The sequence below is a fragment of the Protopterus annectens genome, chromosome 1.part0 (genome assembly GCF_019279795.1).
Source record: "Protopterus annectens isolate FY-2018-M chromosome 1.part0, PAN1.0, whole genome shotgun sequence".
Taxonomy (NCBI): domain Eukaryota; kingdom Metazoa; phylum Chordata; order Ceratodontiformes; family Protopteridae; genus Protopterus; species Protopterus annectens.
In genome coordinates, this window is record NC_056725.1 from 807,351,658 (window position 1) to 807,423,746 (window position 72,089).

A 72,089-nucleotide genomic window follows, 5' to 3' on the forward strand; every position below is an offset into this window, starting at 1 on the left:
GCTAAACACTACCTGACAGATCAAGCAAGGATTATCTTAGTAACAACATACCTCCTTCCTTCCTTCTTTATTATATGCTTCCCCTATTCTTAAAAATATCAACACTACCTATAAAGCTAAACTAGTCTCCTGCTACTACAAAATAGCTAAATTTGCAACCAACCAACATTATAAAACACACCACTGCCTTACATTAAAACAATTAAACTGGCTTGAAATCCCAAACCAGTTGACATACTCACAACTAGTCATTGCCCAGAACCTATTGTACACTCCAAATACCCAGCATTGCAAAATACTCTACTGTACTATTCACCCACTGCAGAACTTCGCTCTAGCAATAAACTTTTACTATGTATCAGTAAGACATTCAACACTGCTGGAGACTCTTTCTACTCTCACTATGTGTTAAAACTCTAGAATGAAATCCCCACACAGTTAAAAGTGATAGAAAACATAAATAGTTTCAAACCTTTGCTTAAACAACATCTGTGCCACAGATGGCTCTGTTCTTCCCGCTCACCTGGCTAGCTTTATTCAGATGACTTTTCTCCAACTCTTACCGCTACTTTGCTTCCCAGTCTTTTGTACCTTACCGCTCCTCCTCATACTGCACTCATTTCCTTTTCCTCCTTCAGTTATACCACACCACTAACTACACTTCTTCCTCTGTCTACTAATCTTCCTGCTCATTTCCATAACTTCTCCTTTCATATCTTGCTTACATTTTAAGCTACATTCTACTTGCCTGCCTGTAAATTATTACTAAACTCAAAAACATTCTAATTTGATCTTTTCCCTGTAGCCATCATGCTATAAATACATTAATTATTGCAATATATTTCCCTATTCAGTAATTAACCAAGTTATGTCGATTTCTGTCTTTTTTTGTGTTAAAATGTTATGTTCATGTAAGAAATATTTAAAAATATGCAAACATTATAAGCTTATGTATAGACGTCTTTACCCTGCAATTATAAATGTATATCATGTGTAACTTACATGTGGAGCTTTGCTCCCCAGGCCTCCACTGAAAATGGATTTTGCTCAGTTGGACTTTTCCCAGTCAACAAACAAATAATAAATAAATAATGTATTCAGTTCCTCATAGGTGTGACTTACTTCACTAAGAAACTCTCTACCTCACTTATAACTCACAAATGTTAACTAGGCAAACTAGTCTGATATATTACTTATATCATCCTTATTTAATGTTTCCAGTTGCTGACCGCACAGATGTAAAATATGATCTATAATTCCATAAGTTCAAAAAAAATGAATGTCAAAACCAATGAGTCAAAAATTCAAAAGCATTTTTTTTTTCTGCAGGGGTCACTCCTTGACCCTGTGCACCCCCTAAATTATATATGTCATGGTTGCACCACAGTGAATGAAAGGGAAAAATCCTGAAAAGCACTCCACACACTTGCACAATACAACACATGTGCTGTGAAACTCACAGCAATATAACAGTTTGAATTATAGCCAGTTGACTACCAGTCAACAACCTGTAACTATGACATTTTATATTACTGATTTAAGCACCATTACCAAGGCTAAAACTGCATAACTTTCATTTTTTTGCATATGTAAGCTTGAGTTTAGTCATGTGATCTTCTACCAGAGATAGTGTAACATCTATTATCTCTTGCATCAAGGCTATATGTTCCACTAGGCTATGCTTAGGCATCTTTTCTTCTTCTTCTTATGTTTCCTTTACTATGTCCATTATCCCTTGTGTTGATTGTCCGTATAATAATTTGAAGGTGAAAACCCACAGCACATGCTGTTGCCACTCCAATGACATATGGCAGCAAATGGCCCTAGGTTTTTAGATCTTTGTCATGAAGCCTTTTATTTATGAATGGTACACAGAGATTCTCATTTGTTGAACTTGCATCAGTCATCACAAGGCTGCCACCATGTAACACATAAGAGGAATTCCCTCATCTGTTGGAATCTCCTTTGGTATTTCAATTGAGTTACAAAATAACACTAACTTTCCTGTAAAGGCCTTAGCATTGGCTAGCCACAAAACAATGCCTTCTGGATATTTGGTGATGTAATCCTGAACACCTTACATATACATAAAAGTAATAGCAGATCCATAACTGCCATTTCAGGTATGGTTTCAGTTTTTGATATTGGAACTAGTGGGGACTATACTAGGCTTCTCTGATGAATTCTGCTGACATTCCAGCTATGCGTTGCACTGTCGTACTGCTGCACAGATTCCTCACCAAATCACACATGGTTATGTGCTAGTTTAACACTAGGTTCTTATATGGAGGGGCATAAAGATGTGCATAGGAACCTGCCAGTCATTATAATTATTCTATAAAACTGTTGGCTGCTTCAGGATAAGCAAAACTGGGAGCACAGTCTGACTTTTTAGATAGACCATCAGTTAAGTGTACTTTATTTTGAGTTTCCTAAAGTATAGATTCCTTCCACCGAGCTGGTCTGAAGTTAGGCTATTTTAACTGAAGGTCAGTCGGGGCAGCTTTCATTTCCCTCATGTCCTTATTATGACCAAGCTTGGCTTCATCCTTCACCTTCTCCATTAACTTTTGTCCATTACACATGAATGTTCCTCATTCTACCTAGGGGTCCCCATTGTAAGCAGGAGAAGTGAAATATTTCCTGATCAGCCTTCTTTTTACTTCTTCCAACTTCTGAAGTGTGTTAGCACCACTTGTCCTTAAAGTAAGGAAAATCTTTTCCTATTTTTACCTTATTTTCCAATCATGTAACAGTCCCTACAGAGTGTACAAGCTCCCCATACTATGTATTAAGGTACAGTCTCCATGAGGACAGACTTTTTTTCTGTGGTCAAGTAAGTTCTTGCTTAAAGGATCACCAGAGCCAAGGTTCACCACCAGTGAAGAACAGTCTGCACACCTACTCTATTTAGAGATACTTTTATCTTCTGTAGTGATGCATGAGTAACAGTATGGTGTATGTTATACTCAGGAAAACAAACTATTTTATGTCTAATAGCATTATATGCAGAAAGAAAAAAAAATTATACAAAGTACACTAAACACATTTATCAATTATTTACTCCGCAGTTAATGAGGACTTCTTGGAGAGAGAAGTTATACATAAAGATCTCTCATCATTATATTTCCTAATACCTAAGAGGAAAGGACCTCATATGCATCCCTCCTTCCAATATACTCCCCCAGATTCACGAATCCTCCGTGTAAGACTAAATAAGTCTTACTCAGAGGCTGCAGTTGAACGGTATGATGTCAGCGTGCCATGAATATTCATGAGGGCATGCTGACTCAACCGCAAGTCTAACACGGACCGTGTAGGAAAGCAGGGGGCGTGTCCGACTGCTGAGCAGTCTAAATGTCCACACCCCTGCAAGGGTTCGAAAAGAAAAATGTAAACACAGAAGAGTGAGTCCGCTCAAATGTCCATGCACCCAACACCACACTCCCTGACATTATAAACCCCCATCACAGTTATAAAAAGTAAAACATTAAATTTATTTTTTTTATTCTCAAAATAGCTGCCCGTATTTGCGCGTGTGTGCGCGGGTGTGCCCATTGCTTAGCTGCAGTTAGCAATCCTGAAATGGAAGAGCAAAAGAAAGAATGTTTATGCAAATCACACCAAATAGCAATAGCGTAATGGTAGAGCATCCCCACAAAGGGAGGTATTCACGGTTTGAGTCCCACCCCTCTCCTTCCTATTTTTGTTGTAAATCAGTATATGAAATAATACCTGACATATATGATTAAAATATTACTAAAAAGCAGTGAAATGGCCTATGTATCAGTGAACAAAATATATATTTTTAAAGGATCCTGATATATAATTGCCCGCAGTTAAGCAGCGCTTTACCCAGCGCAATATAGGTGCCCGTAGTTCGGCAGCGCTTTACCCAGTGCAATAGAGTTGCCCATAGTTAAATAGTGCTTTACCCAGCGCAATTGGTTTGCACAGACTTGCACACCATAGGGCAACATGGAGCAACATAGAGCAAAGTTGCTTAAACACAGCCACATCCCCTAGCCTGTCTGGACAGTATTAAAATAAAATGAATGACAAGGTTCGAACCCAGGACTCTGTGCACCATAATCAAAGTACTGAACCACTAAGCCATGACAGCTTAGGAGAAACAGCCACCATTAACATTCATATACTTAGAAATGGTAGATTAACCATTACTAAGCAGGTCTGCAGTCAGCCGAGAATTTTCAAAAACGGCCAATCACAAAAAAGTGAGGGAAATGCGGCATATTTAAGCCCCATAGGTGGGAATACTCGCCATAACTGATTGTAGCTCACATCTGCAGTTAGAATGGCTGGTGATGAAGAGGGTACATGCTTCCGAGCGCAACGCTGGGGCATCGATGAGTCGAAATACATGGTTTGGATCCTTGTCCACCATCATGAGTCAAGACTCCTGCAGGGCCAGTTCCAAGAGACGGAGTACAAGGCAGAGGCTTGGAACCGGTTAGCTTATGACCTCACCAGTGTCACAGGCATTCCTCGGACTGGTGAGCAGGTCCGTCACCACCATGCAGACCTGAAGAGATGGAAGCAGGACCTACTGAACCAATGGATACAGGAGGCCCGTGGGATGCAAGATGCCCCACAACTGAGTAGGTAGCCATGGAATGCAGTATGTAAGAATTGATAATTGATTCTGTATAATGGATAGGTATGTCTCAATATCCCTTCATTTACTTCACAGCTGCAGGTGACTGTGCTGTGAATCAGCAAGCCTACGCAGATAGGCTGCTAAGGCTGCTCCACTTAGTGATTATTCTGCATGTATTGTTATATAAAATAGGGGAGAGATCATGAAAGAAAGTGTCGTAGTCCAATAATACAGCCATAAAATGCCCTGAATAAGTCCTCTGCATGTACTGTCATATAAAAAAGTCAGAGATCCAGAAAAAGAGTGTAGTAACCCATTAAGAAAGGTAAAATATGTCTGGAATAATATCTCTGCAGGTACTGTCATATAAAATAAGTGAGCGAGCCTGAAAAAGAGTGTTCTAACCTATTAATAAAGGTATAATATGTTCTGAATATGTCTTCCATATGCACTGTAATATCAAATAAAGGAGAGAGCCTGTGGAAAAGTGTGTAATGTAATTAATAAAGGTATAAAACCTGGAGTGTGTCTGTGTCACTTACTTTGAAATATTGTTGTACCCTTGCATTATACAAATAGTACTGTTTTAATAATTGCTGGCAACCCACAGTTGGGCAGTCCCATCTAAAGTGGGTGATGGAAGTGCTAGTATCTGTGAAGCATATATACAGTCCTCAACAGTCAGTGACTGGCTGGCATGCATAGGTAAATCTGGCACACGAGTAGCTTGTTAATTTGTTCCCCAGAAATGTGAGTGTGCTACAAGAAATGCAGGGTTATGTACAAATTGAACTGAAAATGTCATGTGAACACATCCAGATATGTAGATAAAGAAATATAAATAAAAGCAAGAAATATGTACCAGTAACATCTGCATCTTGGACAGTTAGTATGTCAGATATAGGACAGGTATATAATGAACTAGCCAAACCCATTACACAACCTAAAGCATGTTGGTAAGTGTAATAATACATGTAGGGGATATACACCCGCAGTCACTAGGAATGTAGTGTAGACTAAAAGTACTTATAAGATGTTAATTGAGGTTTCTTTCTACACCCTACTGTATGTGCATAAACCATGCAATTCCACACCTCAATGGGTATGTGTAATCTCAAACATTTGTTGGGACATATGTCCTATTGTTCTATAAATATCTGCATTCACTTTGATGCATGTGCCCTGTTCAAACACCACAATCATGGTGGCCTGTTGCTACCAATCATCCCTGCATACTGTTGGAATGTCCACCGTCGTTCAATATATGCATGTGTTATGCTTGCTGTTAAACTGTTGGAACCTTGGTGTGTTGGGTTAATGAGATTATTACTGCATGCTGTTACAACTAATCTTGAATGCTGTTGTTTATGTTGTAATTAAACACACCTAATCACAGAACGTATGAGAAGGCCAGTCCCAGCTGACCCAACTGTCCCTCCTCAGCTGGCGAGTGCACCTGGCACCAGCAGGTCCAGTGCCCAGCCCAAGCTCCCCTCCTCTGTTGGTCCTGTGCCCCCTTCGGGTGGAAGCGCTGCAGGGGATGGGGCTCGTCCCCCCCGTGCACGTGTGGGTGAAGAAGGGCCACCTATCACCCTTCGAAGGGTCCGGGTTGTGGTGCGTAGGGAGATCCAGCGTTCAGTTGCTGATCCCCTCGCCAGCTTGAGGCGAGAGTAGCATGTCTCATGGGTGAGCCTGCCTGTCCTACGCAGCCCCCAGCACAGCCACCCTCGGGGCTGTGAAGATGCAGTGGTGACTGCCCATGGGTGGGGATCTCAGTTCCACTGTTACCATCTGTGGGTTCATGGGCTTGCGATTTCCAAACATCCATCCCCGTCAATTGTGTTCACCCACCCCATGTGTCATACACCGCCCCTGTATGCTGTCTTGTTTGTCTTGTCTGTTTACCTCCCCAACCTACCTCCCCAAACATACCTACTTCCTCTACCTCACTTTCCACTCTCAACTGAAAAAAAAAAGGGCAATCTGTACCCACAAAAAAATTATGCCCCATACATAGCTGCTCATTTCGCACGCATGTCCGCTGGACATGTAAACTGATAATTATAATTGGCAGTACAACATACTTTGTTGTCCTCACCCCTCTCCCAAGGGTGGAAGGTTTCAAATTTCACTCCAAATTTATTGCATATGCACAGCTGTTGCTGGTAAAGAAATGGGCAGCTATGGACCTTCCCTACACCCGTCCTGCACATCCCGAGCTTGTTTACCTACTGTCTGTCCCTCTTTGTACCCCACTTTTTCACCACTTTCCTATCTCCCCATTTTCTTTTCTTTCAAAGAAATTAGCACGGGGGTTAGCGGGAGTAAGCACTTTTAAGCAGTAGTTAGTGGGTTTAAGTGAGTGTGCACTTAGCTAAGCATCTCTAAGCGTCACGCAAACCCGTGCAAACCCATTTACAACTGCTTAAAAGTGCCTTAGTCACTCTATGTCAGGGCCCTTGTTCTGCTCAGCAGCAAAAGAAAAAACCTCTGCCAGTCTCAAACCCCAGACCATTGACACAATAGACTGCATGAATTACCACTAGGCCACAGCAGATATACAAATAGCTGAAATAAATATATCATGCATTACGATGAGGGACTGTAAATGGAAATTAGGAATGGCATAACAAAAATCCTGTTCTGTGGGTCTTTACCAGCAGTTGTTGTGGAATTGCATGACATGACTGTGAAAAGAGAACTAGCCATTCTAGCAGGGAATAATGTTACAGTAGCACCTTACAAACACCACACAGTATCAGACCAGGATAAACACTGGCAAAGTTGAATAGGGCAGAGGCCAGACTCCCCAACTGTGACTGCTTTACAGGGATGTCCCTGATTCGTAAACAAATGGTAGCTGTGCCCCTCCGAATCGCTCTGAAAAGTACTAACATTAGGCAGAAAAGTGGGGAATCGCACTTAATGAATAATGTCAATAGGTGAGAGTAAACACTGCTTGCATGTCAGAAAAGGTGTAGTAATGCATATGCTCTGATTCCCAAGAAAGTCACAACTGAAATATGTCTGTAATATATTACAGGTGTATCTCACTTATATGTACCTTTCACTGAGGCTGTTCAAATATATACCTGAGAGTATCTGAGGCCTGGCAGAGGCAGAAACACACAGGCATATCAGCATTCCTGCTGTTACACACTCTGCAAATAGCTTTGGAAGGAGTTCCACAAGCATGCCCTTATGTAGGAGTACAACACAGAAATATCACGGGATGTAGCCATGTACTGTTAGCAACCAACTGTGACAATGCCATTGTGCCAGTGCTGAAAAGACTGGTGTGGTGCACAGATAAAGAATAATAGGCTAACCTCTAGCTACCATCTGGATATGTCCACAGGTGGGAGCTACACAGACAGACTACTTGCCTTGATAGACTAACAGGTACACAGCAACCCTGTATGTTCAGCAAGATAAACCTCACCCGATAATAAAACATGATCTTTGCAGTTCTGCACCCCTACCCAAAGGTATGACATACCTGTGTATTCAGGCAAAACCAAGGGTGTAGGAATGCATACTCAGTACTGAAATATGTCCAGTTGTCTTAAGCAGCCTGTGCTAATGTCAACACAAACAAACCACAAACTGTTCAGAAGTGAGTAACTTAATAATTACAGTATAGCAGTTCACAAACAGTGCATGTGCCACAGGAATACATTGCAATAACTACATTTGTATGGCAGTTAATTGTCTAATTCAGAAAGAAAGTACATACTCCCATGTATCCTGTGTTAGCATTTGGAGGGGTGAGTAAATGTCTACACTGAGAAGTGTGTACTGGAAGCAGCAACATTCAGGTTTGAGTACAACATGCATATCACTGGCTACAACCCTAGCTTCAGATAAGAGACATATACCAACCTTTTGACTGACACAATGGTGTCCAGAGCAAACAAGCATGGGCCCCACCTTGGAAAGCTGAAAGGGCTATGCCTACCTAACTTAGCATTTTATAGCAGTGGGCTGCAATCACAGTGAGTACTGCAATTAACACACAGCAGGCTGCATGCAATTACTTAATGGTGGGCACCAATTGGTGCAGAGGCTGTCACATGCACATGTGCAGATACCTAGAAAAGCAGGCTGTACCTCCTGTCCACACATGCAATAATATCGTTGCAGGAACAGAGAGATAGAGAGCGAGAGAGAGAGACAGAGACACAGACAGAGACAGAGACACAGACAAAAGAGACAGAAACAGAAACAGAGAAACCCCAAACAAAACAACCAAACCAAATAAATAAATAAACAACAAAACAGTAACAACAGACGGAGCAGAGAAATACAAAGGTAAGGTATGTAACTCATATGTATGTGCCGGCATGTAGTAGATGTTCTTGAAGAGTACTCTACACACTGTAAATCATCCATATGTGGCAGCAGTACGTATCTATCTGTATCTGCACATGTGCATAGGGCAAGGGACATACTGCAACTGTTAGTGAAGGGTGGACACATATATGTTGTTGAAGGTTGTTATGTGCATATATCTATGCAGGTCGTAGTGTGTGGCATAGAAAACAGTATGCAGTGCTGATATATGTCATGTGGTGGTTAAACCCTGTGGGACTGATTTGTCAGATCTGCTGTGTTACAGCCAGTGAGGCCTGCTAAAGCTACATGGATTGAGGACACCAAAATGCATTCTGCACAACACTGTGCAATATAATCACATAACTGTACACCTCACAACTGTCGCATAAGTGATATCCCCACCATAAAAGGTGGACTGTACATGTGCCTCTATGTACATCTATATGTACAGCAATGGATGTGTACATGTATGTGTATAGGTATATATATATATATATATATATATATATATATATATATATATATATATATATATATATATATATATATATACACACAGAGAGAGAGAGAGAGTATATGTATATATATATATATATATATATATATATATATATATAGAGAGAGAGAGAGAGAGACACGGGGTCATATGTACCACAACAGGTGTGTGGTGACCAGGGCATGGACTGCAGACAAGTGTCGATACTGCAGTGCCATCCCTCCTTTCCAAAACACTGTACCCATTAACTACCACATAGGTAGAAATCTACCTAACACTGAAGGTGTGATAAGGGAACATGGGACACAGGTGGACAGTAGCCTCCCCTTTGATAAAGACAGTGCCACACTAGACTTGTAATCTGTCTATGTGGTACGTGTCATCACAACAGGTGTGTCATCTAGGGAAATATAGGTCAGTGTTCCCTTCTACTCATCACAATGCCCCGTGTGGTATGTACCTCACATGACAACTACAGCAAGTGGGAAGGCCGCAGACATACCTCACAAAGGGTAATACTGGCCTCAAACAGATGCCCTATGCAGACTGACTCACAAAACCACAGCTAGACTGTATTGCAAACTGCCCACACAGAGGTGACCTCTGCCGGACATACAGAGGTATGTCACACCCATAGCTGTGTGACAACCACCATGGAAACATATCATAATCCCTCCGGGCTACACGTTCTAGGGCCCTAAACCTCGTCAGCTCACTAAACAGCACATGCTGGAGGGATAGGTTCCTATCTCAGAGATATGCCATACTCTGGAATAAACCACCTAGCAATAACAAACAAGGCTCCTCATTAGCAGTTGTCATAAATACCCCTGATGATTGTTTGGGAGATAGGTAATACACCCCGGGAATCACCTCTGTGGTTCTGGTTGACAGGGGCAAGTGAAATCAAAGTACATGTGTGGCAAAGGCCAGGGTAGCATATGGCTAGGCTGCTGTAGGCCCTAGGGCCAATAACATATTGCCTACCTATGACACTATGTACTCACACATGTACTCAATGCAATACCTGCTATGTGAGGTTGAATGAGTGTAACGCTGAATGTGTGCAAGGTCTGTAAAGGTGTGATAGCTTAGTCTGAAGTTGTATCTGACATGGTAGTGTCTATCCTAGCTGTGATGCCAGCAAAATATGTGTATGTTATTGCTAGGCAGACATAGTAGTATGGCATACATTGTGACGTAGTTCCTTGTTGATGACTGCGGTGTCCCATTGTAGGCTAAAGCAATACATGTATGCTTAGTGAGTGGTACTGCTGGTGAATCCAACTCCCATATGAACTGTAGTACTACCTGAAGCTGTAGGCCTAAACAGCACAGTATGGTGTATGTTCACGTTGCTTGGAAACACTGTCTTGTGTGTTTCCTGTAGTCTGCACAGAGTACATACCTCAGGCATAAGGGTTTGTAAGTAGTGGCACACAGAACTGTATGGTACACAGGTAAAGCTCATCTGTGTTGGCATACAGTGGTGTGTTGTATGTTTGTCTGATGTGTGTGTAATTATGCCTGTACCATGCCCACAATCATATGTGTGTTACAGGGTATACGTGTGTATCTAGCAACATATATACTCTGTTACAGCAGTATGCCACCTATATTAACAACTGTGCACATATGTTAGGCAGGGGTATGGCATCAACAACTAGGGTGGTTTACTGGTACTACTGTAACTGTACTTTACATTCATTGCAATGGATGACATCTTTGTTCGTGCATTAGTGTGATATATACCCATGTGGCGAGGTTGTGCATTGTGTCACAAACAGTGTGCCGGGTACTGTTGTATAGTGGTTTGATATATAGAGTGTGCCAGGCACTGTTAGTCAGTTGTCGCCTGAGAACCAATATGTGGTATTGAACGTGTGTATCCTCTGACAGACAAACGGATGGTATATATGGCAGTGAAGTGATATCTGTGGTTAAGGGTGTAAAGGGTGCCACAGGACTCGCTCACACATGTTGTTCATTTCTCTTTCAGGCTGATGGCCCACCAACATAATCCTTGTTACACAGCAGTGGTGGAAGAGGAAATCCACCACAGCCTGGTGCAGCACTACTCACTGTTGTTTTTTAGAAGCAGCCAGCACCAGCATGAGTGGACTGCACTGTGGCAAGATCTTGTTCGTCGGGTAAATGACATAGGCATGCATAACCAAACATATGAGCAGGTATGCCATCACTGCAGTGATTTAATTAGACATGTCCGGCGGTGTGCGTCTGATATCCATAGACAACAGCTTGCCACAGGTGGTGGGGTGGCCATTCATCCCCCCCTCACCAGAGTGGAGGAGCTGCTCCTAAGCATGGTGGCTCCTGGACAACAACAGCAACTGCCACAGACATGTGTTGTCATGGAGGCCGGAGCCACTGAGCATGTTGACATGCAGGTAACATGCCCTATCTGTAGACTAGAGTTACCTGTATTGTTAGATTATGTATACGTGAGATGTGTACTGTGTGTTTAGCAGTTGTGCTGCCTAGTGTTGTGCAATACTAATATTTGGAATATTATCTGTACACCTGTGACTGTCGACTGTTGTTCTACTGTAGTTTAGCAAACCCACAGTAGCAATGCCACAGTTGTGGCCACTGATGAACTCTCTCATATTCTTCTAGGTCCCTCTGGTGTGATAGCAGGGCAGACGATCCATGCTGGTGAGTGTGGTATAACTGCAATATTGGTAATGAAATGTGCATGTCATAGGTGAGGTGTAGGCCATGTACATGTAACACACCTACGCATAATGCATGCTGTGCATGTTTGCTGTAAGACGTTGCACAGCTCAGTAATGTCAGTAGCTGCCTCAATGACATGCAGTACACAGAGCATCAGACACACTTGTGGCATCACCATACTGCACATTGGATAGGCATAGTTGCTACAGCTGTACACAACATAACACGTTTATCATACGCAGTACACCTCAACATGCTACACATGGTGTTACCACACACCCTCTGTAAGGTCACACTTCAGTATCCCATATGTCATCCACACAGCACACATGATATACCTCAGGGGTAGAGGCCTATCATGGGGCTGTGCAACACTCTTCAACACATAACACAGTCATGTTAGGCAATGCTCCCTATTGGGCACCTCACACACCCATGTACAAAGTGGCTGTGTAATTGTGAATGTAGCCACAGCACTGCAGTTCAGGTACAGCATGCTAGACGGTGGTCTGTCACACATTAGTAGCCTTGAGTGACCACATGATGATGATGGCTCATGGTACTACACCCCATCCAGTTACAGTGACCACAGTACTACACATAGCAGTCATTGCTTTGCACCTCAATGTTGTGTGTGTGCAAACATATGCACCTATACACAATATGCATAGCATGTTGTGTGTGTGCTTACATATGCCAGTATACACAATATGCATAGCAGTCGCCATCTGTCCAAAGTGACACATATATGTCCTGGAATGCTATTGGGTGTATAGGTCACATGACACACATTGGGTATGTGTGGTGTTTAATGTTGCAGTCATGTAGCATGCCATGTCATGGCTGACACGACATATCTGCAATATGTCCCACACTCACCATAACCACTGTACAATGGCCACATCGAGCATTGGAATTCCATCACATCTACATGCACCACTCATCCCGTGTGTGTACATAGCATGCATGTGCTACACCTGTGCTCACTATTATCTGCTATGTAAACAGACACTGTAATCAGACATGGAAATCTATGTGTCACACAGCTAACACATGCAGCCATGGTATGTATACCTGTGAGTGATGGTCCACAGGACATTGCAGAGCTGATAATACTTGCACAGCAATGTTGTGTCCATGTACACATCGTGTTCCAGGATGTAGCCAATCACTGAACAACTACACACATGCATCAAAGCCATGTATACTGTTATTAACTAGGGCCATCTACACTCACACTGCATGGTCTTGAGCAACACATATTCTGCATGCTGACACGTGTGAGGTGACTGTTAGCCTTGTGATACTGTCACCCACCTTCACCCACTATTGAGTATGTGTTGGATTGCTGGTGTGTGTGTGTATCTGCTGTAGTGAGGAGTGTATTTTTGTGCATGTGTTCATGTGTTCATGTGCTCATGTGTTCATGTGTTCCTGTGTTCATGTGTTCCTGTGTTCCTGTGTGCATGTGTGCATGTGTGCATGTGTTCATGTGTTCAGGTGTGCATGTGTGCATGTGTTCATGTGTTCATGTGTGCATGTGTTCTTGTGTGCTAACATCATGTACAGATTGTAAAGTGTGTTTCCTGTCTTCCACTCACAGGTGCTGAGGTTGGGTTGGCTGAATGCAGCAGGGAACCTGAAGTTACTGCCACAAATAGTGGAGATGATGAGACATGTATTGTGGCACAGGCAGGTTTGACAGGGTCTGTCATTGGTCCACCAATCGACAGTACACAGCTTTCCACCCCATCTATGCGCACACTAATACTGCCAATACATCCCTCATCACCAGTGGCCTTAGCCGAGGGACAGCATACAGTTGGCATTGGTATCCATAGCACTTGCATCCCCTCACAGCAGCCATACCCGGATTCCTGGAATGGTACCACATAGGCGGATGTCCAGGGGTTCTCGTGGGAGCACCACTGGTCGTAGTGCCCCTGGCAGATGTGCCCGCACAGGTCTTACGACCTCAAGTATGTTCCGGGCTGTAATGCAGGCACAGGCACATATGGAACGGTCCACCAGACAGGGACTAAGGGTGCAGAGGGCCCATTACATGGCTATCAATGACAGTATCCGTGACCTTGTCGGTGCCATCCAGAATTACACTAAGGTCATTGATAGACTTGGGGGGAGACATTAGATGCCCTCCACAATGTGTTTTCCATGAGCCAGGACTGTGCAGGATGGTTGAGATGTCGACGCGGATGTATGCCAGCAACATCAATGGCTGGCAGTCATCTCGGATGGCCCACAGATCACAGCTGCTCCCGTAGTGGTGGTACCAGCCCCAGCAATGCTGGGGCTGGCCTGTTGATTGACCGTCCTAGTAAACCATGTGCACGTGGCTCTGGCCAGTCCCAGCAGGGGCATGGGTCCACTCGACATACCTCTGCCTCTGATGATAGTACCCAGTCAGGGTTGGTACCCAATACTGTCCGTAGCACCCCTGCCAGGCACAGGTACTATGTCCGTGGCCAGAGACAATGATCTGTACAGCCTAGCAGGTACAGTCTGTGGCTGTCCCACAACCTCCCGTATATGGCAGCCACATGGTGGAGCTGTGTGCATGCAGACACACACACACATTAACCAAACAACTAGGGCTCACACATACACACACACATTACATCAACATTGGCCCATGCTGTACTGTTGTCCCTCACACACACACACACACACACACACACACACACACACACACACACACACACACACACACACACACACACACACACACCACAAATACATGTCGATTGGATGGGTCAATGTTGGGCTCTGGCAAACCAACAACACACCCTGTGCATATGATGACACCTGTGCCACCTCCTGTCATCTGTAACATTGATGCAGGGACAGGCTAACATGGTGCTGATGCACAGGGTGACATTATAGCAGTGTAGCAATATTAGCATGTTGTCAACAGGAAAGTGTAATGATATCCTTGTAGGTATATCTGAGCAGGCATGATGCATCAAAGCTATGATTGTCAATGTAGCATTGTTTACACCAGTGTTAAGTCTGAGTATGTATTGTCCACCCATGTGCCACTTGGCTGAAGTGTATAGTGTTGCCAGCATGTGTTAGTGAGTGGACAGTACGTGTGTGATGTGTGCAGTACAGGTTAGCAGGTGTACATCTGTGAACATGGTGGGTGCGCACTGTCTGCATGTATGTGCATAGTGGACACATGGGATGTGTGACATACCCTGTATTACACATTGTTAACATCTCATAGTATCTCTCGATGGCCAGTATGCATTCTACTACAGATATGTTCTAACATGGGTACATGTGTGTGTATGACATGGTTTGACACTATGCTGTGGATGATACTGTTAATATTTGTCAATGTTTTGCATTCTGGTAGTATAAATAACCTCAACAGCATGACTATAACCTATCATTAGATGATGTCCTGACAACTGACACACAGATGTGGGGAACTCAGTAACAGTTGGATCCTTCCGGTACTATACTATAACAGTAACCAGTGGTACTGACCACACCTCTTTGGCATATAGCCCTCTTAGGTACATGCAAACACACTAGGGATATGTCCATCCACAGTTGTAAATGCATGCATTGGCCTACAATGCATTCTCTGGATGGGACACATATCCTACACAAGGGTACCATACAGACAGATACCTGTTGTCTGACACATGCTGTATAGCTCTAAGCCAACTATACATAGTCATCCACATTTACTATACATACTATCCCGACAGTACCACATAGGTGGTAGCCCCCAACATGTATGTCGGGTACCAATGTGTACATACAGCCAAGTGTTATGTCATCTGTCCCTTGGTATCCACATATCCAGAGGTATTGTGGAGTCCCTCAGTGTATCACATAAGACATTAGGGGCCTGTATGCATATCCACAAGGTTGTTGTACACCTATAATGACTGTCCATTATTGCCAGACGTTGTTGTGTATGAACATGTCTGACATATACCCCAGGCATGTACTCTCACTCACACTACTCTATAGTAACTGTCATGGGTGTGTGTGGCACAGATGACCTTGGCCACAGATCACTACAGTGGCCGGCCTTGTCACATACATACATATGTGACCTATGATCTGAGAAGCAGCAGCACAATCTGTCAAAGGAAACAAATGTATTCATGTAGTATGCAGGCTTCACACCTATGTACTAATTGAGGTCACATGAACATATATTTATTTGCCACACAGATACCTGATGTGTGCAATGCACAAACTGTTTTAATCCTGATATGTCATACCATAGTAAAAGCAAAACCCACACTGCATTGACCAACAGTGTCACACACACTCAGCAATTGCAGGATTCAAACCCCTATCTAATTATCACAAGTTCAATGGAGGCTAGTACGAAGTAAAAAACTCACCAAAATGAAAAAGCACCAGTGGAGGAAATAAAGCTCAGTCCTTCCTTAAAACACAAGTTTATTGTCCATAGGCACGACAAGTCAACTATACGAACAGAAATCTCCACAAACGGATCCCAAGCACTAACGCTATGTCTACACACTTGCGTTTTCATTTGTAACACTTCGTCAGATGCAGATGAATACTCAATTAACATTATACCACATTTTATATACAAGTGTTAACTGTGCAAATTGATTAATTGAAATTAAATTAATGACCATTAAAAATCTGTTTCTTACTACAATGAACTACTCATACATAAATACTTTATCTAGAAAAATCCCTTTTCATTAAAAAAATAACTTCTATAACTTTAATAAATTAATAAATACATTTAAAATTCATCATAAGTTTGTGTTACGTTGAAAACCTATTTAGTTTACTTTAGAATAATACAATTAAAATACACTTATACTAAATCATATATACTACTATTACATTACATTCTACCACCTTCTAGTGTTCAAAAAATATTTTGTTCTCTAAAATGCATATTTTAATCAAATGAATAGATGTTTGGAGCTTCTTTCACTTTCTTGAGTGTAAAACTAGAATAAACAATACATTAAACAAGTATAAATAATAAAAATATATAAAATTAAAATATAAACAGTAGCAGCATCAATTCATAAAGTTTGTTTTTAAAAATCATAATTTTGCTGCCTTCATTTTTAACACTGGGGCCAAGGACACTGAATTGTTTAAGCCAGGCGGGTTGTATGACTCTAACTGTATTTGCCACAACAACTCATTATATTCAATGGTGTCCTCCCAAGGCCCCCCCTCACATCTTTGTTTACAACTTCTAATACAAAAAAATGAAAAACTGTCTCTACACACTTAGTTCTATGTCTGAAAAGGGCATTATTAATGCAACCAGTTTTTATGTCATAATTATGCTCGTAAATTCGTTTTTTTAACCTCCTTTCAGATTTCTCAACATAAAATGCGTCACATTTTCTACACATGCTTAGATACACTATACCACTTGTCTGACAATTTGCAAAGTGGTTACTCCTGATCAAAATGTCCCTACTACTGACATAAACCGTGTTTTTCGCACAAATGAAAGGGCATTGGGGACAACTTCCACATTTAAATGTGCCTATTCTCCCTTTTTTCCTACTTTTCCCCTTTCCTTTAACCTCAAAATAATTCTTGAGATTTTCACCTTTCCTGTATGTGCATTGTAAAGGGTAATTAAATAAACAATCCAGGTCAGAAATTTCCCCAAATTTTTGCCATTCATTTTCTACTAAGTTCCTGATAATATTAGCCTCTCCACTAAAATCCACTACAAAATTATTTTGACCATCAAAATTAACATTTTGTCTAGCTACCATCTGTCGTTCCTCCTTCCCTAAAATGGGCGGGTATTTGTCAACCCTTCCCCTAACCACTTCATCTTCAATTTCCTTAATTAACATGTCCGGGTAGCCTCTATCTAGAAACATTTTGTATAACCTTCCACATTCCTCCTTGAAGTCATCAGATCTAGAGGTCATTCTGCTACCCCTGACATATTGTCCCTTAATCATACCTTTCTTATGGTGGTGAGGGTGGGCGCTATCATATGCCAGGAAGGAATTGGAATAGCTATCCTTCCTAAATACCTTGGAAAAAAAACTTTTCTTCATCCTTACCAACAAATATGTCCAAATATTTCAAACATTCTTTGCTTTGAGTAAAGGTGAAAGAAAGAAAACTATTAGTGCTGGATATATATTCCAAAAAGGCTGTAAATTCTACTTCAGAGCCAACCCAAAGAAGGCAAATATCATCTAGGTACTGCTTATACAACTTCCAACAATTCTTAAACTGTGAATTAAGGACAAACTTATGTTCCCATGTAGCCAAAATAATATTTACGTATATGGGTGCACACCGTGCACCCATGGCTACTCCCTGAATCTGCTTAAAAAACTCACCTTCATAATGCAAATAGTTATTATTCAAAACCAAGTCCATTAAAGTCAAAATCAGGCAAAAGTCATTATGTGAAAATTTTCCATATTTAATCAAGGCTTCCTCAAACAGTTCCATTCCCTCCTTATAAGAGATGGACGAAAAAAGGTCAACTATATCCATGGTTATAAATGTTATATTTTCATCAAACATTTCATCCTTTAAGTTTCGCAATAAATCCCAGGAGTCTTTCACAATACCAACCCCTTCATTTAATACTACTTTTAATTTATTATCTAACCATTTGGCTATGGGGGCTGTCATGGACCCTTCTGATGCCACTATCGGTCTCATCGGTGGACTTGAGACATTCTTGTGTACCTTCGGTACGCCAAATATATTGGGAACTTTAGGTTTTTATACATACAAGAATCTGTATGTATTCAGATCTACTGAACCCTCTAATAGCTAATCCTTCAATGCTATAAACACCTTTTTGTTTCCAATATTTATTTAATTTAAGGATGATCTAGTATACCTTTCTTCATTTTCTAACACTTCCAACATTTTAGATTCATAATAAACTTGGTCCATAATGACAGTACCCCCTCCTTTATCCGGTTTAAGTATTCTAATGTTGGGGTTTCGTGATAGTTGTTGTAACAACTCATTTTCCTCCTTTGAAATATTTGGTCCTACCCAATTTTTTGATAATAACTTCCTAATTTTCTTCTCCATCATACTTTCAAAATTTTTTAGTTGTTGATTTACAGGTGGATTATAAATACTTCTTTTCCTCAGGGTACTGTTGGTATTATTAGGAAGATTAATCTCATCATGTCCTTGGTATATGAGTTCTAAGTTCTTCTTTCTTATGAACAATCTCAAATCAATCAACACTTTACTTAAATCAGCTTTCTTATTGGATACAAATTTTAACCCTTTAGTAAATAAGTGGAAGAAAAACTCATTAATTTCCAAGGCACTATAATTGTAAATGCAATAATCATTCAACTTCCATACTACCCCTTCCTTTGTTATCTGATTAGCCAGAAGTACAGAATCATCACCCCTCCTATGGTAGCTTACCATTGTTTGTAAGCCCTGTTCCTGTTCCTGTACTGATACTGTTGTTTTTGACCCCCCCCCCCTCCTGATAGTTTTTTTGAAAATTCCTCTGGTAGTTATTTCTGATTCTCTCGGACCTCCTGAGTTCAGGAAACTCCTGACCATCTCCCGTTTCACCATTATCTAGCCTTTCCTCAAGATTTAAGTCTTCATTCATATTAGCCTGATTGTGACCTGTATTAACATTATAGTTGAAAACATCTCGAGGTTTGGGATAATTAGTTTTTTCTCTGTATTCCACTATATCCCTCCCTAGTTTCCTGCATTTTCTCTCAAATACATTTCCCAAACTTTTCTCCACATTTTTCAGAGTTGTTTGGTATTTTGTTTGGTTCTCCTTGACAGAGAAAAGTAAGTCTTTGGTGATACAAGTGTTAAGCTCCTCAATTTTCTTATTTAACCCCTCCATTTCCCTTGTATTTTCCCTTATTATGGCTTTCAAAATCTCCAAACCACATTTATTGAAAATATTAAGTAGTTCCTGGTGAAATTCACTTCCTACCCTAACCTTGTTAGGGTATTTACATATCCTTAATCCTTTAGGTACTATATTCAAGTTTATACACTCAGTCAAATATGCATTCTCTAACTCCAAACTTTTGAATTTAAACAGCATTTCGTCAAAAGGCTGCATATTTTGTTTAAAAGTACAGTTGACGTCTTTTACACTTGTCTTTTGTGCATTTTTAGAATTAAAACAATATTTAGCATTTATGGCACTGTTAAAGTCCATTTGGAACTGAAAATTGTTACTTTTGTGGTTACCTGCTGGCCTGTTACTGGCTAAAACGTCGCTATAACCTCTCAGACAAAAACTGTTGTTTCTCGGTCTTGCTCCGTTATTTTCATCGAGTCGCTGGTTATTAAAGGATGTAGTTTCCTCATCCTGGTTAGACCTAAAGATAGACGGTATTCCCTTTTCGATTTGAGTCCTTTCACTCCCAGCAAACGCGTCAGCCTCCGCCTCACGCTCCAAAGGACTACTAGCGTTCAGCCTAGGTCCCTTCCTCTCCCTCCTGGGTAGCACTTCCTGATTATCGGGGATCTCCGTCGACGGTCTAGGCGTAACACTCACTCCTCCTACCAATAACTCTATAAGCTGAGTTAATTGGTCGGAGAGTTTGTCAAGCTTGTCGTTGGTGCCCAATCGTGTCTCACCCTCTGTGGGCACATTCGAGCCCTCCTCCACCTCCATAACGAAACAATACCAAGTTCAATGGAGGCTAGTACGAAGTAAAAAACTCACCAAAATGAAAAAGCACCAGTGGAGGAAATAAAGCTCAGTCCTTCCTTAAAACACAAGTTTATTGTCCATAGGCACGACAAGTCAACTATACGAACAGAAATCTCCACAAACGGATCCCAAGCACTAACGCTATGTCTACACACTTGCGTTTTCGTTTGTAACACTTCGTCAGATGCAGATGAATACTCAATTAACATTACACCACATTTTATATACAAGTGTTAACTGTGCAAATTGATTAATTGAAATTAAATTAATGACCATTAAAAATCTGTCTCTTACTACAATGAACTACTCATACATCCATACTTTATCTAGAAAAATCCCTTTTCATTAAAAAAATAACTTCTATAACTTTAATAAATTAATAAATTAATACATGTAAAATTCATCATAAGTTTGTGTTACATTGAAAACCTATTTAGTTTACTTTAGAATAATACAATTAAAATACACTTATACTAAATCATATATACTACTATTACATTACATTCTAGCACCCTCTAGTGTTCAAAAATATTTTGTTCTCTAAAATGCATATTTTAATCAAATGAATAGATGTTTGGAGCTTCTTTCACTTTCTTGAGTGTAAAACTAGAATAAACAATACATTAAACAAGTATAAATAAAAATATATAACATTAAAATATAAACAGTAGCAGCATCAATTCATAAAGTTTGTTTTTAAAAATCATAATTTTGCTTCCCTCATTTTTAACACTGGGGCCAAGGACACTGAATTGTTTAAGCCAGGCGGGTTGTATGACTCTAACTGTATTTACCACAACAACTCCTTATATTCAATGGTGTCCTCCCAAGGCCCCCCCCCCCCCTCACATCTTTGTTTAGAACTTCTAATACAAAAAAATGAAAAACTGCCCCTACACACTTAGTTCTATGTCTGAAAAGGGCATTATTAATGCAACCAATTTTTATGTCATAATTATGCTCGTAAATTCGTTTTTTTAACCTCCTTTCAGATTTCCCGACATAAAATGCGTCACATTTTCTACACATGCTTAGATACACTATACCACTTGTCTGACAATTTGCAAAGTGGTTACTCCTGATCAAAATGTCCCTACTACTGACATAAACCATGTCCTTCGCACAAATGAAAGGGCATTGGGGACAACTTCCATATTTAAATGTGCCTATTCTCCCTTTTTTCCTACTTTTCCCCTTTCCTTTAACCTCAAAATAATTCTTGAGATTTTTATCTTTCCTGTATGTGCATTTTAAAGGGTAGTTAAATAAACAATCCAGGTCAGAAATTTCCCCAAATTTTTGCCATTCATTTTCTACTAAGTTCCTGATAATATTAGCCTCTCCACTAAAATCCATTACAAAATTATTTTGACCATCAAAATGAACATTTTGTCTAGCTACCATCTGTCGTTCCTCCTTCCCTAAAATGGGCTGGTATTTGTCAACCCTTCCCCTAACCACTTCATCTTCAATTTCCTTAATTAACATGTCCCGGTAGCCTCTATCTAGAAACATTTTGTATAACCTTCCACATTCCTCCTTGAAGTCATCAGATCTAGAAGTCATTCTGCTACCCCTGACATATTGTCCCTTAATTATACCTTTCCTATGGTGGTGAGGGTGGGCGCTATCATATGCCAGGAAGGAATTGGAATAGCTATCCTTCCTAAATACCTTGGAAAAAAACTTTCCTTCATCCTTACCAACAAATATGTCCAAATATTTCAAACATTCTTTGCTTTGAGTAAAGGTGAAAGAAAGAAAACTATTAGGGCTGGATATATATTCAAAAAAGGCTGTAAATTCTACTTCAGAGCCAACCCAAAGAAGGCAAATATCATCTAGGTACTGCTTATACAACTTCCAACAATTCTTAAACTGTGAATTAAGGACAAACTTATGTTCCCATGTAGCCAAAATAATATTTGCGTATATGGGTGCACACCGTGGCCACAGATCACTAAAGTGGCCGGCCTTGTCACATACATACATATGTGACCTATGATCTGAGAAGCAGCAGCACAATCTGTCAAAGGAAACAAATGTATTCATGTAGTATGCAGGCTTCACACCTATGAACTAATTGAGGTCACATGTACATATATTTATTTGCCACACAGATACCTGATGTGTGCAATGCACAAACTGTTTTAATCCTGATACGTCATGTCCTAGTAAAATCAAAACCCACACTGCATTGACCAACAGTGTCACACACACTCAGCAATTGCAGGATTCAAACCCCTATCTAATTACGGTATGATATTAGAGAGATACGCATTAACACGACGCGCTATATTCTTTACAGGCTGTATTGTTTTCTCCTGCTATATTTGTAGGATGCTGACATCATCAGACTTTCCAAAGAGGAATGTACCTCTTTTGATGGGTTTTCCCAGTCTCCAAAAAGGGCACTCCTCTCAAAGGTAATCACACACATACCCCCCCTCCCCACATACACAATCAGCAATTGCAGGATTCAAACCCCTATCTAGCTATGTTATGATACTAGAGAGATACGCATTAACACGATGTGCTACATGCATTATTTGGTAGTTTTCATTATCCTGCTATATTTGTAGGATGCTGACATCATCAGACTTTCCAAAGAGGATTGTACCTCTTTTAATGTGTTTTCCCAGTCTCCAAAAAGGGCACTTCTCTGAAAGGACATCACACACATCCACACCCCCCCAACGCACACACAGTAATTGCAGGTTTCGAACCCCTACCTAACTATGTTATAATACTAGAGAGATACGCATTAACACAACGGGCTATATGCTTTACTGGGTGGTTTCTTTTCTCCTGCTATATTTGTAGGATGCTGACATCATCAGACTGGATATGGTAATGTGTGTACATGCAATCCCAGGAATGAACAATGTGGTTCAGCAGGTGTTAACAGCTTGAACAGGACCCCACAATGCTTAGCTTGTGTGATCTATCTGTGGACAAATTGCCATTCCTTCATATGACAACACATATTTATGCACAGATTGTTGATTTTGTGGATACGACATGCGTCTGGGATGTTGATAAAGAGCTATTCAAAGTCTATGTGGGACATATGTAGCTCCGTTCAGTGATGTATGTCCTGGGTGGCTACCTTGCAAACAGTCTAGCATGTTTGGGAACCATTATCTGCCAATGAACATACCACAGTTGGTAGGGTTGTGTGTTTGTCAGCTTCCAATAGCTCTGTTTATGACTTCAATCATGATGGACTCCATGGCCTTGCAGATCAGACTTCATCGGCTTATTGGACTATACTTCCCATGGTGTGTTGTGCACCAACACTTGTGGGGAGTGCCATATGTTGCTGCAACACATTCAACGGTTTCAGATCCTGTGGAGAGGGTGAGGCTCAACAGACTGTTCAGGTGCAGGGTCTGTTTGTTCTGTAGTTCACTCATGACACATATAGGGAAACAATGTAATCCAATTGCTGCCATGCTTTCGGCTTTGGGGGGAGCTGTTTACCCATTCTACATGTGATATCTCCTGGTATGATGATAGGGCCTTTCATCAGTGGGAGGTGGGTATGTATATATGGGCCTGTCTGACAGGATGTCGGCATTGTCAGTCAGGTACAGTTGGCCCTGACTCAGGACATATATGAGTGTACATTGCTATTTATGACATAGCTGAAGGAGGTGTCATGGTTCAGTCTGGACTCCTTCACAGCTACTCTTTACAAAACACCGACAAACCTGAGCACTAAACCCCTGTTATACTCTTTTACACACTTAACACCCTACTGATCCTTTGTGATCAGTCAACAGAGTATGTCATCATAATATCCTGACATGTCCAGGGGTCAGTTTCGTGTGGACTCTCCAGTCCAGCTGGTGAATATTGGAATTTTGACACGATGTCACAACTGCCCTATGTACACAGACAGCCCTCTCCTCCTCCCAACAAACTCAGATATATGTGAGAGATGCAACTATATAGACATACAGGAGGCTGAGCTCTCTCGACCCATGACTGACACAGTCTATCAGGTGGTGAAGGTAACCACACACACCACAAATCCAGTCTCACATAGACCTATAGCGACAGCAATCAAACTACATTATCACACATAAACATACTCAGAGGCTCTAAATAAACTCTGCCTAAACAGCAGAGACCTCCAAAGCAGACACACAAACAACTGCTACCCCACTACAATACCCACATATCACATAGTTCACAAAGTCAGTGTGCCAGACAGTCACTGCCCTTAGGGCTAAACAACACACCTAATACACTTGTAATAGGTAACACTTATTGTCAGACACACTGACGTCCCACTCACCAGGCCCAACAAGGATGGTCACTTTGAGCTGTCTGTCGGGTGCCAGGATCCGCCACATAACACATGCACTCGGGTCACTCCAAAGCAAGTACAGAAATGGCTCCATCATTGTCCATGCTGGTGCGAATAACCTCAGACGTTCCTCCCTGGACCACATGACATGTTAGAGGAACTCTTTGATCATGTAGCCCAGGCCAGTATGACCCTGACCTTGTGTCGCATCTTACACTCACCAAGAATGATGTCACAGTATACAGACAAACTGATCACTTTTAACAGTTGGCTAACATATTGGTGTCATTCACAGGGGATCCAGTGTCTGTCAGCCTGGGGTGACATGCTCGACATGCCACGTAGCTTTGCTATGGACAGCTTGCACCTGTCATCCTTGGACTTTCGAATACTGGCTAAGGCTCTTGCCACCCCCATAGTGCCTTTTTTAAGCGAGGCTCAAAAAACAAACCCACCGCCATAGACATTACAGGGTAAAAGAAACTAAGGGCAATGCTGCTCAACACCAGATGTGTTACCCTCAAAATGCGCCCACTCAGGAATCTCCTCAGTATGAAGAATATCGATATCTGTGCAGTAACAGACACCTGGTTCAGGCTCCCAAATGCACACCAGCACTACCAGGTTATACTTCATACCATGCTTTCTGACCACAAGACTCAGAACGGCCAACACAAATAGGGGGAGTATCCATATACATCACAGATACACACACCTCCAGGTTAGTAGCACTGCACGAAGCATCACAGACCATACATGTGCAACTAACAGTGTGCAAAACTGCCTTTCAGTTTGTAGCCTGCTACAGACAACCCTCCCAAACTCAGGAACCACACTCGGCTTTCCTGGGAACACTGGAGAATATGAAGGTCTCCCCAAACATCATTATATTGGGTCACTTCAAATACCCAAACTTTGACTGGGGATACTACTGAAGCCCCAAAACCCTCTCCCAACAGTTGCTACTATTAGTAAACTCAAATGCTATGGCACAAACGGCCACCACACACACAAGAGGGGAAAACATATTGGACCTGATCATCGCCAACATGGGGACTCTATGTTCCACACCAGAGGTATACCCCTCATTGATAAGGTCAGACCATACATTTATCTCACTGGACATCCATATCCCGTCCCCACACCCATCCTAGGTAATCTTGGTGAACTTCTCAAAAGCAAACATCACACTTCTCCAAACCAAGGTGGTATCCTTCAAAGACACTGGGACAGTGGTAAATACGGCTCAGACTGCTGAATCCTTTACAAATGCATTCTATGGACACCTAGTGGACTGCATGGATTGTGCTATCCCAAATAACAACAAGACTCACTCCCCCAGTGGCAGGGGACCTGTCTGGTGGACCCCGAACATTAATAAGCTATACAACGAAAAGAGGAGGCTACTACATGATAGAGCACAATCCCAGACAGGGAAGGCATCTGTGATCTGTACTAGCAGAAAGCTACGATCACTCATGAATTCATCTAAGGCCCGCTTCTAACGGACAATTGCACCAGACACTTAGGACAATCACAAGGCCTTCTTTAGTTATGTCAGGAACCTGGGTGAACACTCACTGATATGCTGTGAGTTACTGCATACTGACTAAACATAACCTGAACCCACAGACATTGCCAACATCCTGGCAAGCAGGTTCAGTGCAGATGTCTCCCCCCCATCCCCCCTAAGGAGCAACTGTCCATCCCAACAGAGTGTAACCTCCATGACATCACAAATGAACAGGTGAGTGCTGCCCTCCCCAAAGCAGACAACACAGCATCAATGGGACCAGACGGTGTCCCGCTCATGCGTCTTACACGAGCATCATGATGAACATAACCCTCACATTAAGTCACTGCTATCAGATGGAAACTAACAACTTTTTCTTATTTGACAATGACCTGTATCGCCAAAAATGTGGTGTAGCTATGGGTTCCCCAGTAGGAGCTAGCTTTGCCAACACAGTTATGGCCTACTGGGAGAATGAGTATATTTTAAACTCAAGTCAGTGGAGTGGGAAATTTTCCTACTATACTAGGTTTCTCGACGACATCTTTATTTGCCTTAATGGTAACTTTAATACAGCAAAAGAGGTTGTTGAGTATATGAATAAGTCTACTGATTTTCTTAGATTCACTTTCAATTTCCAAGAGAATGTCATCAACTACTTGGACATAGAACTAACTAAAGACTTAATTAACCATCAATATATAGCCAAGATATATAGAAAAACCACGTATAGCAACTCTTTTTTACACTTTTCTAGTCTACACCCCTTTTGGCAAAAGAAGGCAATAGTCAAAGGTCAGGTCATTAGAGCAGCCAGAATGGTCACTAGGGATGATGACTTCGCGACGGAATGTAGAGTATTAGAAGATATGTTTCATCATAGAGGTTACCCCAAACATTTCCTAAGTGAGATCTTTAAGGAAGTGGTTAACAAGAGAACTAATGGGACTATCACACCCCTGTTGAAAGATAGAACTGTGACTAATCGTGAAGAGGGAACTTTAGATAGATTTAGTTTTAGTCCCATGGCGATCGCCATGCAGGAGAGTGGTTTATCTATCTGCGAAGCTAATCCACTAGTGAACAACAGCCCAGGGCGTAGCAATAATGATGAAAAAATTCCTAGGTTTATCACAACTTTTAACCTGGAAAGCAACCTTATTAGAAAATTAATGGAGAAAAATTGGCCTTTAATCAGTAATGATAAAAGATGTTCTTCAAGTATTAGCCAATTCCCGAAAATAACTTATAGAAAGGGGAATAACTTAAAAGTACTCCTAGAAAGGAAAGTTCACAGCAGTAACGACAAAGGAACTGTTTGTTGTGGCTGCTGTAAATATTAGATATATTAAAAAGGAATAAACAAGTTATTAATAATAAAACATATACCCTAAATACTAAAATTGACTGTAATTCTAAAATGGTGGTCTATGGGCTTTATGTACAGGTTGTACATGCTTTTATATAGGGAAGACAGAAAGGAGGCTAAGAGATAGGATATATGAACATACTAATGCCATCTCAAATTTAAAAACTGATAATGCCCTGAGTAAACATATTTCTGCCTTCCCTAACCATAACTTCAAATTTATTGGTCTTGACCAAATTCAACCAGACAGTAGAAGGGGACCGTATAACCTCTTACTGGAAGAGCATGAATTATCATGGCAAGTAAGAACAAATGCCTTTATGGCACCAGGACTGAACGAGCACTGTAATATCCAATGCCTTTTGAAGTTAAGAAGCCTGAAAAGATGATTGCTGGTCAATATAGGAAGGCTTTTTGTCTATTCTTCCTTTCTAGGCTTCTTTTTATGGTTTGGAAGTTATACACAGGTACTATTGCCTACATCGATTAAATATAAAACATATTAGGCTTCAGGGCTTGATTTTATAATTATTGAGTTTTTGACTAGACTTCCTGATAAATTAAGAAGGGGTCATTTAATTGTGAATTTGCCTCCATTATTATTTTATTTTTGTGTTAATATGTATACATGTTTTTGTGTTTATATACATTTATATGTATCTTATCTTACAAAGTCTGAATAGAATATATTCTTATTGAATATTTAGGTCTTTTATTGACGCCTCCCTTTAAAACTCGAGGGTTCAGGAAAGGCGCCACATATTTTACTCTTTTGTACCTAACAACAAGTTTCATTATAATGCGTGTATATTGTTTTTTACTAAATAATACAGTTTAGGCATTCCATATAATATAACATATAGCATATAGTATAAACTGTGTTAAATGCTAACAATATATGCATGTTTTAAGGTCAACACTATCTTGTAACTAACAACGTTACTTAGTTTGTTTTGTCAGTGCAATTAATTATTTTAGGATTAGCCCTAATTAGATTAAATTGTAAAATTGGTTAATTGGTGACTGACGACTTGAACTATATAAGCTGGAAGCTGCCCATTTTATTTTATCTGAAGAAGTCCACCTATTGAGGTCGACGAAAAGCGCTTTATGCTACCTGTTGTTTATGCCACCTGTGTGTGGTTTTACTTCGTGTAACAGTTGCAGTTGCAGTTGGAATTGATTAAAACTGAAGTTTTGTTTTATCAAACAAGAAGTGGTTGTCCTGCCAGAAGTCTTCATTTTTTACAACTGCCCTATGTACACAGACAGCCCTCTCCTCCTCCCAACAAACTCAGATATATGTGAGAGATGCAACTATATAGACATACAGGAGGCTGAGCTCTCTCGACCCATGACTGACACAGTCTATCAGGTGGTGAAGGTAACCACACACACCACAAATCCAGTCTCACATAGACCTATAGCGACAGCAATCAAACTACATTATCACACATAAACATACTCAGAGGCTCTAAATAAACTCTGCCTAAACAGCAGAGACCTCCAAAGCAGACACACAAACAACTGCTACCCCACTACAATACCCACATATCACATAGTTCACAAAGTCAGTGTGCCAGACAGTCACTGCCCTTAGGGCTAAACAACACACCTAATACACTTGTAATAGGTAACACTTATTGTCAGACACACTGACGTCCCACTCACCAGGCCCAACAAGGGGATGGTCACTTTGAGCTGTCTGTCGGGTGCCAGGATCCGCCACATAACACATGCACTCGGGTCACTCCAAAGCAAGTACAGAAATGGCTCCATCATTGTCCATGCTGGTGCGAATAACCTCAGACGTTCCTCCCTGGACCACATGACATGTTAGAGGAACTCTTTGATCATGTAGCCCAGGCCAGTATGACCCTGACCTTGTGTCGCATCTTACACTCACCAAGAATGATGTCACAGTATACAGACAAACTGATCACTTTTAACAGTTGGCTAACATATTGGTGTCATTCACAGGGGATCCAGTGTCTGTCAGCCTGGGGTGACATGCTCGACATGCCACGTAGCTTTGCTATGGACAGCTTGCACCTGTCATCCTTGGACTTTCGAATACTGGCTAAGGCTCTTGCCACCCCCATAGTGCCTTTTTTAAGCGAGGCTCAAAAAACAAACCCACCGCCATAGACATTACAGGGTAAAAGAAACTAAGGGCAATGCTGCTCAACACCAGATGTGTTACCCTCAAATGCCCACTCAGGAATCTCCTCAGTATGAAGAATATCGATATCTGTGCAGTAACAGACACCTGGTTCAGGCTCCCAAATGCACACCAGCACTACCAGGTTATACTTCATACCATGCTTTCTGACCACAAGACTCAGAACGGCCAACACAAATAGGGGGAGTATCCATATACATCACAGATACACACACCTCCAGGTTAGTAGCACTGCACGAAGCATCACAGACCATACATGTGCAACTAACAGTGTGCAAAACTGCCTTTCAGTTTGTAGCCTGCTACAGACAACCCTCCCAAACTCAGGAACCACACTCGGCTTTCCTGGGAACACTGGAGAATATGAAGGTCTCCCCAAACATCATTATATTGGGTCACTTCAAATACCCAAACTTTGACTGGGGATACTACTGAAGCCCCAAAACCCTCTCCCAACAGTTGCTACTATTAGTAAACTCAAATGCTATGGCACAAACGGCCACCACACACACAAGAGGGGAAAACATATTGGACCTGATCATCGCCAACATGGGGACTCTATGTTCCACACCAGAGGTATACCCCTCATTGATAAGGTCAGACCATACATTTATCTCACTGGACATCCATATCCCGTCCCCACACCCATCCTAGGTAATCTTGGTGAACTTCTCAAAAGCAAACATCACACTTCTCCAAACCAAGGTGGTATCCTTCAAAGACACTGGGACAGTGGTAAATACGGCTCAGACTGCTGAATCCTTTACAAATGCATTCTATGGACACCTAGTGGACTGCATGGATTGTGCTATCCCAAATAACAACAAGACTCACTCCCCCAGTGGCAGGGGACCTGTCTGGTGGACCCCAACATTAATAAGCTATACAACGAAAAGAGGAGGCTACTACATGATAGAGCACAATCCCAGACAGGGAAGGCATCTGTGATCTGTACTAGCAGAAAGCTACGATCACTCATGAATTCATCTAAGGCCCGCTTCTAACGGACAATTGCACCAGACACTTAGGACAATCACAAGGCCTTCTTTAGTTATGTCAGGAACCTGGGTGAACACTCACTGATATGCTGTGAGTTACTGCATACTGACTAAACATAACCTGAACCCACAGACATTGCCAACATCCTGGCAAGCAGGTTCAGTGCAGATGTCTCCCCCCCATCCCCCCTAAGGAGCAACTGTCCATCCCAACAGAGTGTAACCTCCATGACATCACAAATGAACAGGTGAGTGCTGCCCTCCCCAAAGCAGACAACACAGCATCAATGGGACCAGACGGTGTCCCGGCCTGCGTCTTACACGAGCATCATGATGAACATAACCCTCACATTAAGTCACTGTTCAATATCAGAGTTACTACAGGATATGTACCCAAGGAATGGCGTACAGCAACAGTGGTCCCGCTCCACAGAGGTGGTGCCACAACGGACCCCGGACAATATCACCCTATAAGCCTAACTAGCCTGTTCCGCAAAGCTATGGAGCATATTGTCATGGAACTCATGCACATAGACATCGGGAACCCACAGACACTGGGTCCTACATATTTCAGCTTTGTTGTGGGCAGATCATACCTCTTGAACCTGTTCATATTCTTTAAACAGTTACCAGGTCCATAGACATATGGAAAGTTGTCCACACAGCCTACCTGGACCTTGCAAAACCCTTCAACACAATACCCCACTCGGCCATTATACATAGGCTCACCAGCGTCGATATCGACACATATCTCACAAGATGGATTGCTAACTGGATCAGGAATAGCACCCACATGGTCAGTATTGCAGGTGCCATGTCTGACTATACACCAGTTACACGTGGCATCCCACAGGGCTCAGTCCTGGGACCTCTCTTGTTCAGTATATATTTGTCTGATGTACAGGCTAACACAGGAGGAATATGGCTGACCATGTTTGCAGATGACTGCAAACTGGGTGCCATAATCAACTCTCCAGCTGGCACATGCATACTCAAACAGGGTCTCACAGAGATGGATGACTGGTGCCAGAGCCATGGCCTACAGCTAAATGCCATTAGATGCATAGTCATCCCCTTTGGGAATAACAACATGCCCACACATTACCACATAGGTGGTAATCCATTACGTACGCTAGGAGTTGTTAGGGGTTTGGGGACACGACTTGTTCGTACTCTCGCCTTTGACAATCACGTTGCCAAAGTGGTTAGAAAGACCTTCTATATAGCCCACCTTATCCTATATGGTTTCACATCTAGATCAAGTGAGGTCATTGTGCCCCTATACTCATCACGACCATGCTTTGGTTACAATGCCCCATTTGGGATGTACCTTACCCGACACCTGCAGCAACTGTAATGGCCACAAAAGTTCCTCAACAAGCAGATCTAGGGACTCACACAGATGCCCTGCGCAGTTTGGATGCAGTAACTCCAGCTCTACTCAGTCGCTTACCGCCTACTCAGATGTGATGTGTGCCTGTTGTTTAAGGAAATGTCCAACCCAGAATTAATGGACATGCTCCACCTCAGGATATCCGAATCCCTTGGAGCTACACACTCCAGGGACATAAACCTCAGCACAGATGTTAATAGGACATGCTGGAGGGACAGATTCTTATCCCAGAGGCTCCACTCACTCTGGAATGTAATTCCGGTTTCGCATAGGCAGAGCCACCCACTGACCACTTACAGGAGACATCTTGACAAGTGGATGGGTGATCGTATGTTTACCTGGGATATCTTCTGAGTCCCTGCTAGACAGAGGCACAATAGACTAAATGTAAATGGGATATCTTGTGTGACCTACTATTCACAGGCACAGTGTACTAATCTGACAGAGTTGCAAAAGCCAAACACACTCTGGCTAGGCTTGTACATGCCCTAGGGCAAATAGCCTAGTATTAACCTCTGAACTTATGATAATGTTCGGGATGCACATTGTTTATTGATGATACTGATTGCAGGATTTTTATCTTCTTTGCTTTCCCACTTCTATGAACAATTTAGGTATCTACAGAACATATTTGATTATGTCAGGGTTCCACTATATTATATATGTGTCTGTTGTCATATAACTGTGTGCACAGGGCAGATTGCTGAATAGTGAGAGGTTCCTGGGTTAACACATGCAACTGCCGGATATGTGTGGCCCACTGCTGTACTCAGACATAGCCTAAGTGTGTGAGCATGCCCACTTCGGACTTTCAATGTTTTGTTGCTTGACATTTGTCTCATTTATTCAAGTGTGTGAGCATGCCCAGTGTGACCTTTCAGTATGTTGCTGTCTGAGGTCCACTACATTTGTTGATGTGTGTGTGAACATGACCAATATTAACATTTATACTGTGTGTGTTGAAAGTCAGGTTCTATTCTTACTGCAGGTCACCTTTGTGTCATAACTCGACAGGGATTATGCTGTGCCTGCAGGGTTTCCATGAGATACTTTGCATAGACTTATCAACATTTCTTCATACAGGCCGACCACTGCAATACTGTCATGGTTTAGTGGTTCAGTACTATAACTATAGTGCACAGTATCCTGGGTTCGAGGCCTGTCACTGCTTTATATTTTCACACTGAGCAGACCAGACTGCTTAAGGGCCAGTAGAGCAAATATGAGCATGTTGGCTTTTGTTCAGCTATGCCCTACTTAGACCAAGCTTGTCCGACCTTGTTCAACATTAACCAACATTGCTGAACGTTGCCCAATATTAATCAACATTGACCACAGTTGTGCTAGTTGGTGTGTGTGATTTTGTTTACATATACTACATGGTGGTAAATGCTGTTTAGCACTGCTTTATATTGCTTAACACATGGCAATCATGCCTCAGGTGGTGCTGCAGGGCTGCCTATGTCAGATGCACATACTACACTCCCTATACCTGTTTGAAAACAGGTAGTGTCAAGTTAGGTATCCCTTTTACTATATGTGCAAGTCAGAGAGAGGTATCATTTCCAGAGTTCCTACTGAGCCAGTGTATGTGCTATGCGTTGCCTCTTTGCCAAGGCCAAAGCATACTGGGCATGCCTCCTTCTGCCTACTGGGGCAGGCTCAGGTTGTTCCTCCGAGTCACGCTCTGCCTGTGATGGCCTTGGCAATGGTGGGAGGCTGTTTGGTCCGGGCCTATGCTGGTCCTGCTGCAGCTGTTTTCACAGGATCATATTATGTAGCATAGCACATACCATGACAATTTGGGTACATGTAGTTGGTGAGTACTGCAAGGCTCCACCAGATGTGTTCAGGCACTGGAACTGTGACTTGAGCAGGCCAAACACACGCTCGATTACATTTCGTTTTTGTGCGTGTGTCTCATTATGGTGTTACTGTTCAGGTGTGTGTGCGTTTCTGATGGGTGTCATTAGCCACCGCTCCAGTGCATAGCCAGCATCCCCCACTAGGTGACCATGTGGGATGTCCCCATTGGCAAATGTCGGGTACAGCTGCATCAGATGCCAGATATGGGATCATGGTAGCTTCCAGGGCAGCCAGCACACACATTCAGTATTATGTCCTGGGCATCACACATGACCTGGCAGTTGATGTAGGGGAAGCCATTGAGGTTGAAGTAGACCCTACCCAGCTCACCGGCTGGTGCTTTGATGCATATGTGCGTGCAGTCTATTGCACCCACTACCTCAGGGTATTCTGCTATTTGCTGGAAGAGATGCATATTGCTGGCCAATACCTCATGGAAATTGGGGAAATATACATGATCACGGACATGTGCTGACATGGCATCCAGGAACTGGTGCAGTACCCTGGATGCTGATGCCTGTGATATCCCCATCATAGCACCAGTTGGTCTCTGGAAGGTACCTGTTGCTAATATTCTTAGGCCAACACATACCTTGGTTTCCACTGAGATGGGTTCCCCTCTGTTAGTTCTGTGTGTGAGGCGTGGCCTGCATAGCTCAACAATTTGCTGAAAAAGGTCTCTGTCCACTCTATAGCGCTCCACTATCTCCAGCTCATGTAGCCCCTGATAGGTTACCCTGGGCCTGTACACTCTTCTCCGTCTCTTCACTGTGGGTTGTACAGCAGCATTTGCATTGTCACCACCCTCAGCATGTTGCATATGTCGCCTTATAACAGCAATGGCAGTCCCTAACATTTCTTTGTCTCAGTAAAGCTTTTTCAGTTTTCACTTCTATTAGCTTACTGCAGTGTTGCAGTGTCTCTTGAGAGAAACATAATGGAATGTTGTTTGCAGAGTTTTAAGTGCTGGGCTGGGCTAGTGTACTGCCTGTGTAATTGCCTGATTCTGATTGTTTTCACCTGCTAGCTCTGCTAGTACTCCCTGGTAACTTCCTACTATTTGTTGTGCTTCCTTTTTCCTTTCTGTTTCCTCAGGGGGGCAGCACCGCGCACACAAGTGCAAACACGAGCACATCAGCTCACACGCGCGCGCACATGCTTACACTGACTAAAACTTGCTTATTCTTGTTAGAACGCGTGCACACCAGCACAAACACACTTACAACTCTTTAAACAGCCTTATACATGCTTACTCTGGCTTAAACGTGTGCACTTACGCTTACACGCACGCACACAGTCTTACTCGGGTTTACAGGTGCGCACCCATGCGCATACACGCTCAGCAAGAAACTTTAGTGTTATCCACGGCATACACCTTCGGTTTCTTGCCTTTACCTAGCCTACCTGTTGGCACACCTCTTTCAATGATGTGTAAATGACAGCTGACACATGCCACTCTGCTCCAATGAGCTTCACTTCTTTCATACATACCCCCTTGTGATGTCACCTATCTTCTACTCTGTTACTCCCCTTATCCTACTCCTACACTCCACTGACTGTGCTCATTTGCTATGTAAATTTGTGATTCACTATCCTAACCCTCATTTGCATAGGTTTGCCTACTAATGCTTGGTTACATCTCTTAGACTGAGCTTCCCCTCTTAGCAACCTCTACTCGGTGGCCATGTTGTCTTCAGCCTGCCATTCCCTTGCATTGTAAATTCATATTAGCAATAAAATCCACATTTGTGGATCTTAATTATTGATTTTCTGGTTTTTAGGGGGCAGCGCGTTTGCGCGGCGCTGCCCTATGCTTAAACCCCAGAGATCGGGATGAAAAAAAAAAGTTATTTTATTTTTATTTTGCATCACTGAACATTGCCAATGGCCTTATTTTTGGCCATTGGCATGCTTCCTCATGTAAATGTATCCTTTTTTTTGAGCTGTCATGGCTCCGTTTTGCTATTTGCAGAACCGTACTCAGTTGTCAACTGAGTACACTTCTGCAAATAACACTACTCCTACTCGGACAGGTTCGGGTCTCCTGGATTGCAAATTTACCTCATTTGCATAGCTTTCACCTGCAATTGAGGTAATTTGCATATCCAAGCCTTGTCCGTGTAGGACTCGTTTTGAGAGCTCTGTTGCACGTCCCTACCGGCTGTTCCTGGATTGCTCGGCGGACATGTTGGCTGCATGGAGTCTTACTCTACTCTTAGACTCCGTGCAAGCCTTCATGAATCCGGTCCATTGTTTTTGTTCTGGATGAGTTACTAAACTTTAGATTTATTTTATTTTTTTTAATTTCTTCTCTTTAAAACAAAATCCCATGGTGGTGGTGCTGCAGTAGCGTTGTCGCCTCACAGTAAGCTGCTGCCCGGTTCGATTCTCAGCTAGAGCGTCTTCTGCGTGGAGACATGCATGAATGGGCATACCTTCGTCGAAGGTTGTGTGTCAGGGCTGGTAACTCGGCACGTAAAAATCAACTACGAATCATTAGCGGACCGGAGTTCCACTGTGGTGACCCCTAACCGGGAAAAGCCGAAAGACACAACAACAACAACAACAACTTCTCTTTAAAACAAAGGGTCTTTCCAACTGTTTGAACAGGATTCTATGTGGCAAGTGATTCACGAGGGGGGCATAGTTGCAACAATGCCAAACAGCTCTCAGCAAAGAATTTTAGGTCCTCTGATAGATAATTTTTGTGTAGAAAAGGTTTCAGGACTAAAACTTCCACTATTCAGCCAGTCAAGTTCCATTTAACTATAAAGGTACTGGCTTCCTTGCTGAAATGATCCAAATGTATAAATGATATGTCGTATTGTTCAGTTCATCACAAGTTAAATTAATATGTTAGCATTCAGTGTATGATGATAGTCACTGACAACATCACTTGAGAGATCTTGATATGCCTTCTGAAGTACTTCAGTTAAGAAGAGGGTCATCAAGCTGGACCACTGAGGCACTATATACTTATCCCCTTCATCTGCTCACTCACAGTTTAACAAGGATTCTTCAGCATTGTTAACTGGCATGATTTTCTGTAGGAAGTAGCTTGTTATCATATGACCCTCAGCAAACTGAGGAAAGTAAGTTGTTTAAGTACTTATCATAACAGTAGATGCCCTGCTATTCACTGTTGTAGTATTCCAATGCTGATGGGCTAGCTTGATGAGGTAACCTGATGAATGACCAGTGGCCAAAGCCAAAGATCTCCTTAACAGTTGTATGTCTGTTATATAACCAGAAGTAGGAGTGTTAGATCCTCAGGCTATTGAAAGCCTGGAGAAACCTTAGTAAATAGAACAAAGAAAAAACAAGGTCAGCTAAAAGGAGGGGAGAGGAATGGCTCCCTCCTTGGTCCACAGAGTGCATAGAAATCAGTACAACAACAAGGGGGGAAGGAAGGAGGGATGCAATACTGCAACAGTGATCAGTAGGCTCTACTGTTATAGTAAGCTCTTACACAACTGTACTATACTATGCCCTTCCTTAGATCATTGTTACAGTATTCTAATATTGATGGGTGAGTCTCAAAGCTTAGAAGTTGAATATGGTGGATAAACCAGAGTGAGAGGAACTATTATAACTCCAAGGAGTATGGATCTGGCAAAAGTCCTTGATCTAGAATGGGTGTCCACACTGTAGTGTTTTATGAAGGTGTGTGCAGAGGACCAGGTAGATGCTTCCAGAATGGCTCTGGAGGCAATGCTATTGTAGAAGGCACCAGAGGAAGATATTGCTCTAGTGGAGTGTTCTTTCACAGGTGAAGACAGGGACTTTTCATGTAGGAATAACAAAAAAGAAATTGACTTTGAGATCAAACTGCAGATTCTCTGTTTGCAGACCTGGTTGCCCTGCTTACCTTCCTGGAAGGAAACAAGATGCTGATACATTTTCCTAATGTCTTTAGTCTTGTCACGGTAGAGTCTGAGTTGTCTGCACACATCCAGGGAGTGGAGAAGCATTTCACCCCTGTTCTGTGATTTTGGAAAGGAGGTAGGTAAGTGTATAGCCTGACTGAGAAACAATTCATTTACCATCCTGGGAATGAAAGAAGGGTCAGCCCTAAGATAGCCACCATCCTTATGGAAGATAAGGAAGGGAGGTGTAGCCATAAGAGCTTGAAACTTTATTATCAGAATTTAGGGCCACCAGTAAAACAGTTTCCAAGTACAAAACTTTAAGGAGGCAGAGGCCACTGGTTCAATAGGTGTCAAGGTAAGTTGTTCCAAAATAAAGCTGAGATCCAAGGGAGGGAGTAGGTTAGCCCTCCTAGGTGGATCCAAGTGAATGACATCCTTGGCATGCAGGCAAAAATGGCAGGCAAGTGTGCCTTGATAGAAGAATACGCTAATCCATATTTGAACGGCTCACACAACTAGGACAAAATTGTAGCAAGTCTTGCCTGGAAGGGGGGTGCCTCATTCATTTTAAGGCACAGATAGTCAATCTTTTCCAGTTGGAGATGTAAAGCTTTCTAGTTGTAGGCTTTTCTCATCTCCTGGTACACCTGAAGCACATCTTCAGAAAACTGATATCTAAAAATAATTAAAATGCCATCATCCAAAGTGTTAGGCTGAGAGCCTGTAAGTTGGAATGATGCAGAGAGCCCCTTTACTGTGTGAGTAAGTCCACTTTGCGGGGTAACTTGTACTGAAAGTCCCTAGCTGTGTAAAGTAGAAGATGAACCAGTGCTACCTGGGCCTGGAGACAATCACCAGCAATATTTTTAGTCTGCTGTGTAGGATCTTCAGTAGAACCTTCAGGATTGGAGGGGGCATACAGGCACCTCATACCCCAGCAGAAAGACATAGTATCCATCCTACAGGCCTGGGGCCAAGGAGACCTGGAGCAAAACAGCTTGAGCTGTCTGTTCTGAGTGGAGGCAAACAAACCTATTTGAGGAATATCCAATCTGTGGACTATGTCCAGGAATACCTCTCTGTTTAGCATTTATTCATCGAGGGGGGGGTCTTCCATGTCCCTGCAATGAGAATCCGTGAGCACATTGCCTTTGGATGGAATGTGAATCACCTATAGGGACAAATTTGATTTTATAACTTGACCCAATGGCAGAAGAGCTATCCTGCACAGCTGGTTGAACCCCCCCCCCCAATTGTTGATGTACTACATAACTGTGGTGTTATCTATGAAAATCCTTTAGAGTCTCTGCTTTCCATAGGTGAGAAACACCTGAAAGTCTGAATTAAGAACTTTCATTTCTTTGACATTTAATGTGATCCTTCATCTGTTGTGGGGGGGGGGGTACTGGCTCTGAACTTTTGAAGAGCCTGTCCATGCCCCCCAAGTCATGTCTGATACATCTGTGTGCAGTTTGAGGTTGGACGGGGGTAGTCAAAAGGGAAGGCCTACATTTAGTTGGATTTCAGAAAGCCACTACTGTAACTCTTTCTTCAGAAAGGGGAAAAGAGATTTGGTAAGTCCAGTAGGTGACAGTGCCGAGAGATTTCAGGTACCACTGGAGTTTTCTCCTGTGTAGCTCAGAAAATTGTACCATGGGAATGGTTGCTGCCATTTTCCCAGGATTCTTAGAATTTCTCTTGCAGGAGTAGATTGAATGGGGGAAGTAGGGATTAGAAGAGGGTGGAGAGGAATTGGACTTTCTCCTGGGGAAGAAGACCATCATCACATAGGTATCCAGGCTGCAACCTAAGAACACCAGATCCTGGGAAGGTGTAAGAAAAGATTTTTGGAGATTGACGGTCACCCCAGTCTTTCTAAAAGTAAGACTGTGAAACTGAGATGCAGCCATAGGGTGTTCTGAATGGAAGCATGTATAAGAAGATCATACAGGTGTGGAAAACACTGTATTCCTTAGAGCTATAAAAGGCAATGTCTGGTGTGAATCACTTTGTGAAAACCTTGGGAGCAGAAGAAAACCAAAGGGTAAAACAGAAAGCTGGAATAAAGATGAAATAGCAGAAAACCTGAAGAATTTCCTACCGATGGGATGAATGAGGATATGCAGGTATGCATCCTTCAAGTCTAGGAAAAGTAAAAAGGCTTGAGGAAGCATAAAAGGATGTAGAATTGGCAGGGAGAACTTCTTGAAAGATCATCCCTACAAAAAGGTGTTGAGGTGGGAATAGATCCAGAAGAGGACTCCAGTGCCCTCTTTCCTGGGTACAGAAAAAATGTCTCATATAAAGGCCTTTTCCTAGGTGCTGGTAGGGCACAGTTTCTATAGTGCCTGGTTGAGAAGGTCCTGTAAGAGAAGCTGAAGGAGGTGAACCTGGTAGACAGGTGGAGGGGATATTCCCATCAACAATTGAAATTCCCTACAAGATTTTGTAACCATGTTGAAGGATGGATAACATCGACTTGTGTGTAGTGATGAATTCTCAGGCTGCAAGGGACAAAGTTAGGCTTCTTGACAAGAAAATTCCTGGAACAAGAAAGGAGGGAGGGGGCTGCAGACAGTCAAGCCGAGGTTAACTTGTCTTGAAAAGGTGGTTTCCCAGATTTGGAAGTTTTGGTGGGTTTCTCATGAAATATTTTCCTGGTCTGTTTCCTTTCCTTCTTAGATGGCTTCTGATCCACACAGACAAAGGATGTAGGGTTAACAGGGTAATTTCTTTGATACTTAGTGAGAGTAACAGGGCTGCCTGACCTTCTCTAGCATGAATGATTGGTTGAAAGCACAGGGGCCAACCGGATTTGGTAGTAATCTGAGCTTCTAGATTCTTCCATCTATTCTGGTATTTGGAGCTCTTTTCCCTGGGCCTCTGCTGAAAATGTCTTTCTACCCAGTCATACTTTCCCCTGTAATCAAATGTCGAAAGGTAGATAGATAGATAGATAGATAGATAGATAGATAGATAGATAGATAGATAGATAGATAGATAAACAGACAGATATCCCTGTCTTGCAAAGTCTTGAAAGGTTCTGCTGCAGAAGTTTCAAATACCAGTGCCCTGTAAAGAGGGGAATCCAAAAGCTTGGCCTTAATGTCCTCATGGAGGTACTCTAGGTGAAGCAAAGCAAATCAACTAATAACAGATCCTGTAGCAGCATCCCTGGAAGAAGGCTTTTTAGTGCTATAGCTGTATTTCATGGAACGTCTTGCAACTTGTATAGCTTGTCAAAGCATGGCTATCACTTTTTGTTTAGTATTAGATGTCTTGAGGGTAGCCTTGACCATGTTGAAGTCCCCTAAAATGGACAAAACATATTTTATTATTTGGGTTTGGTAATTTTAAGGCCCTAAAACCAAGAGTGGCAGTGATGTAAACCTTCTTAACATACCTGTCTCTGGCCCAACTATCTCTGTCAGATAGCAAAACATTAACCTCTGGTAGAAGCTTAGTAAGTTTATTAATGAAAATAGGAAAAACAGAAGGATCTACTACAGGGTTATTGTAGAGAAACTTTAGGTCCTCAGGCACTTTATAAAACCTATCAGACTTCTCAGGAGCCAGAGGATACAAATCAGAAGAAGTAAAAGCAGATGCAAAAGTATTAAGGAGTCCCTAACCACAGCAAATTATAGTATCTGTTTTCCACAACAGTCACCTGTTTTGATTCTCACTCAAAGTGTTGCATCATTTTAGTTATAATTTCCCACCAACATTTCCTCTATGGGGAAGTCAGGGGGGAAAGTGTCCTTATCAGCAGAAGCAAGATGTCTAGGAGAATGGATTTGCAATACGTATACAAAGGAATCTTCATCTGAATACATTCCTCCTCCTCAGATGAATATTGGTGATTTATCACTGTCACATAGCATAAATTTCCAGATGCTCCAAGAGCAGAATAAGTGGGGTGTTTTTACATTTATTTCATTGAGTTGCACTTCCTAACACTTATAGTTGTGCTATACAGTTAAACTACTACATTTTGCACTGTTATAAAGCTTTTTTACTGTTTCACTGCATTCTTGCACAGTTTTATACTGTGTTAACTCTATTCTCATTGCTAAGTAGTGTTTCATTACTGTAACTGCATTTTTACAGAATTACTTAACTGTAAACTGCTTTTTTCATACTGAGAGTTGTATTTCTTGTTTGTGAGTGTTCTGTCTGTGCTTTTCTGTGCATTTTCTGGAAGTTTTCTGTGTTCTAGTCAATTAGCATAGCCTGGATACAGGTTTACTGCATCCAGACCTGGTTGTTTTGCTTGTTGAGTTTCCTGGCAGCCATCTTGTGCTGGTAGCGGCCTGCTTCTCTGTTAGTGAGAGTAACATGGCTGCCTGACCTTCTCTAGCATGAGTGATTGGTTGAAAGTGCAGGGGCCAACAGGATTTGGTAGTAATCTGAGCTTCTAGATTCTTCCATTTTTTTTCTGGTATTTGGAGCTTTTTTCCCTGAGCCTCTGCTGAAAAAAATGGCTTTCTACCCAGTCAGACTTTCCCCTGTAATCAAATGTCAAAAGGTAGATAGATAGATAGATAGATAGATAGATAGATAGATAGATAGATAGATAGATAGATAGACAGACCCCAGGATTCAGAAAGCTCTGCATGGTGTGCAGGAATTGTGCAAGAGCTGCTGCACCCAATATGGCCGCACAGCAATCCAACAAATGAGCTCCCGGCACATGTACAAGCGCACCTACATTACTCCTGCATAGACACCACTGCTATATGCTAATTACCCCATTTGTAGGTGAAAACCATGCAAATGAGGTGAATTAGTGATCCAAGAAGCAGGCAGGCATCTGTACAGGAATAGTGTAACCTGCAGAAATGTATTTGGTTACTAACCGAATACATTTCTGCAAATTAGAAAACAGAGGCATGACAACTCCAAAGAAGGCATATATTCAATGGAGTAGGCATCCCAGTGGCTAAATATATGGCCATTGGCATGATAAATAGTTGCAAAATTATAAAAAATAACTTTTTTTTTGGCCGATTATGGCAGTTTAAGCGTAGGGCAGCGGTGCCCAAACGGGATCAGGCCGAAAATAAGAAAAAAGTGTAAAATAAGCTTTTAAAACCAAATCAGCATTTTGCCATGATAGTCAATGGCATGCATAAAATAACAATACTAGGGAGTAGTGTTGCTAAGGGGGAAGGCTGAGTGTGAGTGTGGTAACTATGAATTAGCATTCTGTTTTATGCAAATGAGGAGACTGATACTGAATCACAGATTTCCTCTGTATTAGTTTGCACCCAACCATGTAGGTACAGCAATACCACAGTGCAAGTCTAAGAGCAGAATGACTTCATAAGGGTGTGTGTCATGCTTGCTGTAAGCTCATCAGAGCTCTGTGGCTCATGTTTGCCCTTAGCTAAGCACAGCTCAGTGTCAGATGTTCCTGAGCACTGTATACATAGCTTAAATGGGTGTGCATGCTGCACACCGGGTTTTAAACATGAAATAGCAGCTCTGTTCACATCTGAGCACCGGGTATGCACGGTGCTCCTCTGGGCTTAAGTGGGAAGCCAATGGGAAGGGAAAACAGCAGTAGAAAGGCAATCAAAGAGAACTAGTATAGCTGGCAGGTGGAATGTATCAGAATCAGCCAAACACACATGCAGCAGCCCATAACACTACTATAAACTATGCAAACATCTTTCAGACTGTTTTCTGGGGAAACAGCAGTAGGAAGGCAATCAAGGAGAACTAGCATAGCTGGCAGATGAAATGTATCAGAATCAGCCAATTACACATGGAACAGCCTAGCACACTACTATAAACTATGCAAACACCTTCCAGTGTGGTTTTTCCCAAAAACTCTACACCACCGGTTTACACAGATGGGGAAATTTTACCTGACAAATCTAACAAAATGTTAGGGGTTGCTGTCGCTCTCATACATCAATATGTGCAAGAGACTGAGGGTGGTGAGGATGTGAACACTGATGACCAACCCACAGTAAGGAGAAGGAGAAAAGTGTACAGACTCAGGGTAACCTTCCAGGTGCTACATGAGCTGGAGATAGTGGAGCACTATAGGGTGGACAGGGACATTCTACAGCAAATTGTTGAACTGTGCCGGCCACGCCTCACACACAGAACCAACAGAGGGGAACCCATCCCAGTGGATACCAAGGTATGTGTAGGCTTAAGAATACTAGCCACAGGTACCTTCCAAAGGCCAACTGGGGATTTCATGGGGATCTCACAGGCATCAGCATCCAGGGTACTCCACCTGTTCCTGGATGCCATGTCAGCACATGCTGGTGAGTACATATATTTCCTCAACACCAGTGAGGTGTTGACCAGCAATATGCATCTCTTCCACCAAACAGCAGAATACCCTGACGTCATGGGTGCTATAGACTGCATGCACATACACATCAAAGCACCACCTGGAGAGCAGGGTAGGGTCTACATAAACCACAAGGGCTTTCCATCTATCAACTGCCAGGTCATGTGCAATGCCAAGGGCATTATCTTGAACATGTGTGCTGGCAGCCCTGGAAGCTATCATGACTTCCACATCTGGCATATGACACAGCTGTACCAGTCATTTGCCAGTGGGGACATCCCATATGGCCACATAGTGGGGGATGCTGGTTATGCACTGGAGTCGTGGGTAATGACACCCATCAGAAATGCACACACACCTGAACAAAAACTCCATAATGAGGCACACACACACAAACCAGAATCATAATAGAGTGTGTGTTTGGGATGCTGAAGTCACAGTTCCGCTACCTGGACATATCCGGTGGAGCCTTGCAGTACTCTCCAGCTACATGTACACAAATGTTCATAGTATGTGCCATGCTACACAATATGATCCTGTGGAAACATCTGCAGCAGGAACAGCATGGGGCAAGGCCACACAGCTCCCCACCATTGCCAAGGCCATCACACGCACAGAGTGACTCAGAGGAGGAAGTACCTGAGCCTGCCCATGTAGGCAGAAAGAGGCATGCCCAGTATGCCCAGGCCTTGGCAAAGAGACAATGCATAGCACATACACTGACATGGTATGGACCCAGGGAATGACACCTCTCTCTGACTCGCACATACAGTGAAAGGGATGCCAAAAACGACACTACCTGTGCTTTACCATTTATAGGGAGTGTACTATGAACATCTGACATAGTCAGCCCTCCAGCACTATCCTCAGTACTGGCACAAAAGGTAAGTCAGTCTTCCTATCAATTGCTACATGGAGTAGTATGTTCTCATAGTTGTATCTATGATATGGATGTGAGCATGCTAGGGAATCAGGTAGCTGAATGGAATGGCAGCAGATAGTGGTCACCTATACGAGCAGTATGAAATCCATAACAAATACTGCTGTCAACATAGTAGGCAGTACTAGGCAAGGTAAGAAAATCCACTGCAGTACATATCGTGGCCCAAATGTGTGTCTATAGGACACACACATGCTTGTCAGTGCAGCTCACATACCCACCACCAGCCTCAGCCAGCAGAACAGGTGTAGATGACCATAAAGAAAGGCTGGTCTAAGCCCTCCAATTGATGCCAGTGATTAACAGCCCCCCTCCAGACCTACACAGACAGACTACAACAGGTCTGGCAGTTGTATGTCAGTTCTGAAGGGTAAGAAGTCTGAAACTGAAATGTAGGTGAATAAAACCTAAGATCTGTACACTACTGATATGCCTCCAGTCTGCATGATAGATCAGAATACAAAATAAAATGGAAGCCAACAGAGTACCTGAAATACCAGTACAGTCATAGCAAATGTCTAAAGTTGTCAGGTGTACCCCTCCAATCCTATGTAGAAATGCAGTAACATGTAATTGTGAGGTGTAATAACAGTGGAGCACAGATTACCCGAGCTGGCCCAATCTACAGGATAGATTGCTGCATGTGTACAATATGCAGGGGTCCATGTGTTAGGCTGTTGTGTGCTCAATACTGTGTGGAAGTGGTCAGCTTGTAGGCATGGAGGGCTGTGTGTTGGTGGCCTATGGGCAGTACTGTGGATGACAGGGCCATGTTCTGACAATTGCAGTGCAAACCACAGTACTTCATAGCAATACCCATGTCAGCAGTCATCCATACTCCCTGCCCAGGTGTCAATATCTATCACTGTCTGAAAGATGGGCATGCCATGAATGTTGGCCCATACATACTCACAGTACATAGGTGGAAGTACCCTAGACAAAGTGCATAAAATGTAACTGTCAACTGCACACAACTTTGGAATTGTACATACAGGGTACCAACACATTAGTTGTCTGTGTAGTATGGAATACTGATGTAGTCTGGACAATCACTGGCAGACCACAAAAGGCACAGTTATGAAGTAATGAGAGACTACCTATGTCCCTGCACAAGGCAGCATAAGGGGAATGTCCCAGGTATATCTGTGAGTCAGCTGCAAGTAGCTTCCATATCACACATACACTTAGCTCACCCCACCATCAGCCACAGGTTTATCACAGGTCATATCCTTGCTGTTGGGAATGAGTACAATATGACCCCACTTCTGTATGGGAATACCCACAGAATGCAGCATGCTGAAGAGGTGTCTTATGCAGGTGTGGCCCTAGCTGTAAGCAGCTCCCTGAATGCATCTGGACCAATGGGTCAATATGTATAGGAACTATTGCCATTAACACGTCAAACAGTTACCCTGTCATCTCAGCGGAATCCACTGGCTCACAGCCTGGGAATGTAGGAGTGACAGAATGCACTGGCTTGCTACAGATGACCTGCAGCACTACCAAATGCCCTACAGTCTTCTGTCAAAGGCCTGTGCCTCACCCGTACTGCCAATGTATGTTATGTCATGGGGTCCCAAATAATAAACTAACACAGTCAACAGAAAACAAATTCAAGGCCATATTGACAAATCCCAGTAGCATGCCACCCATGTCCTACTGCATGAACTGGGGGCCAATCCATACATACTGCTGGGATGAAGGGCCAACTATAGGGATACTTCCCAGATATAGCTTGCATAATGTTAGGATGAGGATAGAATAATAGATTGGGGGGGGTCGATGCATGGATGGCATGGAATGTGTGAAGTCTGAAACTCTGATGTGTGCCCATACTACCCCTGCCTGAAAACTCAGTTATGGGTTGCTACAAACCTTCTCGTAAACCATAATGTGAAGGGGAACTGACCACATATATGAGCCCTGCCTCTGGGTAACCTGGGTAAATTTGTACAGCTGACAGGTATGGCCACAGCAGGATATGACCATTCTGTTAAGTTGATATATGTACAATAAGGGGATCCTCAGCCACCATACTACCAAGGTGCTGGACCATTTACACAGACCCATCAGCAAGTGTCTGTAGCTACCCCTCCACAATGGCAGGAGTGTGCAAGAATGTGTAGGCTGTGGACCACAATACTGTACTCAGGTTCATTCATCTTGTATTTCCCAATAAATAACTGTGAGCAAATAATTATATCTGTCAGTAGTCGATGACATAATACATCACAGTGTAAAACAGTACATATGTCTTAATATCTCTGCTAACACCAACCATGTAACACAAGCAGCACAGACAATAGTTACAGTATCCCTTATCTGTCACCCATTGTGACTCCATGTTCTCAATCTATTTGCAGATATCCTGCAGAAACAGGTTGCTATCTGTAGGTTGAGAACACCAAACCCTGGACTGGAGTATAACACTACCTGGAATGGATTCACACAATCAATACAGAAGGTCATACTGGGCATGCTCCTACACTTAGAGAAATGAAGCCCATGTCTAACAACACAGTAGACTATACATATCTGTCATTTGCAGATGTCTGTGCACACACACCAAATTGTACACCATTTATGCTTCACACACATTGTATAGGAATACTCACACATATCCAAAGCCAATACACTATAATATATCAAACATACACACACAGAGATGTGAGGAAGATAGAGACAGTGATAGATAAAAGTCCATTATCAGGCCTGTCCCACCCACTACACATCCAATTGGCCGATATTGCATGATGAGTACATGTCAATCACTTTAGACATTCCTTTTGCTAGCCCTCAGCCCTATAGTGCCTGCGGTGCTTCTGATAACTGTATAACACAATAGTAAGAACCAGTATTCATGTAGCATTTGTATACTCAGTTCTGTCAAATGTAAATTTCTGTGTGACTGAGTGTGTGTTTCCAGAGGACTGATTGATGGCCCATTCACTCACACTGCTCTTCCCATTGCCCATGTTACCACTCCGACTGATGTCAGTCACCTTGAAATGACCTTTTGGGCAAGTCTCAGTAATGTAAGCTCTATGGTGTTTGCGGTAACTGTGTAATAACATACTGTGGCAAACCAGTTAGGTAGGAGTTCTAATCATGGTCCTGGCAACTGTGAAAATGTGTGTGTTTGTGTGTGAGTCTTTGTTGACACCTACTTTTGCAGTCATTCACACTTACTGCCCTTCCCTCACCCCCCTTTAGCACTGCAGCTGATGTCAGTCACCTTACAATATGCCTTTGGACAGCTCTCTAACATATAACTGCCATAGCGCTTGCGATAACTGCATAATACAATAGTGTAGCAAACTAGTTAGGTAGGAGTTCTAATCCTGGTCCTGCAAACTGTGAAAAATGTGTGAGTCTTTGTGACACCTGCTTTTACGGTCATTCACTCTTACTGCCCTTCCCTCATCCCTCCTTTAGCACTGCAACTGATGTCAGTCACCTTCAAAGATGCATTTGGACAGCTCTCTAACATATAACTGCCATGGCACTTGCAATAACTGTGTAATGCCATAATATGGCAAACTAGTTAGGTAGGAGTTCTAATCCTGGCTCTAGTAACTGTGAATACTTGTGTGTGTGAGTCTTTGTTAACACCTGCTTTTGTGGTCATTCACACTTACTGCCCTTCCCTCACCCCTCCTTTAGCACTGCAGCTGATGTCAGTCATGGTGCTCACAATAGCTGTGTAATACCATAGTGTAGCAAACTAGTTAGGTAGGAGTTCTAATCCTGGTCTTGGCAACTGTGAAAATGTGTGTGAGAGTGTGCGAGTCTCTGTTGATACCTGCTTTTGTGGTCATTCACACTTACTTCCCTTCCCTCACCCCTCCTTTAGCACTGCAGCTGATGTAAGTCACCTTCAAAGATGCCTTTGGACAGCACTCTAACATATAGCTGCCATGGTACTTGTGATAACTGCGTAATACCATAGTGCAGCTAACTAGTTAGGTAGGAGTTATAATCCTGGTCCTGGCAATTGTGAAAATTTGTGTGTGAGAGTCTTTGTTGACACCTACTTTTATGGTCATTCATACTTACTGCTCTTCCCTCACCCCTCCTTTAGCACTGCAGCTGATGTCAGTCACCTTTAAAGATGCCTTTTGACAGCTCTCTAACATATAACTACCATGGCACACCCGATAACTGTGTAATACTGTAGTTTAGAAAACTAGTGAGGTAGGAGTTCTAATCCTGGTCCTGGGCAACTGCGAAAATGTGTGTGAGTCTTTGTTGACACCTGCTTTTGTGGTCATTCACACTTACTGCCCTTCCCTTACCCCTTCTTTACACCTGATGTCAGTCATCTTCAAAGATACCTTTGGACAATTTTCTAATATATAACCACTGTGGCACTTGCAATAACTGCGTAACATTATAGTACCAATACATAGCTAGGTAGGGGTTTGAACATCAGTACATACATACATACATACATACAAATGCTTCAAGCATGGGCATTAAAGCCCTTTTAGCTTGCCAATATGCCAAAACACTTGTTCCCATAATAAATGTCCAGGCTGTTCTTAAAAATATCTAAACTAGTACTTGCTTTAATGTAATTTGGTAGTCTGTTCCAAGCATCAGCTACTCTGTCAGAGAACCAATTAGTACACTTCTCATTCCTATAGAATCTTCTACATATGTTATCTGATGATTCTCTAGTACATTTTGATAACCCCAAACATTCCCAGAGGTAGCTGTCCCTAAATGCCCTATATACCTGAATAAGATCTCCTCTTAAATATCTGTAAGAGACACTGTACAAGTTCAGATATTTTAGTCTTTCATAATAACTTAGATTTTCACATCCATGAATGCCCTTAGTATATTTCTGCTGTACTCTTTCCAGTTTATTCATGCTTGTTTTGTATAGGGTTTCCATATTGTTATTCCATACCCAAGTTTAGTCTAATGTAACTAACAAACAATTACTTCATTATGTTCGACTTCCTAGACTTTATAAATCTTTTTATACAACCTATAGTTCTATAACTGTCATTAGCCAACTGGTTGATATGATTAGAAAAATTCATAGCTGAATCTACCCATATACCCAGGTCCTTAAATGAGTCTACAGTTTCAATCATTGTGTGCTGTATTAAATATTCACCTTTCAGTTTATGTCTCCCAAGTCTCATATGCAGTTTTTTATGTATTTATCAACATATTATTCTCCTGTGCCCAAATGGTCAATTTAGTCAAATTGTTTGCAGACATGCCTTATCTGTAACACTTGTAATCAGTTTACCCAATTTCAGGTCGTCAGCATATAGACTGTAGAACACCTCAGATGAAAAAGTAAGGTCTGAAAGATATAATCTAAACAAGTAAGGGCCTAGTACAGAGCCCTGTGGGACACCTTGACTGTAACCAATGATTTTACCTGTCCAATTTGTGTGTGATACTTGCCATGTCCTATTTGTAAGCCATGCATCTATCAATCTTATCAACAGTACATCAATACCTAGTTGTACTAATTTATTGATCAGTGTTTTCTGCAAGCCCTGTCAAATGCTGAAGTTAAATCTATATAAATCACATCACAGCACAAATTTTCATTCACAGCTGTTATTATATTGTTATATAACATCATGTTACAGGTGGTAATAGATCTATTTTCAACATATGCATGCTGATATATGGTTTCAAGTCCCAACCTGTCCAGTTCTGACAATAACTTATCCAGTATTACCTTCTCCATTATTTTTCCACAACAAGAAAGCAGACTTAAGGGTCTATATGATTCTGGGTTTGTCCTACTCCCCTTTCCCTTAAAGACAGGTTTAATAAGTGCATGTCTCCAATCTTGAGGAATCTCCCCATATTTATATGACCTAGTGAATAATAGATGTAATGGCAGTGTAAGTTCTTGCTTAAGTGTTCTCAAATTATTGTTACTTATTACATCTCTTCCTTGCACTTTGTTTGGATCCAGTTTGCACAGATCTTTTTTCAATATAATCTAATTTGATTCCAGTATCTGGGGTTACCTGGATGTCACTAGGACAGCTTGCCACCCCTTTTGTGGAGCCAAACTATTTTGCATAAGATTTTGTAAATATATCTATAATCTGTTGTGTCTGAGAATAAATTTTAGAATCTGCACACAGTTTATCAATTTGTGTATCTTTACTCCTTCCACATCTTATGTATCTATAAAAAGGTTTCCTATTATGCTCAATATCTTTATATAAATTTTCTTCAAGTTTTTCTTGATCTTGTCTAACACTATGCTTAATCTGTTTGTCCAGCTCATGTATTTCAGTTTTCAAAGTTGCAGTTCGACCTCTCTTCCATTTCTTATATTTTTTGTCTCTCACCTTAATCAGATATCTTGTTCTTAGGGAAATATACCCCCTGATGTTACTGCCTAGATCCTGATGTTAAACATTCATTTGACTTTTTGCACTCAATTTCTCTTTCAAAACTTTCCACATTCCATCTGCAGTTTTTCCACTGAACACCTCACTCCAGTTAGTTTTATATAGCAACTTTTTTGCTTCCCTATAATCTGTAATTAATCTTCTGTGCATTGGCTTAGATTTCAGTTTGGCAGATTTATCTAGCAACAAATTAACTTTTATGACCCCATGATCACTGCACATCAATGATGGCAAAACTTGACTTGAAGTTACAGTAATTTCTTTAGGAACACAAACAATATCTAGTATATTCTGTCCCCTGGTAGGTATTTTACAATCTGAAGCATTTGTTGTTCCTGAATATACTCTGTGAATAATTTCTTCACTAACATTGTTCAATCAATATTATTCCAGTCTGTTTCTGGTAAATTTAAGTCCTCAGCTAATATTATTCTTCTTTCCTGTGTTTCGTGTAAGAAATGTATGAATTCCTCTAGGTCATCTGCACTTGACTTTGGTGGTCTGTACACTGCAACAATTGTTATATGTTCCAGGGTTGTCTTTATTGTCACAGTTACATAGTCTATAGTATTGGTGTTATCACTGAACATGTAATAATCATAAGTCTCATAGCTATCTTTAATGCCTATCATAGCACCTCCACCTGATTTTTTGTTAGAATGTCTGTTACAGTAAAAACATTTATACCCTGACAGAACTGGTTTCCAGTCATTGTTCTTTAACCATGTTTCACAAACTATAACAACATCAATCTTGTGGGAATGTAGCACATTTTCTAATAAAAAAACTTTATTATTAATGCTCCTAACATTAACAACCATCAGAGATGCATCAAATGTTGCTATCTGTGAACTGTTACATTTTTTACCTGGCAAAATCCTGTCTAGTGTTTGTCAGATATTGCAAGATATCTGCTGCAAACATTCTCTTCCCTGATCTAGACAAATGCACACCATCCTGTCTGAACACGTGTGCCCAAAAGAAGGCTTGGATGCTTTATATATTTCCATTTTTTAAAACAGGACATTTTTTCCATGTGGGTGTTTATCCAAAAAATCTTTTCATTCACAGTGACCTGACTATCCTTTCTATAGGTGATTTGTGAAAAATATGTCCTAACACCACTACAAGCTATACTATCTAGGAAGGCTGTCAGTCCCCGCCTAACAGTCAGAGAATTTTTGTTGGTGACATCATTTGTACCAACATGAATAAAAACAGATCCATACTTCCTTACATTAAGGCGTTCCAAGGCTTGTTTCACATCTTCTATTTTTGCTCCTGGCAAGCAAAACACTACTCGATGTTCATTATCATCTCTGTAAATATATGTATCAGTTCCTCTAATAACTGAATCCAATTACAAGAATATCTTTGCTGACCATCTCTGAAGAATCTTCAACTTCTAATATAGTCATTTCAGCTCTATCAATTGTTATGAAGGATAGATCTTCATCACTATTAGTCTTATCAATTCCACTGTTTTCACTGAGTATTAAATTCTCATTCAGCTGGTGCTGTAAATCCACAGCTTGAGCCATGCAGCCAACATCTGCCTTTCTCTTCTTTTTTCTTACAGTAATGTTCTTCAATCCTTCCACGTTCAGTTTTGATTTCTTCCTTTTCACCTGCCCCTTGCCCCTTTTTTTTATCTTTTCCATTGGAAAGGTGATGCCTTTTTCTGTAGACTGAGGGTTTTCTGATAGATATCTTCATTCCCTGTCACCAGTGTGTTACACAACAAAGCAGAATCATTTTTACTACATATTCTCGTTCCTTTGCAGTCATTAGTCAGTTTCTTTCTCTTCCTTGTTATTTGTTGAGAACTTCTTCCTTTCTTTCTTTTTTTGTTTCCTTCTAAACAAACCAGACCCTCAGATTGCTGAGTACTTGCATCCACAATTCCATAGTTCTCAGGGGCCTCATCATGTTTCATAGGAGTTGAATGTTCTTTGCAGAAAATAGATGCATCATTTCCTAAATCTGTTCTATTTGTTCTATGCCTAACACTATTTAGTTCATCAGTCCATTCATTAATATATGATACAACAGTTCTCCAAGCCATGCTAATTGCACTTGTGCAATCACCATCATTAAGTCAAGATTTGCTTCTAACAATGGTAAGCAAATCATCCAACTTTTGACACGAGGAACAAAGATCACCAGTGTTATCAGCTGTTACCTTTAAATATGCATAGCATTTATTACACTGTACAAGATACTTGTGCATTAGCAAATCATTAATTGCATACTCATTTAAGAAATCCATATTCAGCTTTAATTGAATAAAATATTGCAAAGGAAAAAAATATACAAAGTAGCAAAGAATTCAAATGAATTTAAATCAACTTCTATGACAAAAATTATACCAGCAATATACAACTAAATAATAAAATACAATAAAGCTGTTCTGACCATACAATTTCTACCAGCCAGACAGAAGTTGTAATTTCTTTACGTCGCACGCGAAGCGTCTGCTCACAATAGCTCGCAGTCGCACCTCCTTTTAACAGTAAAAATAAATAAAACTTCTCTTACCAGTCAACTCCACAACAAGTCACAAACCAAGACAGGATTGTTTTGATATGCTCAGAATTTTCCTCTCTGCAGTCTGTGTAAATTTATAGCTGTCTAAGCCCCTTGTGGTGGCTAGAGCTTGCCTGTCCAAAACCTATCCCTTTCTCACAACCAAAAGTGAAACTAAAGGCAAAATAACAAAATATAAATCAAAGTAAAGCTTGTTAATAAGCAGTCTCTTCCTACCTACAAACAGTTAAAATAGTGATAACAAATGCAATATAAATTCAAATAAAACTTCTCTTACCAGTCAACTCCACAACAAATCACAAACCAAGACAACATTGTTTTTATATGCTCAGAATTATGCTCACAATACTGGCAAGTGTGTGTGTGTGTGTGTGTGTGTGTGTGTGTGTGTGTGTGTGTGTGTGTGTGTGTGTGTGTGTGTCATGTGTATCCTGGGTGGGTGTTGGTGTGATTGTGTACATAACAGAATCCATTGTAGGGTGGGTTTTGCTATATTTTCATATGGAGGACCCACATGTCCCAATATGGTATTACAAGGCCAACAGTTGTCAAACACCATACAGGTTGTTGTACACAATACACAACCATACATTTATATATAGGTAACCATTATAATACCCACAGACCTTTCTCTAACCACAGATCATACACAAACATGCTTGGCTCTTTCTCTCTTCCCGTCTTTCTTTCCCTCTGTATCTCTCTCACCCCCTCTCTGGTAGATGTGGAAAAATCCATCTGTTTAGCATAGGCAGCAACTTTGGTAGGTAATGCTCATCATCAGCTGATGGCCTGTGTATGAATTGGAGTCCTCCACTTGCTAATTGCATGTGGAACACCTCTGATATCATTCCTATAGCCAATTGCATGGAAACACACCCCTATAAATAAGCAGTGCAAGTGGGTGTTGGCCTTTCTCCCTCACTGTGAGCAGGATTTCATGTAGCTGTGTGCAAACAGCATCACAGAGGGTAGTTGGAAATACCTGTTACAACAAACACTGTGGAGACAGGCCAAAAAACTGAAGGGGGATGTTCCAGACATGGGCCAGAATGTAAATATTGCTGTTCTACATTTGAAGTAATGTTGGTTTAACAGGGTTTATGTGGATATGGCTGTTCTGCATCATTTAAAGTCTGACATAACAGTGTTATGTGGTTGAGAAAACTCTCACCTGTAGGGCTGTCTGCAGACTGGCCAGAGTTTTGAGCCTGAGATTTGGTGTGTTACTCACACATTTTCTGTCTTCATAAATGCAGTAGCATACTCTGATTATTGTACTCAGGAAATGGTAACATCCATTTGTGTTGCTGACTTCATATCTGTCAGAAGAGATATGTCACAACAAATCCTGTTATACCAGCAATGTTCTCAGTTTATAACTGCAATATATGTCAATATTCACCCTGTGTTTGTGCCTCTGTTCCCCAAGTCATTCACCCTTTGTTCATATGTCATGCAGTAAGAGGTAGAGATGTACAGTATACTATTATTTAATGACATAATTCCTGATATCAAGCCAGTGATGTATCAGACTGCCAGACATGCAATGTAAAAAAGGCCTAATAGTTGTGGACAAAACCTGGATATTCTGTGGTAGTCTGTACAGTAGTGAACTCTGTGTACTTATGGTGATTGTTGACAGAATGTCTATATTATGTAGCAGTGTATTGTGATCATGTTATTTGGCCTGTGTACAGGCTGGCGTATATGTAAGTGTTCTTGGTCCTGTTCTATCTGACAGTGCATGCTGCTCCAGTTTCTGATACCCTATCAGTCTATATGTTTGTAGGGTCAGACTGAGACATGTCCCGTACCACAGTCAGGCATCAGACTACATTGTGAATTGGGCCAGTATATGTAGGGTTAGTGTGTGTGTGGCAAACATGATGATGACTTTTGTGCACACAAGCCATTGACTGTACTATTACTTAGGCTTACCATTACGTGACTGTGACTGTGTTGAGATCAGTTGTGGGTATGCACTTTCACACTGGTGTCTTTTACCCCATGTCTGTAGTGCCAGCTATATTTGCAATTACATGTGTATTCCCCCATAGGTAAATTGGGTTAGTGTTGTGGCAGTCTGCCTGTAGTGTAGACAGTGCTTGGTGACATGCCTAGCAGCACAGTGTATTTACCCTGGTGTGATGTAATGTCCAGATATTTGTCAAATGTACTGTTGCCTGGCCACCATACTTGTGTATTTCTGACAAAGCAGTGGGCTGCTGTGAAGATGTATATCACTAACTAGTGTGAAGTATGTGGCTTGGGATCTCTGCTCCTCCAGTTAATATGTGTTAGGACAGACAGGAGGGTGCGAATGCATCAACTGTGTGAGCTTAGCTAGTCCAGTATTTGTGATATACCCCCATTTTCATGGCTCTAAACATCCCCTTTGTCAGGCTTGTTCATAGGTTCATAGGTTCTTAGGTAGGTACGAGGCTATCGGCCCTAGGGTTTATACAAGCCTAGCCAAAAAGGTGCCCTGGCTTTCACCACCCATGATAATTATTTGCCTTTGCCCCTGTCAAGCAAAGCCATGGAGGTGATCCCCGGGGTGAATTTCCTATTTCCCATCCAATCATCAAGATTTTTCTTGAAGAGTGCTAATGAGGAGCTTTGTTTGATATAGATAGGTAGTTTGTTCCAGAGTATGAGAAGTCTCTGGGACAGGAATCTATCCCTCCAGCATGTTCTGTTTTTTGTGGTGACAAGGTTTAGGTCCCTAGAGTGTGTAGCTCAGAGGACTGGAATTTCTTTAAATGGAGCAGGTCCAACAGCTCTGGGTTTGACATAGCTTTGTATGTTAGGCAGAGATCGCCTCTGAGTAGGCGATATGCGATGGAGTAAAGCTGGAGTTTTTTGAGACGGACTGTGTAGGGCCACATTTCTTGCACTAAGGCATTCTGTGTATACCTCCTGACTGACCAGATTGTTTCAGACTGTCCATGTTTATTGCTCATATTGCTTCTGTATTCCATAGGATCATTACTGTGATTTGTGTGGTACTTCACAATGATGATTTTATGATGTCTGTCAGTAAAAAATAAATGAAAAAGTCGGTAAAACTTGTCAAGTGGTTCACTCACCAAAAGCAAAGCCCAACAATGTAAAACAAGAGTGGTGAACCAGCCACTTAGGACAGTTCAATAAATTGTTCCTATAACTTCAGCTGTTAAAACTAACAATGGTGAGTCACCAAATTGTTGAACGGAACCATCCAAAAACCACATGCAGAGCTGCAACACTTGTGCTGGCATAAAACGATATCACTTCGTTGTAAAAAGGTATTCTTTTAATGAAGAACAAAAACGGGAACAGAAAAAGGAATAAGCGCTTTCACGCGGTGCAACCGCGCTTCTTCAGATTTCATTAATACAAAGTAAGGATCCAACATTTATACCGCACTAGGCGGGAACATCAAACAATTAACCAAACCACTTAATCAATTAGTGAATTTGCTGCTAAGCAACTGTTGCATTATATACGCATCAACATTAGAAACATATAAATATAAAACACATGAATATAAATATAAAAATGAAAACATACTGTGAAAGTGGAAAATGTGCTGTGTTCCCAAACAAACTAGTATTGTATAGGGAACCATTTCATAAAGCATAATTGGAAGTCACAATCACAAACCTTAAAAACAGTAAGCACGAATTGTATCTCTACGAGACTCTTTCAAGAATCATATTAAAAAAATGCAGGTTAAGCAGACCCCGATATATGGGTCATAATGTTCAAAACAATCAAAACAATCAATTGAATTCATCCATTATAGTGAGGACTAAACCATTGACCCCAAAGATATGAACTCGTTGATGAAACAAGGTTCAAACATTGCAAAGCTTAAACATTTTACAGACTACATATATCATTAAAGCTTGTCTCGCTTAAACACTTACAATCAGCATGATAAAAACAAAGAAAATAAAAAACATATATACGATACCATGTATATGAATGTAATCAATTCTTATATGCACTAGGAATCAGAATTTCTTACATATAGCATCATTCAGCTTACTATACATAGCGGCATAGAACTGATGTTCAGGCGTAAAACCGCTAGGCAACGTCCTGACGCCATATCGCTATAACTGACAGGTCAAAACATTAAAAGCAACAGTATTGAAAGAATTAATTCTTCCGTCAGTTCTACGGTGAGCTGTAATTTCAACGCCAGTGAAGCTCATATTCCTATAATAAATTTATTTAGGAATATGAGCTTCACTGGCGTTGAAATTACAGCTCACCGTAGAACTGACGGAAGAATTAATTCTTTCAATACTGTTGCTTTTAATGTTTTGACCTGTCAGTTATAGCGATATGGCGTCAGGACGTTGCCTAGCGGTTTTACGCCTGAACATCAGTTCTATGCCGCTATGTATAGTAAGCTGAATGATGCTATATGTAAGAAATTCTGATTCCTAGTGCATATAAGAATTGATTACATTCATATACATGGTATCGTGTATATGTTTTTATTTTCTTTGTTTTATCATGCTGATTGTAAGTGTTTAGCGATGCTTTAATGATATATGCAGTCTGTAAAATGTTTAAGCTTTGCAATGTTTGAACTCTGTTTCATCAACGAGTTCATATCTTTGGGGTCAATGGTTTAGTCCTCACTATAATGGATGAATTCAATTGATCGTTTTGATTGTTTGAAACATTATGACCCATATATCGGGTCTGCTTAACCTGCATTTTTAATATGATTCTTGAAAGAGTGCGTGAGATACAATTCGTGCTTACTGCTTTTTAGGTTTGTGAATGTGACTTTTAATTATGCTTCATGAAATGGTTCCCAATACAATATTAGTTTGTTTGGGAACACAGCACATTTTCCACTTTCACAGTATGTTTTCATTTTTATATTTATATTCATGTGTTTTATATTTATATGTTTCTACTGATGATGATAATGCAACAGTTGCTTAGCAGCAAATTCACTAATTGATTAAGTGGTTTGGTTAATTGTTTGATGTTCCCGCCTAGTGCGGTATAAATGCTGGATCTTTACTTTGTATTAATGAAATCTGAAGAAGCGCGGTTGCACCGCGTGAAAGCGCTTATTCCTTTTCTGTTCCGCTTTTGTTCTTTAAAAGAATACCTTACAACGGCGATATCGTTTTATGCCAGCACAAGTGTTGCAGCTCTGCATGTGGTTTTTGGATGGTTCCGTTCAACAATTTGGTGACTCACCATTGTTAGTTTTAACAGCTGAAGTTATAGGAACAATTTATTGAACTGTCCTAAGTGGCTGGTTCACCACTCTTGTTTTACATACATGTCTGTCAGTAACTGATGGTATACATGTCAGTCTCAGAAGAGCCTTCCATCACAACATGTATGTTGACACAACCTCTGTCACTGTAGTAACATTCTTCGATTCTTACCAGTGTGCAAATCTGCTTTTCATTTAAATTTAAGTAATGCTTACACCTGCTAAGCATAGCTTAGACCTGGTAACCATTGATCACATTCACATCTGATAAAATAGCAGGGTAATGACATCTTTAATTAATGTATATAATTCCATGCACATAACATGCTTCTATGTGCAGTCATTACAGTAGCAAGGGGTGTGAGTATACTGTATGGAACATCTGAGTATACACGGGTAGTGCCACAATCTTTTCTCTTTGTATGTGTTTCATACTTGGGTAGCATCCCAGGTTATATGCAGTCACACATGCATGTATTGCATCATTACATTATCAGTTTAACAGTGCTCTTCCAACTAAGAGTAGATTGCAGATTATAGTACTGGAACCATAGTCCCCTGCATTCAAGGCTGGACTCTTTGTATCAACTATCATGTTATTGGTGTTTGACCTGTATGTTTTTATGCATCTCCTATTGGATATTGATTTTATATGTTGATATTAACTGTAGATTACATTTTAGGATATGTTATTGAGGACTGCTGTCATGTTGTAATGGCATACCTATCAGTTTCAGGTGTCTATCTGTCAGAATATTCATCCTAATGCATGACCTGTTGGCTAGCTACTTTCTGTCTGTCCTCTGTACAGATGTGTAGATGTCAGGTATTCATCTTGGCTGCTTACAGGCAATCACTGATCGACTGACACTTACATGTTTGCCCAGCTCTCTTATGAATGTCACAGCTAGGAATCCCCACTTTGTATGCACCACGTTTCATGGATACCTCAAACAGACTACCACAGTTGACAGAACATGTTTGGGTACATGTCCCTAACCCAGACACTGGCCATGTTATGCAGTATATGTTGCATGCATGTCAATTGGAACACCTCACTGGCTCTCTGCAAGAGAAAACCAGAGGAGTGGATGCTGACTTTAACTGTCACCGTGGGTATCACTCATGTGGCATCATTTCATAGATGGCATGCTGACAAATTTCAGGTGGCATGGTAACAGTGTACTCACATGCCCTACTCCTCTCATCTCTCCATGGACATTAGGCTGGTACACACCTAGGAATATCTGCACCTATGGACCTCAGTACTGACAAATGTGTCATTGTACATGACTGAGTATAACAGTGTCTGTGTGTCTGTAAACTTGTAGTTGAAAATACTATGAGGGCCTTCTCACCCACTACACCCCCATTGTTATACTTAGAAAGGGCTGCTACTGTAATTCACACTAAATGTACCTTGTGACACTCTTCACCCTATGGGCTATCTAGAGGTTGCAGTACCACCATAACACTGTTCTACAAATGGGTAGATAGGCGCGGGTTACCCTCTGAGTCCTGGCAAATGTGAGTATGTGTGTGTATGTGTATGTGTGTGCAATTGTGTGTAAGTGTGCATATTTGTAGGAGACAGCAAATGCACTAAACCTTGCCATACATTATAAGGGATGGTGATGTTGCTGTCATTAGGAGAGCCATGACAAACCCTCACCCTACTATCCCTGTGGCATGTGCAGTAAATGCATATCCCTGTAGTAGCACTGGTTAGATAGACAAGAGTTTGTATTGTAGTTCTGGTCAATGTGTGATTGTGGGTATGTCAGAGCATTATCATGGTTTTCAGTGAGTTCAATATCCAATGTGGGGTGGTTGTGTGCTGGGTGTACTGTCTTTACACCATGGTACCCCCAGTATATGTCCCAAGGTCCGCTGGAAGAGGACCGCTGTAACCATCAACCATGCAGGTAACTGATTACACTATCCAGCCCACTGATGCATGTGGTGTGTGCAAAAGCTCCTTAACAGTATGGACTCCCTGGCAAGGTAGTTAGCAATGCTAAACCCAGGTCTGTCAAAAGTGTCTATGACTGTATGTGTTTGTCAATATATATATGACAATATGTCATACTATGTACTGTTCATTAACACCCAGTACATCCCCCATTACCATACCGTACAAGGACTGGTGATGTTCTTAACTTAACAGGAAACTCGGGACACACCTCATCCTAAAAGCTCTGCATTGTGTGCAATTAAGGCCAAACACATTAGAAGCAATAAGTACCTAGGTAGGAATTCTACGCTCAGTGTTGCAAAGTGTGTGTGTATGTGAAGGGATCTACTTCAGTTTGTAGAAATTATATGTCCCAGAAGATCATTTGTCTGAGAAGGATCTGGCAAAAGGTAACCTTTCAGAGGAATCATCTTGTGGAAATTCATTCCATCAAAACTAGTAGTGGATGTGTGAATGCCCTCTTCCCCACTGTACAGCTGTACAGCGATACTAGAGTTGGTATATATAGTTGGGTGTGGTTGTTGTAGGCACAGCCACCCACATTGAGGTTATTGTTGTGCTTATCCCCCTCCTTAGTCTGCTATTATACTGTACAGTTTATGTTAACAGGTTAAGTATTTCTTAATCATGGTTTATGTGGCTCTATGCCACCCCACACCCTCCAAAATGGGATGTGGTGCCAACCACACCAGCACACCTATGTTTACCAATTGCAGGATTGCACTACATTGGGGAAGAGGACATATACCCTGCCAGTACCATCGTCAATGACATTGAACTGGCAGACTGAGTATTTACTGATGTGATGTTTTGACTATTTGGTCTTGGTGGAATTACATATGCCAAAATGAGTTCACTGCAAAATTAAGTACATCTATGTGTGCAGTATTCTCTGTGTATTGCATCAGCACTAAAGCCTCTATGTATGTGTGTGTGTGTGTGTGTGTGTGTGTGTGTGTGTGTGTGTGTGTGTGTGTGTTATTCATAAACATTTGGTGTGTGCCACCCAGTACACTTACCATTGTCCACTGCAGAAGAGCTGCTGACATTAGCCACCATGCACTCACCTGTATACACCACTCAGACCTATCAGCCATGTGGGGCATGCAGTAACTGTTACACAGACCTGTTACTTGTGTTCAGCTGTACCTAGGATATGACACAGTCAATGTGTCACCACAGTGCCATACCCCTTGTAGGAAAGGACAGCAGACCAACATCCTGCTGACACATAGACACCTACAACACAAACAGAATACATTATGGAGACCACAATCAGTCAGTGTTAATAACAGGTATAATGCATCATGGCTGGACAACTACACACCCTGACATGTAAGCATTAAACATACCATCTGAAAACACATTAAACAGTGTTACATTGCTAAACCTTTGTAAATTCATCCTGTGCATCAGAAAAATATTAGCATGTCCCTGCATCAATGGTATGGATGACAGGGATGTGGCATTGGTATCATCATATGCACAGGGTGTGTGGTGGGTTTGCCAGAAGCCTAGGCTGAGCCATTTGGTTGACATCATGTGTGTGTGTTAGGGGATTCTTTAACAATTGGGCTGTGCAGATATGGTTTGTGTAGGTATGGAGATGCCCTAGCTGTGTTGGTGATGTGTGTGTGTGTGTGAATGCACACAATTCTGCCATGTGGCTGCCCCATACAGGAGTTTGTTGGACAGCTGCAGACCATACATGGCAAGGTGTACAGTTCACCATCTCCGGCCATGGACACGGTAACTGTGCCTGCCAGGGGTTCCACGGGCACTACCAGATAGAAGCCAGATATGGTACTCTCTCCTGATGATGACAATTGTTTGCTGGATCCATGTCCCTGTTAGGACTGGCCAGGACCACGTACATGTGGCCTGCTGCATTGTGGTGTGGTCAGCACCCCCTGCAGTGCTGGTGCTGGTAACTGCCACTATGGGAGTGCCGGTGAGTTCTTGTACGTCCACATAGACATCCACCTGTTGGTGTTGCTGACCGACATCCATGTGTATGACACCCTGCTCCCACCACATGCTCCAACACAGACACCGCATGGTTGAGGATTCCCACCATCTCACCCAACCATCTATCCAGGACATCTGCAAAATAACAGTGGGCACCTGCAAGATCACAGATGTTGTCAAGTACAGCAGAATTAGTAGCCCTCTTTTGACTCAGATTCTGTCTGGTATACCATTCCTTACGTGCCTGTGCCTCCATGATGGCCCAAAATATGCATCTGGCGACACCTATTGTGGCACTTCTGCCAGGGGCATGATGGCCAGCAGCCCTCCTATGAGCACCCCTGTACATCTGCCTGTCTGATACCTCGCCGGTCATCTAGCTATGGCTGTTGTGTACAGACACACTTACCATGGTCCCCACACTGTCCTGTCCCATGCCAGCACCCACCAACTGTCCCTCATCTATGGCCACTGGTGATGGGGTATGTATGGGCATTGTGATTGTGTGCGGGGATGGGGTGGATAAAAGTGGGATATCAACCAATGGCACAGCTTCAGCCTCTGACAACCCTGCCTGTGCTTCACCATACCTATCATCATTGTCAGAGTCTGTATGGACACTAACATCAGTTTGCCTGCAGGAGGGACCCTGACCCACCTCGCCACCTGTGAGGGGAAAGCAAAAAATGTGATTTAAGACTTGTATGTTACTGCTTACCTCTACACACACTCACTCACACACACACATTCACACACACGCACACACACACACACACACACACACACACACACACACACACACACACACACACACACACACACACACACACTTACAGGTGAGGTGGCACAAAGATATTATACAGACCTCTCATTACACAACAGTCAAAATGCATGACATATGGCACTCAACAGCATGCACTGCAGCTATACTCAATCCTTGTTACCAATATTATACATCTCTGTAATGCATGAGTTGTGTTAGTAGGTGATGCCCCTTCCCCTGGAACACACTGTACCCATGTACACAGTATTGCTGTGCACCTGCACAGCACCCTGGCATGTACTGTGCACCATACCTCACGAGTGTACACACCATTGCTGAATGTGTATATGTGTGGAAGTTATGTTTGCTCTGATGCTCAAAGCCCCTATGTGTTTGTCTGACACATACCTGGGATGATATGAGGACTGATATCAATAGTTAATGCCTGACCTCTGATTTGCAGATCCCATCATCAGCAGTGCATGTATGAGCAATAAAATCCAATTACACTGGCAACCTTCAAAGCTTAATGTGGATATGAGGAGTGTACACAGCTTTGTTGACATGCCAGCTTCTTCCATGATATGCAATGGGGCCACAATGCTGCATATGTTAACATTACACACATGTGACATATGACCTATACAATCAAGTGCAGTATCAAACAAATGTGCCAGTCATACAGATGCTGAATGAGATGCATACAATATGTGGGTTGCATAAGTGTGCGCACTCTGAATACAATGGTTTGTGGCGGCAACTGTTAAATGAACTACAGCAGTCAATATTCCAGGAAGGGGTATACTAGCATGGCCCATCCTCACTTGCTATTATTTGGTCACTGTGCCATACAAATGTCCCCAAACTCTTCCAAGCTGTAAGGTCAGCTCATGTGCAGAGCCCTTGGAGATCACACAGTGCCTTCACTATTGCTGTGGAGTCAGGGTTATGTCTGGCACAATTCCTGACCTTGACTGTATTCAGATATAGCCATTCCTAGGGAGCTTTAGAAGCATGCTTCAGTTCACTGTTGTGTTTCAGGATGACACCCCTCCCCATCCTCAGCCTTATTGCTTGACAACTATGGGCCACACATGAGTGTTATTTTGCAGTGTTCCAAATTCAGAATGCCATGTCTGCTGGCCTAGTTCTTGCTAATGAACAGCAAACCTAAAGGTGTACATTGGCATCAGCAAGGTATAAATGGGGATGGTGGGCCTGAGGTGGGGTGAGGTGCTGCTTGTGCACCACATGTATCTTTATTAATACTGTCTGTAGTTTTTCAGCCTTGGTCTTAGTACACCATTTCACATTGCAACTCATGACTTTGGGATACTTGATGTTATGCATATGCTATCTTTAGAGAGCCGTGGATGATGTTTCCTGTGGAACAACTCTTCCATCTGATTACCCTAACCCATAGGCCACATGTATGCAGATTCCAGGCAATTGTTGACACAGGTAGTGTGCAGGCAGTACTTGCTAGACATTCCTGAAAGTCCCTTAGTGTTGCTGCATGTGTCTGGGCAGCCTTCATGACTAGTTTGCAATATGTGTTGTGATCTGTCTTGGATAGGCATCTGTTTATTTTCTACATTGATGTTATCCTATACTTCATACACACATACATGACTGTCTGCCCTGTTTGCCATGGTATATGCAATGGTGAGATAAGGCTAATTATCCCACTCCTAAGTGCTACCTTTTGGATATGGGTTCCATTCCATGGTTTGTAAGATGTATGCAAACCACAGCTGCCTCTGTTGCAGGTGAGTGGGCAAATGTCATGGACATACATCTTGGACAGCAGACCATCACCTGGTGTGACACTGAGGCCCTGTACTTGGTGGAAGGTGTGTACTCAAGATGAGTGAATACTGTCAGTATCTCACAAGCTGCTTCCACAATATGTTATTTGGAGTGTGTGCACAGATATGCTTCCCGTATTTGTTAAGCTATGTATTCCCCATATTTGTTGCCCTAACATAGGATTCCTTATTACACATTTATTGCTCATTATAGGATGACATTACAGGTTGTAAAAGGTGTGGAATGTGCTTTTCCTAATTTGCAGTTGTTTACATCAGGAACAGTTGCCATTGTAATAGTGGTGTATACAGTGTTGTAGCCACTGTATAAGGGTAATGTTTCAGACATGTCCCTACTGTAGGCCATTTGTCCCACCATTATGTTCATCTCTGTCCACACATCTTGCACTGACAGGTTCTTAGGTATACTGCAGGACTTGTACATACCCTTCAGATATGCCACCATGGTGACAAGTGTGATGTAGTGCAGTTAACAGCAACAATGAGTGAACATGTACAGTATGCATTATGGGTCGGTGTGTTAAATGTGTGCATGGCAAATACCATGGCCATAACATGGCCAGTGTATTGGCAATTCTGAACAAAATGACTCCATACTCACCAGCTACAGGCTACTGCCCCAGATGTATACCAGAGGGACCTACTTAGTTGTGTGAGAGATATAATGTCAGTAGCCACACCTGTGGAATTGGTGCAGGGTGGGAGCAGCATTTCAGTACATCAACAGTACAAACCCACAATACTAGAGATTATGCACATCTGTTCATTACTACACTGTAGCAGCAGACTATCTTATCTGACATATGCATGTAGAAACTTTACAGATGAAGATGGATAAGCAACTGTGGTCTACTAATGTGCCCTGGGGCCTTACTTGGACACTCCTTATCCATTGTGTGGGTGGCTCTCACCTCCACAATGCTATCTGCAATTTGTTGGCTTGGCTGGTGGGTGGGTGCCCCAAGGCTGGTGAGGAGCTCCTCAGCATATGTCAGTGGGGGCTGGATGGCATGACCCCTATCTGTGGCTAGTTGGTCCCCCTCTAACAGCAGCAGCATGCTGACAGGCATGGCAGATCAGGTCAGTGGTCTGATGCCGCTCCTCCTAATAACTGCAGTTATGCAGGCTGACATCATTCACCATGTGGACGAGCTCATTCCATAGAGTAGTCCTCTCCTGCAGATCATGCTCCCTGTGCCCAAATAAGATGCTATGATGGAGTACCACAAAATGTATTATCATGTTGTTTTCCTGTGCTGTGAAAGCAGCCAGCCATTCCCTTGACATAGTACCTGGAAGACATAAACAGGAAAAAAGGTCAGAAGACCTCACACTGCAAGGATATATAAGTTGTTAATTGACAACTCTCTCTCCCCCACCATATCTGCAACAATAATCTAAACAGTCAAATCAATGGGTATGTTTACACCAAACCCACCGTTGGGACATATGTCCTATTGTTCAACAAATATTGAAATGTCATTAACTGGGAAAATTACTCATGTACCAATACACTTGCCCAATGCTTTCTGGAATTCATTAATTCCAATGCTCTGGACCAGCTCATTCTTACCCCCACTAGAGGTAGCAACATCCTTGACTTGGCCATTACTAACATGGGTGACTGTTGCTCTACACCAATAGTCAACTCCTCCCTAAGTTCAATGCCAAAAAATGTGTCATCATCCCCCTTGGGAAAGACCCATTTCCCTTGAATTACCACACTGATGGTAGTCTGCTGAACACAGAAGGTGTTATAAGAGATCTGGGAACACAAGTTGACAGTAACCTCTCTTTTGATCACCACGTTGCTACTGTAGTCAAAAAGTCCTTCTATGTGGCACATCTCATTACTAAGGGTTTTGCATCTAGGATGAAAGAGGTCATTGTCTCCCTCTCCTCTTTCCTCATTAGGCCAAACATCGAGTACAATGCCCCATTTGTCATGTACCTCACTAGACACCTGCAACAAGTGGAGAGGCCGCAAAAGTACCTCACAAACAGGATCCTAGGCCTTAAACACTTGTCCTATATGGACAGACTCAAAAAACTCAAACTATTCTCTGTCTCATATCACCTACTTGAGGCGATCTCTGCTTGACTTACAAAGCCATGTCTGCCCAGCTCTGTTAGAAATGCTACATCTAAAGAAATTCTAATCCCTCTGCACCACATGCTCCAGACACCTCAACCTCATTACCACAGTCAACAGAACATGCTGGAGGGACAGGTTCATAACCTAGAGACTGCCCGTGCTATGGAATAGACTTCCCATACATGTCAAGCAGAGCACCTCACTGGCCCTCTTCAAGAGAAATCTTGATGAGTGGATGGGAAATAGAAAAGTTCACCCTTGGGATCACTCCAGTGGCTCTACTTGACAGAGGCACTAGGAACTAAGGTCGGGTGTCACGATGCCAGGGTAATCCTATGGGCTAGGCTTGTAAAGGCTTCAGGGCCATTAGCCTAGTACACACCTATGAACCTATGAACCTAAGAACCTATGGAGTGCATTCAGACATGGGATCCATACTCTGAACCTCTCACTGCAGAACATCTGACCAAAGGCACTGTAAATAGGGGTGGAGGGGCCCAAAATTGGGATATCTTTTAATTATTGACATTATCCTTTCCTCCACAGCTGAACTGTTCTGCCTTGCAACAAAGTAGATTATCATATGTGGACAAAGCCTAACATTAGGGGGATATATTGGGGCATATCATATATATGCCTATTACAATCCTATGAAGTTGGTGCATGATACATTTCACATTACCATGACTGTTCTGAAGGTGGTGGGGTCTGAAACTCATGTGTCTGTCATGACTTCATTACGTCCACCTTCAGCTATTTACCAGACTAATATAGATGTTTGGAGGAACAGAACAAACACTATGATGGCTTAAATCTTGACATTCTGTGCAGATATGCACAGTTGACAGGTATGGCCCACAGGGCCAGATGCTATGTCCATAGCAGTTGTTCAGCAGGACATCATTACAGCAAGATTTGATGGTACATATCAAGCTTTTGAAATCATCTGTCCCATTATTACTGACCAAGTACTAAATTCAATTACATGCTGACATGTTTCACATACCTGTTTTATTAGTATGCTCTTTTCTGTGTTGACTTCAGGATGTCTCCCTTGTTTGTTTGTTTTTTTGTTTTTTTTTTCTATTATTTCTGTTTTTGCTGTTTTTGTCTCTCTCCCTCTCTCTCTCTCTCTCCCTCTCTCCACTACAGGGATTGAGCTGGTTTGAATAGGTTACAGCATGGCTTTTGTAGGTGATGCTCATGATCAGGTGATGGCCTCTGCAATCAATTGATGTTCCTCACTTACTAATTGCATGCAGACCGCTGTGTAGTTCTTCCAGTAGCCAATGTCAAAGCAACCCAATGACTACTTCATGTGGGTGTTGTCCCTTTACCTTTCCTGTATGTAAGACATTCTTGCTGTGTGTGGGCAGCTGTGTTATACACAACAGGTAGAAATGCCTCTTACAACAGGACTTGTGGACACAGTTTGTATAAGGTTTCAAACCTAGGGATAATGTGTGAGTATTGCTGTTATATGCATTGAATACTGCTAGTTTTACAGGGATTGTGCTAGTTTTGCATGGAATGCAGTCTGTATGCATAGCTATCAACTGTGGGCCTATCCACATGATGGCCAGAGGATTGGCTGTTATGTTTTGTCTGTTCCCCACACAGGTCTTGTCCCTGACATATCAGTGGCATTCTCTCTGCTGATTGCTATCAGTAAATGGCAACATCAGTTTGTGTTTTTGATTTTATATTCCCAAGTAAGGGTATGTTGCAACCAATCCTGTAACACCAGCATCTTTCACAGTGTATAACAGCAATATATGAAATATTGACATGTGTTTTAGCCTCTGTCCTCCACCTATATACCAGTTGTTGTCCAGATGTCATGCAGTAAGAGGCTGATAGGATGGTGTATGTAGTGTTGACATTCCTGCTATCATTCCAGTGATACATTCCCACACAAATTGTGGGGTAGGGTCCATATATATGAGGCCTACAGCTGGACAAAACACATCTAACCCTGTACAGTCTGGAGATCAGTGTATGGAGAACACTGTTATAGGGCCTTGTAAGATATTTTATGGGGAAGGGATAGGAAATATTTTAACCTAGGCTGTTGCAACATGTGAGGGATATCAGTAATAAGAAACATTAAGGTATATGGCTGTACATTTTCATACATTTCACCATGGGAACAGTGGTGGGCTAGAGCATACTGTCTTACACACAGTTCTGTTTGTCAGTGTGATACTGATGTTTTAAGTTAAGTATTGTTATGTAACAGATACATTTACATTGTGACAACTGATATTTTTCCCCTAGGGATTGAGTTGTTGTTTTCTTTTGACTTTTCCTGGTTAGGGGTTGCCACAGCGGAATTCGTATCTGCTAATTATTGGCAGTTGATTTTTATGGTGCCAAGGTGCCAGCCTGACACCCAACCTTCAACAAAGGCAAGCCTATTCACGTATGTCTTTTGAATGACACTCGACCATGGGGAGGAAATGCAGACTCCACACAGAAGGTGCACCAGCCGAGAATCGTACGGGAGAACCTCTTGCTGTGAGGCGACAACGCTACCGCTGCACCACCGCGGCTTTACAGAGTGTAATTGGAGGCTGTTGAACTACATCTGTAATTAAGCGTTGATTGATTCTTATCTTCAAGGCAAGTGTGCTTTCTACTGTTGTACTACTTGAAGGCTTTACCCTAGACAGCAATGTATATTATGTTTTGCAGATTACTGTATCATCTGTTTTCTTTAAGAGTTGCATTAATCAGTTATGTATTTCAAACACGTAAATGCTATAAGAAATGGCATAAACAACTGAAATAGCACACAAATAAACATTTCTATGTATGCAAACTGTGTGTGGTGTCATGTCCTTTACATTGTGTGTTGGCATAAGTTTCATGCAATAATTGTCATTTTTAGGAAAGAATCAGTCACTGGCCATTTGAACAGGTGACACCTCTAGGAATAATGGCTGTTTGATATGCTGTGCACCCTCTCTCTATATATATATATATACTCTATATATATATATCTAAAAGTATTTCTATATTTATTTATGCATGTATGTATATATATATATATATATATATATATATATATATATATATACATATATGTATGTATATATATATATATATATATATATATATATATATACATATATGTATATATATATATATATATACATATATATATATATATATATATATATATATATATATATATATATGTATATATGTATGTATGTATATATGTATATGTATATGTGTGTGTGTGTATGTATCATTAGAATGTTTACTGCTCCCACATTGTACATTGCCTATGGCAGACTGACTGTTCTGCATGATATGTTAGAGAAATAATCCCAATATCTTTCAGCTGAGATGGCTTACTGGTAAGTTCTTGTGGCTATGTTGGGCAGGGACCTGGTTCAAGACTTGCAAGTGCTGGTTATTTTGTTTCAAGCCAGAACAGTTCAGCTATGGAGGAAGGCAATAATTACAAGAGATCCCTATTTTGGGCCCCTTCACCCCCATTTACAGGGATCTGATGTCCAACTGCACTCCATAATATATATATATATATATATATATATATATATATATATATATACATTTTTCCTACTGTTGAATGACTGTACTGCATGATTTGTTTGAGAAAACATCAGACATATCTACAGCTCAGATGGCTTAGTGGTAA